Here is a 72,089-nt window from a genome sequence, read left to right on the forward strand (position 1 = left end):
CTGATTGCAAATTGTGAGATATATTGAAATCGTCATGGATTAAATTTGACATTATTTGACCTAGATCTTATATTAGAAGAGAAAAAAATTATTATTCAAAATGAAGGATACACATATATGGTATAATCGATTATTACTAATTTTTTTTTTGATGAATATGAGTACTCTCTAATATTTTCGGTATGAATTCAAATTTCCATGAGTTTCCACTAATATCTAAATGGACTGATAAGATGAATCTTTTTGCCTTTTACAAAACCTCCCTCATTCTATCATCAAGAGCTCTCATCATGATGACCTCTTCTCTTCTCTTCTCTTTTTCCTCCTAATTAATCCTCATCCCCTATCACACATAACAATGGTGCCCTCTTATGTTTCTTTTCTGTTTAGGTAATTTGATTTAACATAACTTATTCAGGGTGTATTAATTGTTAAGTATTAACGCAGGACTTTCATATCCACATTATGATTAGAGTTGATGAATTGGACATTTGACTTGAGCAGACCCACCACCCCTTGAACCCTTCCATTGATTCCAGCGTTCAGTCCATCTTCACCAAAAGCCCATTAAAAAATCCCACCCCAAGTCCATGTAAACGTCCAAGAACAAGGTTGCAAAAAATATATTATTATAATAATATATTATATTATAATATATTATATCATATTATTATATATAATAAGAAAAAAATGAAAACCCTCAGAGATTGAAAGTATAAATTTTATATGATTTTTTTAAAAAAATAATTTTATTTAAAATTTTTTTATAATATTATTAAATAAATAATAAGTTGAATAGTCACTACTTCAAAATTATATTTTTCAAAACATAATTTAAATTACTAAAATAATTTAAATTATTATCTAAAAAATAAATTAAATATAATAATCTAACGAGCACACGTTAAACTGCCTGCAATCTATCCAGGCTACCAAACGCAACCCAAGTCAAACTCCAAACTCGCTAAAAGGGTTGCAAAAGGGCGCCGACTAGGGCGGTGGCCGGCAGCGGTGGCAGGAGTATTAGCTATGGATGGCCAGGATGTTGCGAACCTTGGTGGCGATGAAACCCTAACCAGGTGAGTTCCATCAAGTTCTGAATCTTTCATTCAATTTCTCGATCGTCTAAATGGGATATTTCTGTCTTAAATCCGGTTAAAACCTAGTAATATTCGGACTTCAATTGAACTAATTGATCCAGGAAAGCTCCTCAACTTGTTAATGTTCTGAAAGAGATGAAGGATGGGTTGGATGCTGTGAGGAGCAAAGTAGAAGACCTAACCCAAAAGGTATTCCCTGAACTCATTCTCTCTATCTATATTCTTCGGTTTTTTCAGCGAAAGAAATTCTTCGTAAGTTTTGTACTTCGGTTTTTTTCTTTTAATCTGGTTCATTCAAAGATTTCTTGAAACAATTTTAAGGATTAGTGATGCAGAAAGCTAGAGTGTTATGCTGTCTTTCTTGGGTTTTTGTTAGCAAGAGAAACTGCTGGTGAATTTTATGTTGTCATCCTATTCACTTCCTCAGGTTCTTTCCTGAGTTTTTGAAAGAAAATATAAGTTATTGTAGGATACTTAGAAAAGCATCGGATAGTATTAATATACCAAAACCAATGACGATATAATTTTTTTAATAATATTTTGTATTTTCCTGCACAATATTTTTCTTGGCTTTTAGTTGGGTTTTTTTGAACCTCGCTAAGTTCTGGAAGATTTTCCAATAAACAAATAGTTTGGTCTACAAGGCTTGCTCATCAGGTGAGTGAAAAGCAATTCCCAACAGCAGATGGGATGAGCTACCTAGAGGCAAAGCATCTCTTGCTTCTGAGCTACTGCCAGTCCATTTTCTACTATTTGCTTCGCAAGGCACAAGGGTTGTCAATTGAGGGACATCCTGTTGTCCGAAGCCTTGTGGAGATCAGATAGTTTCTTGAAAAGGTCTGTCTTTTTTCCCATCTTCTTGCTTTATGCCTGCTTTTGAAGTTATTCCTTATCATCCCATATTCTTCAAAATAATTATGTAATAGATTCGTCCAATAGATAAGAAGCTGGAATACCAAGTTCAAAAGCTCACCTGGGCTGCTGGGAATGTTGCATCTGAGAAGACAGTGAGTGTCAATGTGAATGAGAAAGATGAGAGACAAGAGGAGGATGACCCATTGATCTACCGCCCAAATCCTGACACGCTTGTTAGCAAGTCAACACAGGCTGTCCAGGTGAGCACAACTGTATTCTCCTTTTTTTTTGTCTTCCAAATTTTGTGTTTTGATTCATTTTGTGGCAGCCTGGCTTGTTGTTTGAACTCCAATGTTCAGATATGTTCGATCCTTTTTCTTGCTGTGCCTGCTAATTTTTTGGCTGTCATAGCAGTTCATTGCCATGGTTCCACCGTCTTTTCTATCATCTTCTTAAGATGGTTAGACTAAATATCTTGAGACATGTTTGGATGCATTACTGTGCTAGATGGCGCACCAGGGAATCAGGTTTTTAATTGTAAAAATAATCAGCATAGTTGATGTTGTTTGTTAGAAGGACTGGAAAGGGGAGAAATTGGAGAGATTGATAAGATTTGAAATCTTGTAATTGCTAATAGTCCCAGATGCTTTAAATTGCCTGCCTATGATCGGATTCTCTGGTGAAACTCTTTGTTTTAATTGGTTTTACTTTTCCTTATAACTTTTCCTCTATTTTGCCTGAATTCTGCTAGCTTTGCTGTTTTATGTTATTCAAGTCAACTTTATTAGTCTTTTAGATTCTTACAGATGCTTGCAAAAATATGTGTCAGTATTGTGCCTTCAGCTGTTTACCAATCAAGTGTACTCTTCTCCTTTATTTCTTAATTATCGAACAACTTAATTGAAATTTGATGCACCAGACATGATGGCTAAACATTCTGTAAGTCTTAAGAGATCTTGGCCCATTGGGTTTGGAGTTGAACCTATGTTGTATCATTGAGGTAGCTGAACCTATATGTGTCTGCTCTATGGAGAGGATAGATTCCTGACATTGTGTAGTGCTGCACTTTAGGATAATGGAGGTATTTACCATCCCCCAAGGTTTGCACCTACAAGCATGGATGAGGATAAGATAACAAAACAGGAGAAGCAGGCTTTGAGACAGGAAAAAGAATTGTTGCGACAGGCAAAACAAAGTTCCTATGTTAAAGAGCTATGGATGCTTTTGAAGATAGACCTGAAGAGGTAAATTTCTGGTTACCATTCATATTACTAATCTGACTGAATGCTGGTTTTACCTGATCTTTGCTGCAATTTGTCTGCAGGTGAAAGAAATCATAGGAGCTGAAAGCAGAGAACTTACGAGATACATAGCAAAGTAAGAGGAGCGTGCCGGACAGGAAGAAGAGCTTTTCACTCGTGCACCAGTTACAAAACTGGACAAAAGAATAGAGAAGCACATGAGGAAGTCTAGACATGGGTATGTCATATTGTTATCATCTCCTTGAAAGAAAATATGGGAGTTTGTTTATTTTATGAAGAAACGTGGTATATTCTTGTCAGATGATAATATTAGAAATTCTCTCTACTCTTAAAGAGGAGTCCCTGTTGTGGACTTCTGCAATGGAATATATGGAGTACATATCTGGTGAGAAAGCAATGGAGCACCTATAACTAGAATGTGGGCAGTGGAAATAACAGCAGAAAGCACATTATCATGAATGTTGTTCATGAAACAGAAATGTCTTGCAAAACATAAAAAAGAAAAAGTTGAGGAAATGACAACTTACCAGAGGACAATGACTTGATGAACCATTTCAGCAAGTAACAAAATATATGCACTACAAAATTTTAAAAGGTCAATTCCCTTTCAACCTAGTACAAGAAATACTTAAAACTATATTAAAGTGGCTTAATCTCCCAATTTTTCAATTCCAAAAGTAACTGTAATTAAATTACTCATTTAAAGATTTAAATATTGTTATAATAACCCTAGTTAGGTTTTTGTCTTAAAAGGCATAAAATATGCGAGACTTCCATAGAAGAGATTCTGACCTTTTGGAGCTTGAGAATGAGGACAGCATGTAGAAATAGGTGAGAGAAAATTTGATTGAGTAAGAAAGAAAGAATTCAAAAACTTTTATAAAGATATCTTGGTATATCTGGACTGTAAGAACTTTGAAGGGAAGAAAGAATTATTTTCAGATCTTTTTAGAATCTAGACTTAGATAATCTCAAATCTAACATCTTTAGCATGCATGCACAACTGCATGTGCATCATAACTAGTAGCAATACATATGATAACAGCATGAAGAAAAGGAATAATATAATAATTATCAATATATGCATGACCCAGAAATGGGAGATGAAGGAATAGTCACAATAACAGGAAAATAAATTTACATTACTCTTTTCAGTTTTAAGATTGGAAGATGATGTGGTTTTTCTTTTATTATCCTTTTCTATTTGTCTATTTCTTGTTGGGTAGGTGACTCCTCTATATAAAATGCAAAAGCCCCAACTCTAGGTCAGTTGCTGGACTTTTGTGCCAATGCTAAGAATTTTGATTGCAAGGAGAAACTTTTTAGACTTTATGGACCTATAGGTCCCACAATTATAATACTTCTCCTGAGCAATGCTCGTGCATTGCATGTGGACAATAGTAGTGGATTAATCAAGATATGCTGAACCGATACCGCCAGCCGTGTCGGCCGGCCGGCAATACGGTACGGTACGAAACCATACTGAACCGACGAAGGCGATCCGAACCGAAAGAAGAAAAAGAGAGAAAGAGAGAGAAATAGAGAGAGAGAAGGAGGAAGAAAGAAAAAGAGGGAGGGAAAGGAGCTGGCGGGGCCGTCGGATGGCCTCCGGCTGGCCACCGTGGCCGCCGGAGGGTGCAGTCCGTGCGCGCGGCGCCGCGGGCGTGAAACAGGGGCGTCGTCCCTATTTCGCGATTTTTTTAAAAAAAGATTGTTTTAAGTGAAGCTGTTTTTTTTTTAAAAATCCATCTGCGTTGCTGACTTCATGAGTTTAAAATCAAAAAAAAAAAATTGAAACAGACCGTCTGTTTCGAAAAAGAAGGTGGGGCTCCGTCCGCACCGCCGCCCTCTGACCGTCGATGTCGGCTCGCCGGCCACCGGGGGCCTCGCGACGGATGCGCCGTCCGTCCGGTAGGTCCCTCCCCCCGAGCGCTCTCTCTTTCTTTTTCTCATTCTCTTGAAAGTTCTATCGGGCGATATGGCTTGTTCTTTTTATGTTCTTAATTGTTGTTTCACAAATAATAGAAAACCGGAAGAGAAGCTAGACCAATATTGCACATTCCGCTACTTACACAAATTGGAAATGGTTTCAAAAATAAAGCTCTTACTGCTCCTTTGTAGGAATATACTCTCAGCTTGCTGGTCCCTGTTTTCTCATGTTCTCTTAAACTTCCTTTGCGAGCTAAGGAACTTAAATACTAGGAGCATGAAAGTAATTGATAACCACACATTGAACTGTCAAATCAATTACAAAAGGCTGCATTGAATTTCACATGAACCAGGTCAATCCATATTTCTTGTAAACTTGTGGTTATGTTCCTCATAGTAAAGTTTTGTTTAACTACTCAGAGAGCACAACCATAACATGGGCTACACATCTGCTCAATGTAGCATCTAATGTTTTCTCCCTTGGTCATCATTATGAATAGATTATGGTTTCACAATTTGACCATCTTGATTTTTGAAATGCATAACTTGATATTTACATAGTGTTGCATTTATGTTTCTGTAACAGATTGCTGGGCTTGACTGATGGATTCTACAATGAAATTAGATCATTACCTCTAGAAGAGAAGGAAGATGACAAGAGTACTAGCTACATGGATGCTAGTAGGGGAAGGAGAAAAATGAATGAGCGCAAGCTATATTGAGTTCAAGAGAAAAAAATTATATTTTAAATCCCTGTTCTTTTTCCAAGATTGCATGTTTTTACATTTTATTCTTTTTTTCGATGTGCTGCTCTAGGTTACTGCAACATATTGCATTATAATTCACCTCAACAATTCTAAACAAGCTGATCATTGATTCTATTTTACCTGTTATTGTGTATGTGCTCTTTTGTTTTACTCAATTCCGTGTTAGTACATTTATGCAAGAAACAGTTACCATCATTTTTATGGATTGTGCATTGATGAATGCCTGCTAATTAATAATGATTTCTTCAACAAGTGATTCTTGAACATGTCACGTTAATTTTATATAAGTGAAGGAGGATTGAAACAAACAGTATAGTAATCTTTCAATGATATACTACTTTTTCCCAAAATAAGAGAAGATCTAATAAGTTAAAATGTTAAATAGCCGAACTGACTGCTAGCCGTTGCCTAGGCAATGGACTTGGTACAAGTGAATCAGTCTTTACTTTCTTTATATTGTCATATCTTCATAATATTTCAAAAGTTACATTTTAATATTCCTTGAGGCATTTAAGGTGAACATGAATGACTAAGAGTGCTATTAGGATTTTTGCTTTAACTTGCAAAATCTATATTATCCTGCAAAATATCAAAATGTAGCAGCAAATCATTGGGTGCTAAAGCTTGGCTTTGGATTTTAATAGGAGAGTTTGTATTGCCTGTTTAGTGCTTAAATGTGATCTATTTGTTAATACAAATCTAATTTTCCTTGGGTCGTGTGGATGACTTGTGAGGAACAAGGAATGAAGGATCTCGGCTAAAAGAAGATGAACTACCTTCTCTTTTTTATAATTATTTTAATATAGAACTCAAGACCCAGACTTGAAATAACAACCATTAGAATGGTTTAGGCCCCCTCCTTTATATTATTATATATAATTACAGGGAAAAAGACAATGGCTGCTACAACATGTTATTTTTCATTATAACGGTCCACTATAATACATATAATAATTATTATTTTCATCTGTACCGTTTCTCCTAATAAAATACCCTTTTTCAAAATTCAGACCCCTTGTGTGTTAATTTTCCCTCTAAAAGAGATTGTAGTGTCTGAAAAATAGAGTATTTTTTTATCAAGTGAGAAATGGTTGGAAAACTAGCATTGTCATTTTTTTTTTATTGCCCTTTTTCCATCAGAATGTCGTTAAAAAAAAGGATGTTCTAAAGATGATTATTTTAATACTAAAACATTGAAATAGCACTTTTTGAAGCAAAAAAAATAAAATAAAAAGACCGTTATAACCATTATATTGGATGATAACAATCTTGGTCAGATTCTGTTAATAATGAAGTAGCTCCATTATGGAAGCCTTGCTCAATACTTCACAATCAAAAGTAGGAAGTGAAAACATTGATGTCACATTTGCTTCTGTGATGTTGAATTGCTAATACAACTTGATGCTGAAACAAAAAGTTTTATTCTGAAAAAAGAACAAGCCAACTGAAACTAGTAGTTCTTATGAGTAAAGCTGCCCTTCTACTCTTGTGCCATGTTGAACTACTGTTATTATTTAACTGTGAAACAAATTTTTTTTTTTATTTTTTAAGAAGAAAAAACCAGCTGCAGTAAGAGTAGTTCTTACAGGAAAATGAAGCTGTCTCATTACTTTCTCTTCATCCTTCCTTTTTAACTTAAAGCTTTCCTCCACCCTGGTTTCAACACTTCTTTCTTGATCTAGATGTTAGGCTCACATAGCCAGCCAAGGTCTCCACCTGATGTGCAGCACAGTGGTATCCATCCCTTTATTTTCAGCCTTACACTTTGCAGGTTGAATCAGGCATTTTGTCAGAGGTGTGCTAACTCTGCACGTACATTCTTGCCAGGGGATTGAGATTATTTCTCCATACAGATATCCTTATTTATAGCTCGCCCCGATCGATACAAAAAATGAATGGTATTGATTGCAGGAGTGTTGTAAATAGATGATTAGGCACATAAAAATCGAAAATCCACTTTATAAGTCATGATCTCATGATCATCTTTAATTATAGGTAGATTTAAATTCACTAGGTTATGATGATTAGATCATAGTAAAACATAGTATCATAGGATGAAAATTATTTATTTTAATACCTATTTAATGATTAGGTTACCCCCAAAATGGATGAACTTTTGGTTTGTAGGCTTTTTTCTTATGTAGATCATGTTCAACAGTTTGGACCTTGAATTTGAATATTATATCATTGATTTTGAAGGCAAGATGACAATATTTGGTCATCCTCTTAAGAGGATATTAACATCACTCAAGTAGAGCTAAGGTGTTCTCAAGAGGATAGCTGTGATGGTCCTCTCATTTTCAAAATCAATGATAGGCCATCCAAATGGAAGATTCAAACCACTGAACATGATCTATACTACAAAAAAACACTCAAAAATCAAAATTCATATATTTGAAGATATATATTATACCTATTTACGCACGTATGTATGTAGGTCTTTATGTATGCACAGTGAATTTATGCAATTTATATATAATACTTGTATATATACATGTGTTTGCACATAAATATATGCAATTTATTAATCTTGCATGTATACCTATGTAAATATTTGGTACATGTTGATATTCATGTAGGTATATATACATAATTATCAATCCATGGGTCTTGATAGTGAAGAAAAATTGGTGTGGCGGGACATCTATCTCTGTGAAGGGCCAGAGGGAGGGAGGGGGGAGAGAGAGAGAGATGTACTATTGTTTTTTCTCTATTTTTTTCTTTTTCTTCCTTTGTCTCTTTGGCCTCTTTTTTTGGTTAGGTTTTTCCTTTATTTCTTTGGTAAGCAAAAGCAATTTTCTTTCTTTTGTATGTGGCTACCCAATAAATGCTCTACCGTTTTGATTTTTGACGAAGTCATGGGCACAGTGCATGACAAACACTAATACATAAAGGCAAGGGTCAGTTGGGCAGCTTGAGGCTTGTCTATTTTTATTTGAAATTCTGTACCAATTGCATAAGTAATACTCATGCAAGGAATGCTTGTATGCTTGTCTAATTGGTTCATTAATCCCTTTGTTGAGCAAAAAGATGAACTGCACATTACCAGCTTCTATGTGCTAGTGTTTCTTGTGAATGGTGTGCACAGAGTTTCTATTCCTAAGACTGTTCACTCGTATTAATTGTTGACATCTGCCTTCCATATCGCAGAGGAAGCACTGAGTAGCAAATCCCAGAGGTCAAATTTTGAACAATTCTCTTGCTGCCTGGTGTTTGGCATGCAAGGCCTTCCATGGAGCTCAAGATTTTGTTGATGAGAGTTGATTAGAACTAAAGGCCCATAGGTATTAGCATCCATGAGTTTGATCATCCTGTAGGAGAAATAAGAGAGATTCAAGATGATGGAGCTCTATGCTAGATAACCCCAATTGTTTCCTCAAGACTAATTTGTTTAGTTTAATTTGGAAAACCTGGGTATGTATAATTGATAGTTGCTTTTGTTTGTTTGCCTTGCTATGTGGGGATTTTAATGTATTAGTCCCCTATGAAACTATGGAGTAAGAACCTTGAGGTTCGTTGGAACAATTCAATTGACCCCGACTCCAACTCTGCATCGGCTTTATGAACACAATACTCTGATTTACAATCAGTTGACCGACCGACAGTCGGCTATTATCAACCAACAATGGACAACCACGATGACTCAGTTAATATCTGATTGATGACCATCGGCATATCAGAGTCACTGTCTGATGCTCATTTGGATCTCCATAACTATCGACCTACTACTATTATCGACATATAGTTGGCTTATCTTTCCACGATCACATAAGGTTGGAATGTACGAAATCTATACATCTAATTGTTATAAACGGTTATCGACTACGTGTCACGATCATTAGTGGGCATAAACAGTCCATTAACTTCACGATCATAGTTCGATAATTTGGTGTCATAAAAAGCAGGATCATGTGTTCGACGGTTACACCTGAATTATCTATAAAAGGGAGGTAATTGAACAGTATTGGTAAGACAATTCTAGATTGAGATTTTGCCATTTCAAATATTCTTATCTGCTGTTCATCACTCTCTACTGATTTAAGCATCGGAGGGTCTCCGCCGGACACAACTTCGAACAGTGAAGACTTTTGCAGGTGCTCTTCTCCGGCGACGGACGTAACAGAAGATTAGCCGCAGCAGATTGGCGTATCAGGAAAGGGAGAGAATACAATCAATCATATCAAAAATCAGAGTCCAGCATTCAACAGATTCAGCGAGGCAGTCTTTCCATCGGAAAGATATTCCTTCCTCACCTCCAGTGGCAGAGCGCAGTTCTTCACGTCCTGTAGTTACTACGGATGCATAAATTACTGCACTTATGCAGCAAATGAAAATATTAATGGAGGCGGTCCAAAGCCTCCAGCAGCAGCAAACTTAGCAGCAGCAGTCATCGATGGAGAAGTCGATGGCTCATTCAGTGCCATCTAGGCATAGCCACCGTCCACCACGGTGTTCATCCTCTTTTTCTCCAGAACGTCACAATCTCGACACTCTCATCGAGATGGACAGCCATATTCTCGGTACTCTCACCATGCCACCCATCATTCATGGCGTTCTTCTTCTTCTCGTGCACATAGTATCAGGAAGGAGAAAAGGCTGCGAACACCTTCTGTCTCTCCATCTTCAAACTCTTCAGGGGGTTCTAGTTTTCCAGCAACGATGGCTTGATGACTATGAATGCAAGTTCAAAAAAATTGACCATCAACTTGTCCGACTTCAGGTGGAAGATCGGAAGTCCTCCAACGACTATGACTTCCACACTGTCCAGCCTCTCTCTCAGCGCATCCTAGACGAACCGATTTCATCTCGATTTAAGATGCCGCAAAATAGAGTCATATGATGGCTCCACTGATTTGATCGATCATTTGGAGAACTATAAGGCTCTCATGATGATCCAGGAGGCAACCGACGTCTTCTTATGCATTAGCTTTCCGATAATTTTTCAGAAGGCTGCTCGAGCCTGGTATTCTGAACTGCAGCTGGAGAGCATTAACTCCTTTGAGCAGCTCAAACAATCATTCGTGGCCCACTTTAGTACTAGCCGAAGGCCGTCACGGACGTCAGACAGTCTTTTCTCTATCAAGCAAGGTGAGACAGAGATGTTGAGAGATTTTGTGGCTCGATTTAATACGGCCATACTTGAGGTCAGGGATCTCAATGAAGATATGACCATATCGGCCATAAAGAGGGATCTGAGGGGATCCAGATTTACCTATTCTTTAGATAAAACTCTCCCTCGGACTTATGCTAAACTATTAGAGTGCGCGTACAAGTATATTCGCGTAGATAAAGCTGCTTTTGACCGATGCTAGACAGACGAAAAAAGTCAGAAAAAGAAGCAAAAGAAAAATGAAGCTTCGACTGAATCAAGTAGACTGACTATCAATAAGATGCTTCACCTCGATAATAGAGTCTGAAGTCGAATAACTATGGCAGGTATGACTATACTCCTCTTTTTGCTCCCCATGCGCAGATCTTGATGGAGATCGAAAGAGTGGAGTATTTATGACACTCCTCGCCAATGAAGGCGCCATCAAGGAGTCATAACAGGAAGAAGTATTGTCGGTTTCATCGTGATTATGGTCACGATACCGAACAGTGCATCCAATTCAGGGATGAGATAGAAGTCCTGATTCGACGAGGCTACCTCGAAAAATTCTGACGCGATCGTCCGACTCAACCTCCCACCGACCAACAACTTCAGCCACAAACTGAGGAGACAATCAATAATCGACCAATGACGGAAATAATCAATATGATCTCCGGACGATTAGAGAATTGGGAGGCAACTTTCGAAAAAGAGTCGACGAAGAAATGACGACTCGACAGTGTAATTACTTTTTCAGAAGATAATGTTTGAAGAATACAAATTTTTCATGATGATGCTATCCTTGTCTCGACAATGATAGCAAACTATGATGTAAAAAGAATTTTAGTGGATAATGGAAGCTCAACAAATGTTCTATTTTACTCGATTTTTTTTTGAATGCAACTATCGACTGATCAACTCAGGAAAGTCTCGATGTCATTAGTCGATTTCACTGGAGATGCAGTTACTGTGGAAGAAGAAATCACTCTCCCATTAACTGCAGAAACAGAATGAGAATAGAGTACTATTCTGCTGGCATTTACGGTTGTTCAAATTTTCTCGACTTATAATGCCATACTCGGACGATCTGGATTTAATGCCCTAAGTGCAGTAGTCTCAACATATCATCTATTGGTCTGATTTTCAACAAAAAAATAGAGTCAGAGAGATGTGTGGAGATCAACAACTAGCCCGACGCTGCTTTCTGATCTCCATACAAAATAATCAATCTGAAGACTCTTTGTTTGTTGATAAATTGGATCAAAGAGAAATAAAGAAAGAGATGAATCAGCCGAGCAATTGATTTCTATCTCACTAAAAGAAAAAGATCCTGAGAAGATGGTCCAAATTGGATCGCAGTTGCCTGATCCGCAATAGCAACTACTAATAAATCTATTAAAAGCAAATATCGATATTTTTGCTTGGTCGGCTACTGATATGTCAGACATTCCTCCAGAGGTAATAACCCATCGACTAAATATTGATCCAAAGGTTAAGTCAGTGAGACAAAAGAAAAGACCTTTTGCTCCCAAAAGGTAGAAGGTCATCGATGAAGAAGTCGATAAACTCTTTGCGGTTAATTTTATCAGAGAAGCTAATTATCCCGATTGGCTCATCAATATAGTAATGGTGAGAAAAATCAATGAAAAATGAAAAATCTGCATCGACTACATAAATCTAAATGAAGCATGTCCGAAGGATAATTTTTCTTTATCAAAAATTGATCAACTAGTTGATGCGACTTCGGGACACCGACTCTTAAACTTCATGGACGCCTTTGCAGGCTACAATCAGATTTGGATGGCACCCGAAGATGAGGAGGATATAATTTTTGTAACCGACAAAGGTATCTACTGTTACAAAATAATGTTATTTGGTTTAAAAAATATCGGAGCTACTTATCAACGGCTAGTCAACAAAATATTCAAGACACAAATTGGGTAAAATATGAAAGTCTATGTGGATGATATGCTGGTGAAAAGCTCTCAAATTTCTGATCATGTTCGAAATTTGAAAGAAGCTTTCAACATACTTCGACGATATCAGATGAAATTAAATCCAGCTAAGTGTGTATTCGGAGTGACTTTTGAAATTTTTTTTAGATTTTCTATGTCACAACGAGGAATCAAAGTCAATCATGAGAAAATAAAGACTATCATCAACATGAAGCATCCAAGCTCGAAAAAAGAGATACAACAGCTCAATGAAAGAATCGCTGTACTCAGCCGATTTATCTCAAGGTCGGCAGAAAGATACTTGCCTTTCTTCAAAATTTTGAGATAAGCAAAAGACCTCACATGGTCAGATGAGTGCCGACGGTCTTTCGAAGATCTAAAACAATATCTGTCGTCTCCATCGCTACTTACAAAATCAAAGGTTGGAAAAATTTTGTATCTCTATTTGGCAACTTTAACAGAAGCAGTTAGTTCGGTACTTATCCAAGAGGATGAAAATTAAATTCAACGACCTATCTACTATGCCAGCAAAGTACTTCATAATACTGAAATAAAATATTCAAAGGCGGAGAAGATTGTCTATGCTCTAATCATATTATCGTAGTGACTTCGTCTATATTTTCAAGCACATCCCATTGTCATCTTGACAGACCAGCTATTGAAGGTGATTTTATACCGACCTGATCCTTCAGATTGAATGACAAAATGGGCAATAAAACTCAGTGAGTTTGACATCCAATATCGCCCACGTCCATCGATGAAGGCACAAGTGTTAGCCAACTTCGTCGCCGAGTGTACTATATCAGACAATAATCCTGAGGATGAATCGAATGATAAAATAAAACCAGTTGAAACTCCCAAGCTTGAATCAGTATCGACGTGGGTGTTACATATTGACAGAGCATCCAACGCACAGGATAGTGGAGTAATCTCATCCTCATCAATTTCGAAGGAATGATAATCGAATGTGCCCTTTGATTCAATTTTAAAACTTCAAATAACTAAGCCGAGTATGAAGCTCTCCTAACCGGCTTGAAGATTGCTAAAGAGCTTAACATCGATAATCTGAAGGTCTTCACCGACTCACAATTGATTATCAGACAAGTTAAGGACGAGTTTGAAGCCCGATATCCCATCATGATGAAGTATCTTCAGAAGGTGAAAGATTTAATATCAACCCTAAAATATTTCAAAATCTTTCACACCCCAAAAATAAAAAATACTCGAGCTGACGCACATTCTCGACTCGTAACCACTTCTTTCAACTTGCTGGATCGGACATTCGTCAAATGTCTTGAACAGTCAAGCATCGATAAAGTCGAAGAAATGCTATAAATCAATGATGAGCCAAATTGGATGGATCCAATCATCCAATACTTGACTGATAAAACTCTACCAACAAATCCTTCAGAAGCTAAATGACTCAGATGGATGGTCTCACAATATATTTTGATGGATGGCCAACTATATAAAAGGTCGTTCTCTCTTTTCTTACTGAAGTATTTGAGATCAACAGATGCTGACTATGCACTCAGAGAAGTGTACGAAAGAATTTGTGAAAATCACTTGAGGGGCAAATCTTTAGCTTATAAAATCTTACGATAAGGATATTATTGGCTCACCATAAAGAAAGATACAGTCGAACTTGTCTAAAGGTATGAACCATATCAGAAATATACAAATATACAACACCAACTGGCTAGTCAATTGACATCAATTATTGCACCATGGCCTTTCGCACAATGGAGAATAGATATACTAGGTCTTTTTTCTCCAACATTAGGTCAAAGAAAATTCATAATGGTTGCTATTTATTACTTCATTAAATGAGTAGAAGCTGAACCTCTAGCACAAATCACTGAAAGTAAGATGGAAGACTTCATTTAAAAATCAATCATATATAGATTTAATCTACTACATACCATCATCATCGACAATGATCGATAATTTGACAATCAAAATTTTAAAGAGTTCTATGTAAAATTTCACATTATGCACAAACTCACATCAGTCGGCGATCCACAATCTAATAGTGAAGTGGAAGTGACAAACCAAATAATCTTGCACAGACTTAAAATCAGATTGAATGAAGCTAAAGGCATCTGGATAGAAGAACTATATCCGATCTTATAAGCATATCGAATAACTCTTCATATACCAACGGGTGAATCATCGTTCAATCTGACTTATAGAACAAAAGCGATGATCCCACTTGAGATCGAATTACTATCAACAAGAATGGAACAATACAGTGAGCCGAGCAATTCAAAATATCAGAGAGCCGACCTAGACTTACTTTCAAAAGTCCGACAGCAAGCTCAAGTTCGGATGGCAGCATATTGGCAAAGAGTAGTCCGGTATTATAACGCTAAAGTTAAGCTGAAGGTCTTTCATCCATGAGACCTGGTCTCAAGAAAAATAGAAGTTTCAAAACCTCTAGATAAAAAAAAATTATCTCTAAATTAGAAAAGATCCTACAGAATAACCGAGACGCTTAGATTGGACGCATATCGACTGAAAACTCTTGAGGGAACAGCTATTCCTCGAACGTGGAATGCTAATAATTTAAAGATGTATTATCAATAAAGTTGTTCATATGTACAGGGCTCAAAATGAAACATTGAATTTCAGAATCACAAAAATTTTGACCGACTATAAAGTGATATTAGACCGATAAATAGACGGTCAATTTCTATCGACTATATTTTGATTTTTCATTGTAAAAATCGATACATCAATTATATCTCGATTTTTATTATAAAAATTGATATACCGATTATATCTCAATACCGACTATATCTTGATTTTTTACTGTAAAAGCCGACTCTAATTGAATGACTATTTATGCTGACTTAGTTTTAACTAAATGAAATACTATACCAATACGATCCAGATCAAATTGAAACTATACCGACTTGACTACGGTCAGTCAAAGGATATTCAGCTTGCCATCATTTATCAAATAACTAGACATACTGATCTGACTATGGTTAGTCGAAAGATATTCGGCTTATCGCCGTTTATCTTAATATCTAAAAGGTAAAATATGTTAATTGATATTCGACTAACGAATAATTCTATAATTACTACTGAACGTTCGATTCGTCGATCGATATTCAGTAGTCAAACTATGATTCTACGACATTGCAAGTACATAGAAAGGAAGAAAGAGTTTGCACTTGAAAAAAAAAATTATTCATTGAAAAGGAAGTTACAAAAATTGGACTAAAGTCCAATTACAAAATTCTTCCAAATACAAAAAAAAATAAAAATACTACACCGATCACCAGTCATTGTCTTTATCTCTTTTCTCCAGTGCAGCATCGATGACTGGAACATCTTCTGGTACAATCGGTGCGTCGTCTTCGATCGATGCAGTGTCCTCTTCAGCAGCTTCATCTCCCGAACTAGAAGGAATGATGCTGCTTAAGTCCAAATCTGGATATAATTTTTTGACTGCATCTCGACCGTCCTCGTACCCGACATAATATGAAGCAAACCCGCCTTCAAAGATTTTTTTTTTTGAAATTTTCAAAATTTTTGAAGTTCTCAACGGCTAGACTCAGGGCTTTCTTCGTTGACTCTACTTCAGCTCGCACGGAGACCGACTCAGCATCGACCAGTACCAGCCTTTTCAAGGTGGCCCGATACTTTCTGCGTTTAGCTTCAAGTTCATCAATGCATCCATCCGTTTCTCATCGAAGCCGATGGACGGAGTGCTTCTTGCTTTTGATCCGTGACTCAAGGGATGAGATGTTTTGGGGAGCTGACTCAAGTTCGGCTCTGAAAGACTATAGGTCGACCACCATTTGGGAGATCTGCTCCAGAAGTTTCTTCTCCCATTCAATTGCCCCCTGAAGTTGTTCGACGGTAGTATTCTTTTCGACGGTGATGGCTGCCACCTTATCCATCCATGATCGATGAAAGTCGGCAATCTTTCGATAGTCACTTTCTAGATCGTGCATGTCATGCGCCCACTGAAAGCAGAAGATAAATCAAATCAGATCAAAAAAAAAAAATATCCCGAGTATCATCAGGTAAAAGGAAGAAAACATCTCAGCTACAGTCCAGTTCTTCCTATTCTCCCGATCAGTCGGGAGAAGAGCAGCTTCGATGAGCCGCCTGACCAATGTCGAATTGGCCAAGGCTGACTCACCCTCAGAGATCTGAATGTCGAAGAGAGTTCGAAGATCTGCAGATGACCCATCATCGGTTGAAGTCACTGGCGTCTTCCCCCAATCTCCGATCGGCAGTCCAGTGCTTGAGAACACTGGAAAGTCGGAGCTTGACTGTACCCGAGAACATTCCATTGGAGGAACAGTTGGTGCAGTCGTAGATTGCTCGGGTTCGGTTGCGACTCTCACCCCGATCCGAACCTCTGCTGATGGAGTCGTCAATGATACTTCTGCAGCCCCGTCCTCTCTTGCCATCCCATCTTCAGCATACGGTACCTCAGGAAGCGTTGTCGGGGCCGACAACGCCAAGACTAATTTGAAAACCATCTCTGATGGAATGTCAGATTCCCTCGCTAGTGTCGATGGAGTAGTGATCCGACCCTTCTTCGGTGGTCGGGAGGGTCCAGCTTCAGTTGCTGTCTTTTTTTTGGTAGCGCGTGAGTGGATATCGACAGCCAACACTCATGCCCTTGGCTGCATAGCTGCAATCAAAACAAAGATATCAGTATAAAGTTTAGAAACAGACAAGAAAGACAAAGTAACCGACTATATTATATCTAAAGAAGTGACCGAATTAAGTCGGACATCGTAGAGAGTTTGTTCGGTCATCAGCTCTCAGTGCAGTGGAACTGCTATGTCCTTCAGTCGGAGAAAATTTTTTCGATCATCGGCCTCCATCCAACTGTTCTCGTTGGAGCCAGTCCATGGATCACCCCAGCACGAAGGAAAGCCCTAAGGAGAAGAAGAAGAAATAAAGAAAAATTGATTCTTCCATTCATAAATGGACGATGGAAGATTCATGATAAAAGAAAGATCTTTTCTCAGGTTGAAGAACCATTAACCTTTGACCTTTAGATGAGGACGAAGGACAAAGAAAGATCGAAAAGAAAAGGATGAGGAACAGTTGGTATAAGCTGACACACCAGAGCAAAATTGATGATCAGCTGGATGAAATTTTGGGGCCAACTGAGCAAGACAAAGGTCATAATAATCAAGAAGATTTCGGACGAACTTCGAAATTGAAAATCAAAGACCAGCCTGAAGGTCCTCGACATAAATTGCGATCTGGCCCAAAGGAGAGGAATTCATCCGACCATTTGAACCAGGAGCGAAAAGATGATACTGCTCCGGGATACAGTATTGTTTTCGAAGCCGTTCAACATTGGATCCGGATAAGGAAGAAGCTTCCATTTCTGGATCCAATGAAGATTTGTCGGTTGGATTCTCCGACCGACTATCCCAAGAAGAAGAAGCTTTTTTAGCCATAAAAAACAAAGAACTAAAAAGAGAGAAGGAAAACCCTATGGGGAAGAAGACCTAAGGAGGAAGACAAGGGAACTCAACCTGAAATCAGAGATGGTGCAAGAAACAAAGCCCAGAAGCTCCTAGTACTGGGACAATCAGCAGAATCTTTCGTTGCAGAGGATGGTGACAAATGCAAAGTAAAAGTCTGGCTGAAAGAAACTTCATATATATAGGACCCCTTAACGGTCCAGATGAGATCGATCAAATCTGAATTTCCTCAGATGTCGAGATGTGGCAACATCAAGATCGATCATTAGTCAGACGGTTCAACACACCTGTTTCCAGATCGTTCCACCTCACTGTTATCTGCATGAACAGCTTAGAGCCAATGATGTTTGGGCACGTGGTCAAGATCTACTAGTCAGAATCAAATTGTCCGGATGTCCTAGGCGTCAAATTATCTTACCAAAATGACAGTCCAATGATAATTTTGCAGCTATCGAAACAACAAAATAACTAGAGATCTCTCGTATTCCAAAAATCATAAAAGCCAGCAGCCGAATCGAGGCTCGAAACAGCACGTGATATGACAACTTCCTTCGTCCAATGTGACAGACTACGTGATAATATACATGTCAAGCCACCTTGGACTTGAAAGTGGGGAGCAACTGTTGGGACAATTCAACCAACCCTCGACTCTGACTCTATATCAGCCTTATAAACACAATACTCCGACTTATAATCAGTTGACCGATCGCCAGTCGGCTATTATCAACCAACAACGGATAATCATGATGACTCAGTTGATATTCGACTGATGACCATCGACATATCAAAGTTACCATCCGATGCTCATTCGGATATCCACGACCACCGACCTACTACTATTACTGACATATAGTTGGCTTATCTTTCCATGATTACATAAGGTCAAAATATGCGGAACCTACACATCTAACTGTTATAAATAGTTATCGACTAAGTGTCACGATCATTAGTGGGCATAAACAGCCCATTAACTCTACGATTATGGTCCGATAATTTAGTAACATAAAAAGCGAGACTACGTGCTCGACGGTTACATCTGAATCATCTATAAAAGGGAAGTAATTGAATAGTATTAGTAAGACAATTCTGGATTGAGACTTTGCCATTTCAAATATTCTTATCTACTGTTCATTACTTTTCGCTGACTTAAGAATCAGAAGATTCCTGTCGGACATAACTCTGATCAAAGAGGACTTCTGTTGCAGGTGCTCTTCTCCAATGATGAGTGCAACAGGGGATTGACCGCAATAAGATCTTATTAATACATCTCTTGAAGAAGCTTCTTTTGAGGATTAGACTGATTCTATGGAAGTATCTTGCCTTGTCATTTAGGTTACAACAGACTTCCAAGATTGTGGCTTTACATATGTTGCTGTGGAACTCTATTTTATTTTTAAGTTAATTAATTGGATGTGTGAGCTCTGTGATAACGTGTCCTTGAGTGCGAAATTTTTCCAAGTAGATGAAGAGTTGGCCTGAAAAAAAAAAAAAAAGGTAAATTAAAAGCTTGTGTTTTCATGACGCGCATGAAGGGTTTGCTTGAATTGTCTTCCTTCCATGGCTCACCACCATTGCTCTTCATTGTCCAATCTTGTCATCATTTTCTGATAGGTGTCATGTTAACCTCTCTGTTTTTTTTTTTCCTTTGATTTATGGGCGATTTTAGGCTATACAACACAGAGCATCTGTTTAGAGAACATGTCTCCCATGGACTTAATTATCAATCCAAAAGATGTGTCTTTTGAGTTTAAAGCAAGAGATCGGTCTCTTGGAGATGTCTAAAGGGAATCCCAGAAGATGTATTCAGTGAAAAACATAAAATAATTAATTTTTGGATCACTATATTGAAAACAAAAAAAATCTTTTATTTATAAAATACAACAAAATTTGGCAAAAAATTAAAAGCAATTCTTCGGCTAAAGCAAAATGCAATTAACAATTAGTTTATTATGTGATTATCATTAGATTAGTCATGATGCTTTTGTTTTATCACAAATCTCTATCCGTCTAGTTTTTTATTCTTCTATATTGGATTTGTCATTAGAGACATGGACAATACTCGATCGCTAATGTGATCATTTGGCTTAACAAAAATATGGATGCAATTTGATCCAATCTCTATAGACAAGATGTTCCTCCATTTAAAGTATATATTTTTTTTTCAAAAAATTAAATACAATTTCTATGATCTCTTTAGGATAAAATCCGACCTACATTCTGCAACAAATTTGTTGAGAAGTATTAAACCTCACTAGAAAGTCAAATTAGTACATACAAGCATAAGTGTGCTGATTATTTTAATCATTTCTACACCTTTCACCTCCACCAATGTGATAGGAATGAATAGATCTTTTGATTTATTTATCATTCTTACGTTATGTAGCATATTTCTTTCAAAAAGAATAGCATAGCAATTGAAACGTGAAATAACACTAGCTTTTCTCTATCTACTATAATATAGAAAAAGAAGCTCCAAAAATGCTCGATATTTGTCTAGCCTTAGACCAAATTAAATACAAGTCATCCCTCTCATGTTGCTTTCCTGTGCCATGAGCATATTTTGGAGAGCTATTTTTTAGGCAATGCAAATTATGAACCAGGACCGGTCCTGGGGCAGGTCGAATTGGGCGACCGCCCCAGGCCCAGGCCCAGGCCCAAGCCCTGTATTGATATTCCAATAGAGTGCAAGAATAATTTTTTATAATATTATAATAAAAAAAATAATTATATAGATTAATGATGGATTTTATATGCTACTTAACGAATATATCTATAAAAAATTATTGTACATAAATTAATTTTTTTAATAATAATTAATATTTAAAATATGTTAATTTTTAATAGAAAAAATTTTATTTTTTTATTTAGTCTCAGGTCTAAAAAATATCAGGACCGACCCTGTTAGGAACGTAACTAGATCTTGGGTCTAAAGGCTCAACAACAAGATGATTTTGGAAGTTTGTTGCTGTTCCTCTGGTGGGTGAGGAAACCGGCCAAAGCTCAATTTAAACGTCCCATGTTGTCGGTATCTTCTTAAAACACGCGTTAAACTATATACTTTTTCGTAAAACCCCCTATCAATTATTCATATTAGTATGTACACCGGCGGCCGAGTTCGTTCGTTCCTCGCGACTGGTCTCCGTGCTATAAATACTCGATAGGAGAAGAAAGAGAGGAGAGAAAAGCCGAGGAAGGAGGTTTGCGGCGTTTTTTGGGCGAAAACAGCACCTAGCCATGTCTCGCCAGGCCGCGAAGCTGGTCGGATCCCTCGCCTCCAAGCTCGTATCCCAGCCCAAGCTCTCCGCCTCCTCTCCTCTAGCCTCCCAATCCCGCCGCCACTTCGGGGCGGCGCCGCCCCCGGCGCCCGCCGTCTTCGTGGACAAGAACACCCGCATCATATGCCAGGGGATCACCGGCAAGAACGGCACCTTCCATACCGAGCAAGCCATCGAGTATGGCACCAAGATGGTTCGTTCCTTCCCCTCTCTCTATTTCCTTGACGATTTCGTGGATCGCTGGTTTGTTCTGGTGATTTGTGTCCATGAGTCTGCTTTCTTTTATGGGTTTTGCCTTTTGATGGATCTGATCGTGGGTTATTTTCTAATATTCAGTGATTTGCTTCATATGATTTGTTCTCCAAATTTATCTCCAAGATGGATTGTTTTTGATTTATTCGTCGAGGTGGAATGTCATAATATTTTGGTAATCTTCGCTGTAGATCAGTGCAGGGATCGTTCCAACACTGCAGCTGCTCGCGGTTGAATATGTTCTGCAGAGTTTTTCCTTCAGTGTTTTGTCTATAGGGATTTAGGCTGTCAGCGAAAGCAAGGATATGCTGTAATGCAATTCATTGCCTAGTTTATCTTTTGAGTCGGTCACCGATGGAATGGATCGTTACCATTGTCATAGCGATCAAGCATTCTCTCAATGGTTCGGAGTTGGCTCCATGAATCCTTCCCCGTCCTATTCAACTGGATTGGTTTCGTGCTGTAATAAAATAAGTCAACTTGGCATCAACCTTCCTTCGTGCAATCATATTTGTCAGTTCCTCTTTTTTCATGTGATGGAATTCCCAATTCAATCAAACTGTTCTTGTTCATGTTTTATATTCAGATATCATAATCAAGAAAATAAAAATTGTTGATTATAGGAAGAAAGGTAATATCAATTAGGAGAGAGGTCCGTTGTCCTAGTCTCCATCCTTGGCCTTATTTGCCCTCATAATGAATTGAATTTTCTTTTAATGTTTACATTCCACTGGAGGTTGAGCTCTTCCACTCTAAGATCCTGGTTTATAATCTCATGAGATAAGGACGACTCCTTCAAGAATTCCTCAGTAAAAATCCAGTCACTGCACCACCTCTTTTACTAGTTTGCATTTGTGCATGGTAGCACAAATTTTCAAGTCATCTTGTCAATGGTTGCTAAGACTGTATGCACTTACCAAAGGATGCTGATGGCCGAAAAGAGGGGTGTACTTGAAGATGATTGCAGAATTTGATCTATGTGCACTCTGTCCTAATATCCTCGTCATTGGCAGATGCATATAAGAAAATGTGGGGTCAATTGACCTCACAAAAAAAATTGACCCCATATACATATACTACTAGAAAAAAATCATATTGACTAGTGGAAAAAAATCAAAATTGACCCTACAACATTAGGCATATATGTGCGCGCACGCACATACTAATAGGCATACAAAATTTTGAAGAAGTAAAGGATAAAAAAAAACCACATCAAAAGAGTAATTATGATCTATTCTCTCTTTTTAATGACTTACATGTCCTATCTCTTTCTTCCTCTTTTCCTCTCTCACACCACTTTGACCTCTCCCCTCTCTTTCTTTATTAATTACTTCTTTATTTGTACTTTAATACCTTGCTCTAACCCCATCCGTCCACCTCTTATATTTAACTCCACATCAATTTAGCTTTTATACCCTAAAAGGACCACATCAAAAGGCGAAAAGAGTAATTATTGGCCTACATTCTCTCTCTTTAATGACTCACATATCACATCTCTCTCTCCCTCTCTCATGCCACTTTGACCTCTCTTCCCCTCTCTTCCATTCTTTCTCTTTCTTTATTCATTACTTCTCTATTTGTCTTTTAATGCCCCATCCCAATCCCATGGTCTCTATCCGTCTACCCCTTACATTTAAACCCCACATCAATTTAGTTTTTATGCCCTAATCAATCTAAATGCCATAGAAAATCATATGTTTTCTTGTCTCTTTTCTCAACCTGAATTATGGATGTCTCTTTTAGTTTTTTTTTTTTTTTGTAACATTCTTTTAGTTTTTCTGTCTTTTCCTTTTTTTCACTCATATCAAGTATATATGATTAGAATAATTTTTGATTAGTCATTATAATTTTAACATTTAATAATATCTAGAATTTTACTACGGTACTCCTTTATAATATTTTATTATAAAGGATATTTAAGATATTACACATTTATCATTTTTTATATATTTTATTTTTTCAAAAATAATATTTTATTTTATTTTTCTTTCTTCTTTCTTCCTCTGCAGCTTTTCAACTTCTTTTATTATATTGACCCCACAAAGCAAAATTCTTGGATCCACCACTAATCCTCGTTCCTCATTTTTACCACAGTTCTAGTAGCTAAATACCAATAATGCTTTGCTCTGCATACTTATTATGAAATTCCAAAACATTTGCATTTTAGAAAATAGTTTATCAAGTTGTGTTTGATTTTTGATATGGTGGTGTAGTTCAGTTTAGCTTTCTGTCTTCTTATGACAGGTTGGTGGAGTCACACCAAAGAAAGGTGGAACTGAACACTTGGGTCTTCCAGTGTTTAACACAGTAGCAGAAGCAAAGGCCGAGGCAAAAGCTAATGCATCAGTTATATATGTTCCTCCGCCTTTTGCTGCTGCTGCAATACTGGAGGCACTTGAAGCTGAATTAGATCTTGTTGTGTGCATTACCGAAGGAATTCCCCAGCATGACATGGTATTGAAGCATTCTTCTTACTTTTTTATTCCATGTGCTGTAATTTTTTTAAATTTATTTGTATGGATTCTATAGCTAGATTTTTTTTTCCTGCTAAAAAAATAGGAGAAATCTCTTGCTCCTTTTGGTAATTTACCATGGTTCATCCTCTTCTCTTTTTGTATCCTCCAAAAGGACGATAAGAAATATTTCTTTAAGGGAGAAGAAGAAAAAAAGGCATGGTGCATTGAGTACATAAATTAACAAGACATCCACATGTACGTTGAGTATACATGGAGATATTCGTTTGCAATGTCATGAAACTTTTTCATGCAACCTGTTTGAGTTATAAAATGAGAATCTGCTAACATTCATTTAAGTGGACTGGAAATGGTTCATCCAGAATCAATGATTCTGTTTTTTTTTTTCTTGCTTCATTCATCACACCACAATCAGCCGGGGTTACAGCATGTTCTTTATTTTGAAATTCTTTGGTGCTTTGAGCTATATCTTATCCTCATTCAATGGCATAGTGCTTAATGTCCTATTGCATTTTCATAAATCATAGATGTGCTGTATGAGTGTTCTGGATAAAAATGAATCACTCATGGTGATTGTTTGTTGGATTATTTATACCAAGCGCTCGTCATTTTCTTTACTTCTGTCGTTTTGGTTCAATTCTTTAGTTCACGAGTATCATAAACAATGTTAAAAATTTTTAGTTGCCTTCTTTTAGAAACTTAAAATTCATAATATTTGTGCTAATTTTCAATGGTCTTCTCCAACATTTATAGTTTTAGCATTTTCACTTATTTCCATTATTGGAATTGGATGACAGTATTGTCAAACTATGGCTATAGTTTGCGTAGAAATTTTAACTATCTTTTGTGCAGTTATTTTTATTTATTTATTTATTTTTTGAGCCATGTGGTCCAGAAATATATGATTTGACAAATAAACACTTCATTGTGTTTGTCTAATACAAGTGCATGAAAATATATATCATATGTTGCAGATGATTTAGTTTTACTTCATTAGTGTATGCACATATTTTATATTAGTGCACTTCTGCACATGAATTTTATAAATATCATTAAAAATATAAAACTTTTGCACTTGTTTCTTTTCTTTTAGTTACAATCTCTGATCTTATATCTGTAGCTGATTTAAGGTATGGATCACAAATCAGATCTCTTAATCATTTAATAAATGCTTACATGAATCCAATGATAGTCACATTAGGATGCAAAACATATCATTAAAAATATAAAACTTTTGCACTTTTTTCTTTTCTTTTAGTTAGGATCTCTGATCTCATATCTGTAGCTGATTTAAGGTATGGGTCGCAAATCAGATCTCTTAATCATTTAATAAATGCTTAAATAAATCCAATTGTAATCACATTAGAATGCAAAACATATTATGAATACGGCAGTCTGCACATTAAGATGGGTGAAACTTATATCACGAGTTTCTGTTTCTTATAAATAGCCTCTATACTGACTGTTTTGGATATCAGGTTCGGGTGAAGGCTGCTCTTAACCAGCAATCAAAAACTCGACTTATTGGACCAAACTGTCCTGGCATTATCAAGCCTGGAGAATGTAAAATCGGAATAATGCCCGGTTATATCCACAAGCCAGGGCGTATAGGGATTGTATCTCGATCTGGTACCTTAACTTATGAAGCGGTATGAACGTAGCTTATGTCAATATGTTAAACATCTAGGAAAGATTCATAAGAGCTAATTACTCTTTGTATCTTAATGGCAGGTTTTTCAGACAACCGCTGTTGGTCTAGGACAGTCAACTTGTGTAGGTATTGGGGGTGACCCCTTCAATGGGACAAATTTTGTTGATTGTGTAACCAGGTTCCTTGATGATCCTCAAACTGAAGGTAAGCTTTTAACAAGTCTGAAGTCATGTCCCATCTATATTTATCTATTTTTTAAAAACCATCCAAGCACCTGATAGTTGTTTGGTAAGCTATCCATCATATTCACATTACTTCCTATTCTATTCTATCATATTTGTGCTGCAACAGTGGGAGCCTCATGCACTGGGCTGCACTTTTTGTGATACAGAGGTGGATATGATGTTTTTCATGGTCTTTTCGCTTCATGATGTTTTGAAGCTCGAATGTGACCAGAGGCTGCAGCTATTTTAATTGATTAAGCTATTACCACTAGAACATACTAACTCATAAATAATGATCATGGATGAATGTTATTGTCTTCTCTTCATTTATGTTTAAAGCCCACCTATGATCAATATTTAATGCTATGGATTTCCTTATTCTTGCACCCATAATGACCCTTTACTTAACTAAAGACATGTACATGCAGAATAAAATGTTCTTTTACATTTCTTTGGTTCTAGTGGGTTCAATATTGCTTGATGGTTGTGCTGCCATTATTTTCTAAAAGATTGCGATATTATTATGTTCTCAATGAATTTTCTCCTTTATCTGCTAAGCCTTTTTTACAGTATGTGCTTGACTATGTATTTCCAGCATCTAAATGAAAGTAGAATAATTGCCTTGTTAACATATGATTGCTTATCCTGCTTTCAAATGCTGCCTGCATCATCCGTATTTCAGGTATCGTTCTTATCGGAGAGATTGGTGGTACTGCAGAAGAGGATGCTGCAGCTTTAATACGGGTATGTAAAGCTGGAAATGCTTTATGTTAAACTTTATAAGAACGAGGTACAATGGAGATATTCATATTTTTTTGCGATTCATTATGTTCCTCCACAATTATTACCTTATCTTTTAGTATTTCGTGTTGTACAAACATATTATAACCAGAGGTCATTGATAAAGAGAGGTAGATGAAGTTATCAGCTATGCTTGTTATGGAAAAGTTTTCTCCCTTGCTTTATAAAAGCATGAGATAGAAGATAATTATGTTGCTGTTCTATTTGCAACTTTGCACATTTTTGTTTGCATTTGTGTTCTTTTGTTATGACTAGTTGTTGGAAATTTGTTTTTTGGTTAACATTATTTTTTTTTATTACTGAGTCCGGTCTCATAAAGAATTAGTTTGTTTATGGCATATTTAAAGCATAAGGATCTAGGGCTGAAAATGGATCAGATTCAGATATATTCATATTTGTATAATTGTATCCATATTTTTTAGTGAATATGAATACAAATACAAATATTAAATGGATACCAAAATTAGTATCCACACTTGTTCTAAACAAATACAGATATGAATTGGATATTAAGCATATCCATGGATATTTTTTTAAGCTGATATAGATACAAGTTGGGATTAGTTTTATATATATATATATATATATATATATATATATATATGTTTTCTCCAATGAATATAAATTGGGTACAATTCGAATATAAATCGGATTTTGAGTGGAATTCACCAATGATAACTAACATAAAATGACATAATCATAAAGGATGGGAACAAAATCCATGATTAAGATTGCCACAATGCACAATAACCAGGTAATGGTCTAACGCATAGTTGTTAAACCTGCAAAGAAACTGATTTGGTCAATGATTTGGGTTACTGATCCAACCAGATTTCATATTAAAAACATATTATAAAAATTAAAATTTATTTAAATAAAATATATAATATCAAAGCATTAAATTTTTTATATTAAACACCATCATTACTCTTTAATTGCGACATAAATAAAAAGAATCATGAATTACCTATTTTAAAGAACTTGTAAGAAAAATTATATACCAAGATAGGAATATGTTGAACTTGTTGATGTTTTTAAATATTTTAAATAAAAGGTTTTGAAGATATCATAAAGAATAAAATGAAGCTATTCATGTTTCATTTTATATCAAAGGGAAAAAAGATCGATTTTTTTATGAAAAGAGTTAATTATTGAGATATAAAATATCGCAGTCAAATGACTGTATTTTGTAACTTTATCAAGTTTTGAATAAGTATAATAAACCATGATCATAACAAAATTGAATGTTGTCATGGCTAAGTGGCTGCTAATCAACTGAGAGGTTTCCCCTCGATTCCTTGTACAGGTGGTTTATAAATGGTTTTTTCCTTGATATAAGTGGTTTTTATTTTTTATTTTTTAACCAGATATTAGGATCCGGATCCTATATCCAACAAAATTCATGAGTATGTATTTGGGTTCGTATCCGAATCAGGTCAGACAAAAAGGATCTCTGTCTAAATCTGATCTGAACCAGATATGGAAACAGATGCAGTAGGATAATATCCAGCCCATTGTCAGCCCTATGAATTTTTCTTCTTGGGTTCATGAGATTTTATTTTAATGTCTCATTCTTAGCTTTCTCAGTGATGTTTCTTGGGCACCGCTTGTATATCCATTTGTTGTGCCTCAGTTTGCTCGATGATATTATGTCAAACTCTATTGATGCTTGAGGTCTTATGACCTTCCATTGTACCACAAAAATGGGCATACCTTGGAAGTGAAAAATTTTTGTGCTTTTTCACATAACCATTATCATAGCCATAATTATGAAGCTTTGCAAGCAGCTTCATATAAACAGTATTTTCATCGATCTTGAGAGTTCCAGAAGTGAATTGTATGTCTAAAAATATTACTCTATTTGCTTCCATTTCTGTTGTAATTCTTTGTTGTAGAATTCAATTCTGAAACTAGAACCTTATTATTGCAAGTATATCTATGTTGCACAGATTTATTTATTCCCCATCTCCATCACATGTGTCCCTACTCGTTTAATGTTTTGGGACTCAAGTTCTCTTTGGTCAAGAAATGAAAGCTTTCAAATGGCTGGTTGGATAGGCATTACTTATTCACATGCCATTGTTGAAAATTATGGTAGTAGACTATCAAATTGGATTTTGAGAATGAGTGAAATGCCAAACATTGAATGTTTTTTTTGGTTTTGGTCATAAGAATAAAAGTAATATAACAGATTGCGTGAAAAAGATAATGTTAGAACTAATAAATTGTTCCAGAGGTCAGGTTGAAAGTTAAGAGAGAGTGTGAACAAGCATGTAGAACTGATTGTGCTTTATGTCTTCTTAACCTGGAGATATCATCTTATGATATGTGGGCAATTTTGTGGCTAATGGGGAGGAAGAGCTGCACAAAATGGGAATACTGATGTCAATGGAGATTTATGAGGCTACTATTGAATTTCCTTGTAATTGTAGTAACTACTAAGCCTGTATGAAGATCAGCCATGTTAAGCCTTTATTCTTTAGAAATTGTAACTGCTTGTCTAACTAACTGTATTCAGAAAGCAAATGATAGTATATTAGTTGATGACCTGATGATATGTGAACAAGGTGAATGCATAAGTGGAATTGCTGAGAAAGCTTTGCACAATTGCATAAAAATCAACTTTAGCTGGATTGGAGAATTTGAAATGCAGTTATAATTGGAGGACGAGCAAACTACATCCTTGCTGTCACTATGGCCTGAGATGCCCAAAGTTTTTATTTCAGAGCTCTTGTACAAACAGATGGGAAAAAATAGCTGCTCTTCTTTTTGGTCCAGGAGAGGGGTGAAGGTGGGCTTGGGGGTCATATATTAACATTTTGGGGGTCAGGGGAGAAAAGCTTTCAGATTGTTGTGGAACGAAAGATGCCCTTTCAGCTTTTAGTGTTTTATATTCAAAAGACATCAACATAACAACATTGCATGGATTAATATGTTAGTTGAGGTGATCGAGACGTGTGGTTACAAAGTTATAGATATTAGGAGATAGATAAATGTCGATAAAACCAAGCACCATTATCTTAAAAATTATTAGGTTCATGATGTGCCAGATTAAAAGAAATAAGAGCAACTGGTGATCTACTGATTGTTAAACATTCTATATTATTGTTTTAAATGCTTATAAATGATTTAAAATCGAGAAATTGGTCAGATTACATCAGCAAACTATGTTAGCCAATAGGTTATTTTCTTTTACATCATCAATGGAGATGGAATTTAAAGTTTGCTGTTACTATAATTTAACTTAATAGCCAATAAGTTATTTTCTTTTACATCATCAATGGAGATGGAATTTAAGGTTTGCAGTTACCATGATTTAACTTAACTGAACATAACAATTGCACCAGGAATTATCAGTAGTTTTATTGTATTTCAACTTATTTCTTCATTTATGTTGCTAATGCTTCATATTTTCTCTGCTTGGAAATGTTTCGTGCTGCACATTCATTTCTTTCTAAATTGAACAGGAAAGTGGAACTGAGAAGCCTATTGTTGCATTTATTGCTGGACTTACAGCACCGCCAGGTCGTCGCATGGGTCATGCAGGAGGTCTGTACAATATCATCTTGATAAACTCTTCTTGTCTGCCCTTTGCAGTTCGTATTTGAAGTTATAAAGAGGGGCCTTATTTTGAACCATTTGCAAAGATTTTTTATTCTTTTGTGGACTTTCTTTAAAAAAAAAAAATCGGGTTGGGGGGCACTAGTAAAACTTGGTCGGCATAGATATGTTCAGAGTCCTCAAATCATGGATATAGAGCAGAGGAGGGATCAGGTTTGGAATAATTTTTTTAGTATCACTGCAATTTGTTCAGCTAAATTTTAGAACTTATAAAGATACTGAACAGTAAAAATGAAGAACTTATGTATGACATGGATTAGAGGGGTTGAACAGGAAGGTTTTCAAAGTGACGTCCCTAGTTTTTAGGATTTCTTGAGTTTTGAAGGTTATGTTTTAGCATTATCAAAGCCGATGATTTATCCTCTGTTTGGTATGAAGTATGGATTGGAGGAAAGATGGATGACGGAGAGAATGGATGAAAGATTCATCCATCCTCCAATGTGTTTGATAAAATATGGAAGGATAGATAGGAATAATTTCCTCCTCTATTTGATATAGGAGAAATGAGGAGGATTCATGATATTTGTATGATATTTTTATTAAACTATCTTTTGATAAAAAATATTATTATTATTAATTTATAACACTTATTTATACTAAAGAAGTATGGGAATATGTAAACATATAATTTTTATGATTTACAATTATACAAAAATTATATAAATATTTAATTTAATTTAATTAATAATTTAATAAATTTATTATATATGAATAAATTTATTTATATATTTTAATTATATACTTAACTAATTAATTTATAATTTAATTTAAATATTTGATTGTTTTTATACAAATAGTTAACTAAAAGTGGTGAATATTAATAAAAATTAGAAGACAATTCTAGTTAGTTACTTATAATTATAGAAATTATGTACTAAAATTAAAATAATTAGTAATAAAATTTAATAGTATAAGATAAATAATATAGATAAAATAAAAAATATATATAAATAAAATGAATAAAAAAGTAAAGAAATATTAGAATTTTGTCCAAAAATTAATGAGGGATAATTATATTAATGTAGAAATCCATATTTTACATGCTCTATCCATTCTTCCTTACATTCTCCCAATTTGAGAAGATATAAATTAGCGAGCTAGGATGCATGGGCAATCCTTTCTTTTCATCCAACCTTCTTAAGATTTTTTTTTTTTTTTTAAAACCAAAAAGTGGATGGAAGCTATCCATCATTCCAATCCTATCCATTCTCCCTCTCATGACCCCAACCAAACATAGGATTAAAATAGCAAAGGGCATAAGCTACCATTGGAAAGCATCGGTCAGGAAAAACAGCAGCTCAGATGTATTAACACTATCAGCTCTGCCAAATAACTAGTTCTCTTTCCAAATACCACAAACTTTTATCTAAGCCCTCTGTACATAAAAGATACATCTGATAGGAGCAACTCTCAAGCATGCAAAAAGCCTATTCTTACTTTTTCATGCCAACTGCCTAGGTGACTATGATATGACATTTTCTTCAGCCAAATGTTGATGTGTACTTAGCATGTTGAAATTTTAGAGTTGTCGAATGTGGTCTTTAAAAACAATTCTATGTAAACTACACTTTAAAGATGGAAAAATTGCCACTTGCTCATTGGAGGTGCTTATAGATTGTAGGGATGGCTCAAGCATTGTAAGTCATGTTGGTTTAAGTGTCCCTGGATGCAGGTGGGAAGGCAGATGCTCTTTTTTTTTCTTTTGCCCCTTCCAGCAGCACCATGCCAATGGATGCCTTAGCTGGTTGAGGGCTTAGCAGGAATTGCTTTCCTGTAGTCAGGCTTCAGCCGGGTTTGCTTATGCTAGTAGCATCATTGATTCTTTCTTATGATAGACCTCCCTTTAGCTGTGAAACAATCATTATGATCTTCGATTCTTTGTTATTATAGTATTTTGTCGGGCACATGACATTGTTGCTCTTTTCAGATGATTGACAACAAAATTTGGCACAGTGACATTCCAAGCTATGCACTGCTTAATTCTATTTTGCAACATTACTTGTTTGAATCCCTGAATTCAACTCTCTTGAAGCTTGATATAATTGGACCATGTCTCATTACTATTTCTGCTCCAGAAGAGGGATTGTCCCATCTGGATCATGGATCGTATAGTTTGATCACTCATGGATATTCAGCTCATGCTAGCTTTGATCGGTTTATAAGCTGAATGTGTAATTTTGGTTTCTTGCAGCAATTGTGTCAGGTGGTAAGGGTACTGCACAGGACAAAATCAAGACCCTCAGAGAAGCAGGCGTAACAGTGGTTGAGTCCCCAGCCAAGATTGGTGTTGCTATGCTTGATGTTTTCAAACAACATGGACTAGTGGATTAGGAGGCATTGCCATTATAATACTCCTGGAAATACCAGGAAATGATCTTTTCCCCATTATTATACTCCTGGAAATGTCAGGAAGTGATCTCTTCAATTTACTACTGCTTTGAGCGTGCGGTAGCAGCTCACATTTGGTTCTTCTCGTTTTATTTTCCTGCGGGAATTAGCTCTCTTTTCCATCCAAGCAGAGTCTCTTTTTTTTCTCTGACGATTTTCCAATAATTAAACAGAAACCTCTCAGTGTACACATTCCATGCTTATTGCTTCACAATACATGTTTATTGATTTGGAATCCAATCAGCTAATTTTCAATTGGACGTCCATTTGTTTAAGGATCTTCCTGTTTATATAATTTATGCTATCTAACTGCAAGTCTACCGTACACAGCTATTCATATTTCTAGGATAAGATTATAGTGTTTCTCTGCGATTCAACAAGGTGAAAGAACTTGCCTTCACGGAGAGATTTCCTGCATTGGAGGTGCAGAAGCATCGTGGTTCAAAGATTAATTTCTAGTAGAAAAAAGACCAGGTAAAAAGCACGTATTGAAACACAATCTATGTCCAGCAAGAAGTCCATGACAGAACATTCATAAAATTATAGAAATCATTGTGGCGTTGTCTTCCAGGAAACAGCTTCCTGCTCACCAAAGAAGAAACGCTCATGTTATACACAATTTGATTAGTCCTGAAGGCTGAAGCAACTTTGATGCCAAGTAAACTACGTTAGGTAGGTGCTGTTGTGACTGACCCCTCTTACGTGAAGAATTGGTGCAAGTTTCTTCTTTGAAAAATGCAATTATAATCGTGCGCTTATTGCGGCTGCGAATAAATAAATAAATCGTGTAACTGTTTATCTTTCAGTTCTGCCACAGTGAAAATCTAGATGATGGCCATAGCCACTGTTTTGTAACAGATACCATGACGAATATTTGACATTTTTGTCATTCATCCGAATAAAAAAGATGGCATTTATTGGATTACATGTCCATTCAAGGGTTTACATCTCATTACATGAAAGTGGGAAAAAAAAATATATCAAATAACAGTTGCTTGACCATTTTCGTATTTATTTTTCATTATATGGTGGTTGACATCACAACTATTCTGCTCCGAAGACATCTCATTACATCATCAAGCGTTATTACGGTTTTAAATTTGATGCGTGTAAAGCGGGACTGGACCGGCCTGTTGAACCGATTAGACCAGCAATTGGTCGAGCATCCAATCTATATGGTCCTCCATAGCTGGACCGATATAAAAACTGCTGTATTTTCGGAGAACCAATGACACTCATGGTGGAACCATTGCCCCTCTATGGGTTGGCAAGATCCCATCCCCCTCGCCCTCTTGCCTCCCCATTAGAAGGTCAGAACTTGGTGTCAAGTGGAACAAACGGTAAGGGAGTAGAATCAAAGGGGCAAAAGCTCCCCAGCCCATCTTGCTTTCTCCATCTCTCTCTGTACCTCGCCATCCTATTGACTAGAGCTTGGGTGGCAGACCAAGCAGCACTAAGCTAGCAATTGAACCGTCCTAGTTCACTTATCCTCCCTCTCTCCATTTTGCTGGTCCGATGCTTATAAATATCTACATGAATATATATTTAATTTCACATTGATTATTCACTCGTAAGATTTTACATACTTATAGTATGTGATGATCCGTGTTAGTCAAAAAATATTATTTAAATTTTTTGATTCTATATAAATATTCAAAATTTTTTTATTCCTTCTTTCTTATTAAAAATAATTTATTTAATAATTAATAATTATAAATTTTAAAAAATAATTATCATAATATAAATATAAATAATTAATATTTTATTATATCATCATGATATCACGGATCAATTTGGGTTGACACGGTGGTTGAAACAGAGACATGTGACACAATCCTTTTTTTCTAATTTGATAAACAGTGCGGTTCCTAAAACTATTAAATTTTGGTTTCAGCTCGATCAATTATCATGATTTTTAGGTATTATTCAAATCTCGATTTAAAAAATCATAGGTTAATAATATGCACCTACAACTACAAGTAATATTTTTAGAATCGGATTGGAATGAAAAAATGGTCAGGGTCAACTGGGCCAACTGGTCGGCCCGGTTAACTGATCCGAGATTTTGCCATTCTGGGAGAGATAGAGTAGCGTGGGCCTTGAGGTTGGGGAGGAGGGTGCTGTTGAGGCGGAGATCCACTTAGTGCCGCATGATGAGGTGTCGATGGCCAATGCCATGTTTGTGTGGAGATGCTGTTGCTTCTGGATCCCCTGGACTAGTGGGCGCTCTTCTTCGACAAACTACTAAATTTTGGTTTCGGCTCGATCAATTATCATGATTTTTAGGCATTATTCAAATCTCGATTTAAAAAATTACAGGTTAATAATATGCACCTACAACTATAAGTAATATTTTTAGAATCGGATTGGAATGAAAAAATGGTCAGGGTCAACCGGGCCAACTGGTCGGCCCAGTTAACTGACCTGAGATTTTACCATTCTGGGAGAAATAGAGTAGCGTGGGCCTTGAGGTTGGGGAGGAGGGAGAGGAGGGTGCTGTTGAGGCGGAGATCCACTTAGTGCCGCATGACGAGGTGTCGATGGCCAATGCCATATTTGTGCGGAGATACTGTTGCTTTTGGATCCCCTGGACTAGCGGGCGCTCTTCTTCGACATCGTCCTCCATCGAGTGGTGGTAGCATATATGGGCATCAGAGAGGGGCGACAAGCGGAGGTCGTCGGTGGATGGGGGGTGGTGGTGGAGAGCCATGATGAAAGTGTGAAAATTGTCGGAGCTCACGATCGGGCCCCGATGGAAGACCTTCATTCGACTGCTGAATCGAAACCCCAGACACGGTGGGGTAGCATTATGCGGATGGGATCGTTGAGGTTCCAGTATGACTCCTTAAGCTACACCCTCAACTTTGACGAGGGCCACGATAGCAGTCTCGACGGAGACTACACTGGCTACTGTGACTTCTCCATCCGCTTCGTCGTCCTGTCGGCACCCGCCAAGTTGTTCAGGGACCTTGCCGGCTTGCATGCCTCTTTGATCTTCTCCGCCGCTCTAGTCGGCAGTGGGGGTCGTTGAGGTTGGAGAGCATACGTTGGAGGAGTTTATGGAGACGACAGGATGGGAGGATTTGATGGATGCAAGTGGCTGGAAGAATATCCTAGTGGTGGTTTTTATCCGTAGATAATTAACCCGTAACCCGATCGATTCATCATGGGCTGATCGATTCACCGATTCTTTTCAGTTTTTTTGCGGACTGAAGATCAATTGGGTCTATCCTAAGTTTTGGACTGGAATTAAAATTGATCTCCGAACTGGTCGGTCGACCCAGCCAGTCCGATTCGATTCTAAAAACACTACCTACAAGTAGTTTTTCTCGTTAGGTTAATCTTCTACCAAACCTATGGAGGCATTTGGTGCATTGCATAGATAATGTTACTATGGTAATGTGATTGTAGAGGAAATGTAATTACCTGATAAAATTACAGGAAATTTTATATTGTAGTATTTGGTATGTGTAGTAATGTTGTTGTAAAATTATAAGAAATTCTATATTGCAATGTTTAGTATACAATTTAGATTACATGAAATATAAGCTAATTTTTTCAAAATACCCCATCTTTGCTATATTATTGTCTATTTTCTAGATGAACAACTTAATTTCGAGACCAACCATTTTTCGTGACATCACCCATTATATTTTTTTTGGTATTTTCACCTTGGGACTATCATAATTTATTTTGATTTATTTTGATAGAGGTATTTTGGTCCTGAAGTTATTTTGTTTCAAGATTACAAGATTGCAAGATTACATGTAATCACATAGCCACCTCCCTTAGACAATCAGATTATCTTTTTTTTGAGATAATGGTGCATTACATGTAATGCAGCATTATCTGTGAAAATGATGAAATAAATAATATAATTTAATTATTTATTATAAAATTATATATAATTCTATCAGGATTACGTGCTACCGAATGTCCCCTATATTTTATAGTTGGAATCACGTTTTTTAATGCCTAGACTACAGGAGATTTCATGTTACAGTTTGATGTATTGGTTTAACGATCACTTTCTATCTGATGGTGAGACAATAAAATTCATGACCAGGATCCAAATCTAAAATTTTTAGTTGCTAGGCAGACTGGCAAAAAGGTACAGCCATCGGGATAAGGCCCAATTTATTTTTATAAGTATAGCATTACTTTTCTATGGCACCGGAGCGAGTAATACACTGGACGACGCGTGCCCCTTGTATTTTTCCAATTAGATATGTATTTAGTTTCTCAGACAACAATCAATGTGCAACTCCCCCAATTTAAATCGATACTCGGACTACTCAATCAATGCTCCCCTGGATCAGTCTTAAACTGTCACCTTTCAGTATTTGTGTATCCTTTGAGCTGTTCTCTTCTGTCAACAACTAATGCCAACCAACGAGACTTGTTTTTCTACCAAAAATTGTTATTTAACCATAAAGAATATATTTTTTTTTATGCAACCATAAAGAATAGCTTGGTAACCCAGCAATCCCAAAGGCCAAGCAGACTGCGTCCAAACTTTTTCTCCCACGCGTAGAGGGCCTCATCCAAATTTCCAAGACGTCTCTGACTTTGCCTCTCCAACGGCTCCCACTTTCAAAATTCGAATGCCCCCACCATCAGAAGCTTGGAACCACAAGTTTGCTTCCAAGGCTTTAATTATGCCCGTATCTGCTAATGATGATCTCCTCCAAACCGTATCTGCTAATAATCAATATCTATTATTCACCCAATCAATCCTCCAATGGATTTTGTCTGAAAACTTTAAAAATAAATGTTACAGTTTTCTGGAAACAATAAGTAGTCGAGTAATTTGAATATCTCTTATACTTTTTTTTTCGAAAAAAATATGATTTAAATTTGCATGAAATTTTTTTTGAATACAATAACCTTAAACATGTATAACCAAAAATGATTTTGGTTTCTATTGCTATAATAATAGAATGATGGCTAATAGATGGTTATTATTGAAATATCTTATCGCATTACAAAGCAGGTTCAATGGAATGATGCTCAAATAAGGATACTTTTGCCGATATAAAAATGGTTTGATAAGCACAGCTGTTTCAGTCAAATTTTTTTAATAGAAAAGAATTGTATTGCATCCCAGAGTCAATTTAAATATTAAATTATTTAAATAATAAAAAAATTAAGAAATATCATGGGATGCTCTCACCTCAGACTGCTATATGATAAAAATACTATCAAAATTAGAGTGCATTTAGATATCAAATTATTTTAAATGATAAAAAAGTTAAGAAATATCATGGGATGCCATCACCTTAGACCTTCCTTCTTCAAATGGCTGTATGATAAAAATATTCAAATAGGATGATTTAAGCCTTCCTGCTGCTTTTGACGAGCATCGCGTATTCCAATATTTAATATTTAACATAAAGTGGCCTGAGAAAACCTATCATAGCGGCCTTTAATTTAAATTATCCAAACGCAAAGCAGGATATCTAAATTGCTAGGGGGCTGTATGCAAAAGTAGAATTTAGTGAAGGGCACGTGCATTATCATGGTGTCACGTGCCCTTGCGAACCTAATTGGGGTTACACCGATCGGACAGCTGGGATGTACCTGGCCACACAGATCCAACGGCTGTACTAGCCGGATCGCTGTCCGGTCCTTTGGTCGATGACGTCAGCCCAGCTCTCCCAATTTCCCCTCTTTTCCTTCTCTTTTTCTCCCCATCTCTTCCTTATTCTACAATAATTAGGGTTCCGATAATAATAAAGGCGGAAAACAAAAGAGTAATTAGTGTTGGAGTAGAAAAAGGCCTCGCCCAACACGAGATATTTATCCCCTTGACCTCGCTGGATTCGGTCTCGCAAAAGCTTCTAGGGTTTCTTCGCGTGGTTCCCAATCTTTCGCTTGACTTCGAAGGAATCGATCTGAGCGTTTCTCGCGCCCCTCTTCAGGTCTCTCTTTAACCTTTGTTTTTTTTTTTTTTTAATTCTTAAAGGTTTTCCGTCTCTTTCTCTTTCAAAAACCGTGGTTTCGATCAGGGTTTTCGTCTTTGACTTTGTTGGATTTGTTGCGTTTTTTCTTGTGTTTTCTGGGATTTTGGATTTGTTGCGTTTTTTCTAGTGTTTTCGGGGGTTTTGGATTTGTTGCGTTTTTTTCTCGTGTTTTCTGGGATTTTGAAACCCTCACCGGAGGAAAATTTTTGATTTTTATTTTGGTGTTTGGTTTAGGGTTGATGATCCGTTGCTCAGATTTCTTAGATCTGTTGTAATTCTGTTGGATTGAGGCTGTCGTTAGGGTGTCGATTGATTTTCTGAATTATGCGAACCTCATGGGCTGATTCCGCGGAAGCCGAGAGCTCGGCGTCCGCTACTGGCGCTTCTGCTGTCAACACCACCGCTGCTGCTCCTCCTCGTCCCACTCGCAGTACCTACGTTCCTCCGCATCTCCGCAACCGCCCGTCGTCTTCTGAACCTCCGGCCTCCACCCCTGCCGATGCCCCTGCTGCTGCCTTGCGCCCGTCCGGGTTTGGTGGTCCTTCTGGTGGGAACCGCTGGGGTGGAGGAGGGCCCGTCCGTGACTTAGGCCGCCCTGGGTCTGGTGGAAGCCGTGGAGGCGGTGGGTGGAACTCCAGAACTGGTGGATGGGATCGAAGGGAGCGTGAGGTGAATCCTTTTGCAAATGATGACGAAACAACTGAGGTTGCATTTGATGGCCAGGAGAACACTGGCATCAATTTCGATGCATACGAGGACATCCCTGTTGAAACGAGTGGTGACAATGTACCGCCACCTGTGAGCACATTTGCTGAGATTGATTTAGGGCAAGCGCTGAATGAGAACATAAGGAGGTGCAAGTATGTGAAGCCAACACCCGTCCAGCGCCATGCGATCCCGATCTCCCTTGCAGGGCGAGACCTGATGGCCTGTGCTCAGACAGGGTCAGGAAAGACGGCAGCTTTCTGTTTCCCGATAATTAATGGGATCATGATGGGGCAACCTGCACAGAGGCCACGTGGTACGAGGACAGTTTATCCGCTCGCACTGATTTTGTCACCCACCAGGGAGCTTTCGGTCCAAGTATGTTTTTTGTATTTTAGGTGTTCCAACATGGATTCCCTGTTCCATCTGCTGGTCTTGATGATTTCATTTTTTCTTTTTCCATTTGTTTTGTTGTTTATATTGTGTCTTTGTGATCTAGATACATGAGGAGGCTAAAAAGTTTGCCTATCAGACTGGAGTTAGGGTTGTTGTTGCTTATGGAGGAGCGCCAATCAATCAGCAGGTTCTTATTTTCACATTGTTTGATTTTAGTTTTTACTTTGTTGTTTGTTGGGAACTGGTAGTACATTTCGTTTACAGCTTACTGCCCTGACGTTGTGCTGGTTCTATGTGGAGTCTGACTGATGTCAGATGGTTGGTACTACTTCTTGCCTATCGACACTGTAATAAATCCCTCTCCATGAAGCAGGCTGTGTTCAATGGATGCATACCCATATACATGCACCAACATATGCATGTATGGGGATAGAGATAGTTTGATTTCTTGTTTAGCTTCAAGTATTGTCTGTGTCTTGCACAGCTGCACTGAAGATTTTCTTTCCTCTTCATGAATGTGTGTGTGGTTGAGCGTGAACTGTTATGGGATCAAAAAAGCTTGCTGATCTACTAAACTTCTACCTTACTATTTTCTTTTGGTTTGGAGGGATATACTCCCAAGGTTGCTGAGACACTTAATCTTGTGATTATCCATGATATTGAAATATATAGTTGCTAGATATTATGAAGTTGTGTTAGTATGACCTGGATCATGATCACCAAGGTACCTTTATTGGTGTCTCATTTATGCTTCTTAGGGGGGTCGCTTCCAGATTTGGCTTAAAATTTCCATAGTGATTTGAACCAGTGCATTTCTATGTCATAGTTTTAGTAGTTAGAATCAGTAAAACATTGTCAATCCAAGGAAGTGGATTTTACTTTTTGCTCCTCATCTTTATGGAATTCCTTATCATATATAAACATGCATACGTTAATCCATGCAGAAGATTGTCAATAGGGCCATGGAAGCCAGCACGGCTTCCTAGGCTTCTACAATAGACTGCACAGTAACCTAGGTGGTCTTTTCTTCCCTTTTTGGGCAAAGTGGGGAAGAAAATGAGAAGAAAAGATGGAGGAGAAGAAAGGATGGAAGAAAAGGAGACAATGAAAAATTGAAAATGCAAAGTGAAGAGAAACAAAAGAAAGAAAGATAAAAGATAATACATCAAAAACTTGAAAAGATAATTATATCTTAGTCAGGTAAATATGATTGAAGGGGTGAGGAAGGGGAGAATATAATAGAAATTGATTAAATTTGGAATAAAGAATTTACTTATGAAAAACAGAAAGAGGGGAAATGGGAAGAGGGGGAAGAATATGATAAACTGAGGAAGAAAAGAATTGCTGGGTAAAATTTTGAAGGAAAAAGTGGAAGACAAAGAAGAATCGGAAGAAGATAAAGGAAGAAGACATGAAAAACAAATAGGAGAAATTGGGCAGGGGGGAACAGAAGAGAAGAGATAGTGGAAGAGTGAAAAGAAGTGGTAAAAGTGGAGGAAGAATGAGAAGGTTAACTATTGTAGGTAGGTGGCCACTGTAGACTTCCAAGGGTCTATGATAGGCGGGACACTTTACCCTCCTCTGTTACGTAAGTTAGTGAGTGAGGGCATATCCATGTTATTCTATAATGTGCATGTTGTGCATCAAGTGGTTGATATATAAGTTATAACTTGCGTTTGTTGTTAAATTAGTTAATATATATATATATATAGACACACACAATACACAGTGCAAGTTATGTGAATAGCTAATAAGCATCTTAAATTGTAGGTTAGTATAACATATGCTTGTCATTTGTATAGCTCAATATCATTTAGTGGTACGAGCAGCCATTTGGTCTTTAGTTTGGCAACTAATGCAACTGCGTGCTAGCTAGATTCTAAAAGACTTGAGGTTGTTGCTTTTCCTTTGTAAAGCGGATCAGTCATTGCCCAGGTGATGCCCTAGTAAACAGCCTAAATGATTGCTTTTTAACAACAATATGCATGTATGAATGTAGATGTTACTTTTATGCTTCACCTTGCATGCATGCAGTCACCGCTCAGGTAGCTAACCTTGCTTAACTGCTCTAGTAAATAGCCTAAATGGTTGCAATATGCATGCATGAATGTGGAAATTACCTTTACATTTCATCTTACATTGATGAGAAGTTTTACAAATACTTGTGCTTAGTGTGGTCGACAATCTAACACCCAGCTAGCATCTTGTACTATGGCAAAAATGGGCTAGATCTTATGAAGAAAATGTGTTACACTTATTTATAACCTGCCATTTTTTTAGTAAAAATTCTCACCTTAATTGCTGATGCTAAGTTGCATTGAGGCTTTTGATCCCCTTTGGTTAGTCTACCTTCACCTAGCCCACTGCTATTACCTGATCTGGCCTTGCCTTGGCATGGAACGCATAGATATGGTGGGGCTTTTTGTAGAGAGAGGAGTGATAAAAGAGGTTTATAAGGAGAAATATATAAATAAAGATAGCTCAGGAGGCAAACAATCTTTAGGATGTGAGAATTTTGTTGTGAGAACCACATTGGAGTCTGAGGCATTGTCAGTTGACATAGATATATGGTAGACATGATGTCGACAAAAGGAATGCTAAATGAGATGCGAAAGATGCAACGAAAGTGGAATATCGAGATGATTTAAGGATTTGGATCATGACCCAAATGATTTGAAGCGGGATCATATTAAATCCCTCTGAAGCTTAGTTGAGAGATGCTTGGATTCAACATTTGCAATTAATGATGGATTATATGGGAGTATTGAGTAGCAATTGGGGTCAGCCGCATGAGATTTAGATTGTGATTCCTATTTCTTAAAGGAACATGTGGAGAACAAACTAATTTGATGGAGAACAGGAGGGAGTGATGATATTTAGGTTTTTTTGTGTAGGCAGTTCTTGTTATTGCTAGAGTTCTGGAAGACATGGTGGACATGGCTTTACATTCTTTTTTCAATAAGTTTTATGTACATCTTCATATTTTTCATACCCTTACCACTACTAGATGTATTGTATATATTACTATGATGCTGACATCAGTGCTAATGCTTGTCACATTCTCCTTAAACTCTGGGTCTCTTGGATGTTGGTTCAAGTATTGTTCGTATGCTTTGATTTCTTCCGGTTCAATTAGGGTTGGGTTGCACACTGGTATGATTTTGGGTATGAGTAATTATGTGCATATCTTGAGTTTGAGTTTTATGTTAGCAATTTAAAAGTGAATACAAATTGGTTTTGCCAAAATATCTCTATTATATATGTGAATCTTGTAAAGTTGATGGCAGCAGGTCAGCCTCAATGAATATAGTCCCATCTTATGCATAGGATTATACGTATATTTCCTTGGCTTTATCTATGTTAGAGAGCGAGAAAAACAAGGTAATGAACTCTATGAAAAATGAAAATCTGTTTATCAGTTCACATATCCAAATAAGTTCAATGGTGAAAACATAATTTCAAACACTTCATCAACTAATGGAATCACCAACCATCCATTGCATGCTTATTTTCTTTTAGTTAGTCACATGCATAAGATATGCCATATAGATGATCTGCATTGTAACTAATGAAACATTAATCTTTGATTATATCCCAAGTCAGAGTTGAAAAATATCTAGTTGTTGCAACAGGTCGATGAAAATTTGACTATTATGAGCTGGGTCATGTAATCTATGAATGATGACCATTTTACAAGTGTTTTTGCTGTATGTTTTATTTTCAGTATATATATGTTAGCAAGGTTTTAAATCCTGTGAGACGGGGGCGTCCCGATTTTTGCCCGGAATAGGATGCCCCACGTCTTGCCCTATCTCGATAACCATCTCGATCAGGCATCCTGGTACACGCTGGGGACATCCTTATATATATATATATTATTTGTTTTTGAATTTATCTTGAAGTTTTACTGATCTATTTATTGTTTAAATATATTTGAACTTCTAAGATAAGGCAATATGATTTTTTCGATTTAAAGGAATACGTAGGATAGAAATCTCGGCTTGAACAACATCTGATCATGTATGAATAGACGAGTGTTGAGCGGAGTCATGGGCGTCGATTGGAGCGGCTGCGTGGGGTCCGTGGGCACGATGCTCGAGCTGAGAGAAATCATGGATTCAGAATGTTTTGAGAGCTATGCCCCATGGATGCGATTGAACAGACGAGATCGAATGGATTGCACCATGCAATCCACAGGGAGAAAAATCTATATCATGATTGTGTGCACCAGGTTGCAATTGGACCGTGTCAAATCCCATGGTGGATAACACGCCGCGCTACCCCTTGTATCTCACCAATTCCTGATTGCGCGCCATCCACTGTGGTTTAGTTGGACTTGGTGCATGCGCCGGGTGTAGTTGGACTGTGTAAAATCCCACGGTGGATAACATGCCAGGCTACCCTTGTATCTCACCAATTCCCATTTACGCGCTTTCCACCATGCATATGCTCCGAGATTTGCCCTGGTTCAGTGGGACATGGTGCATGTAATAATTTCTTGCTCGAAGGCCCGAACTCTCTTTCCTCTCCTGCGGTCTTCTCTCCTCCCTCCTCCCTCCTCCCTCCCTCCCAAGTCCCGATTGGCTCCGGCACTCCGCATAGTCATGCAAGTTAAAGGAGAGGGGCCGTCGGATTTTTCTCGCATACATAATTACATGTTCATTATGCAAGTTAAATAAAACAACATGGTATTTTTTAGTATTTTAGAGATCCCCAACAAACTTATTTATTATTATAATGCTAAGTTCCAGTGCTGGGAAATATATGCATAGGTATAAGGACTTTTGTAAGCTACTGGCTGTGTAAAAATATTATATCTTACTATATATCTTAGTACACCTTTTTATAAATTGCAACTATGTCTATGATTATCAATATGTGCTGCGAGTAGCCATGTGATAATATTACCCATAGGCGCATTATGATATGCATTATGATATTTGTTTCGTTAAGCCCTGCATCTTCAATACTTGTTCCTTTTTTTTAAATATATTTGGTTGACTAGCTTGTTTGGAAAAAAGGCCTGTTGAAATCTTGGTTTATTGTTTGAAGTGTGTTGATTCCTCTTATCTTTGGTGTCTGCTCTGACATGGGTCAAGGGGCTATGATGGTATTAGATGCATAACCTTTCTGCTTGAGAATTTGCATAGCCAATCCTCTGTTGGTTTTCCTTACTTATACATTAGGCCTGATTAAATAAACAAAACCGGTCCTTTGGAATCTTGATATATTGTTATGAGCGTACTGCTTTTTGTGTGCATACTGTTATGCCTTTTACTGATTACGGTGCATGCATCTTGGCAGTTGCGGGAGCTGGAGAGGGGTGTTGATATTCTTGTGGCAACTCCTGGTCGTTTGGTAGATTTGTTGGAGAGGGCTAGAGTTTCATTACAGATGATTAGATATTTGGCCTTAGATGAAGCCGATAGAATGCTTGACATGGGTTTTGAGCCACAGATTCGAAGAATTGTTGAACAAATGGACATGCCACCACGAGGTGTAAGGCAGACTATGCTGTTCAGCGCCACATTTCCTAAAGAGATACAGGTTGGTTCCATCATGTATTGGAACATTCTCATTTTTTTGTATGTTTTGGAATCTGCTGGTTGTCTATTATTTGTGGTGTCAATGTTTTTATGCTGGGTGGTGCATTTTTATTTTGGATATAACTTGACATCAAGTGCCTTAGGTATATATTTGTCTTGATCATGTTTTCTTGATTTCAGATGGTAAGCATGATGGAGTTAAGGAATCTTTGTAGGAGTCATCATAAATCTTTTATCACGGAGCAGTGCATCTATTAATTGTGCATATGAACTTGTGCTTGCTATTGTGAACCATCTGGAAATTGATGTATGTCAATTTATGCATGATTGCTAATTTCTTATGTTGCTGGCACTGTAGATACTTGATCTGGAAAGGGCATTAGAAATTGCCACCGTCAATCCTAATGATTGATGCAATCTTTTTTTTTCAAAAAAATGTTTTTTTTTTTTTTATGCTAACACCTTATGGTCACTGGTATGTGTTAGAGTAATATACTCAATCTTTCATGAGATGAATAATCTAGAAATCTAAACAAGAAGTTGGAGGGAAATGCCAAAAAGGTGAATAAGAAACAAGATAACTGGGAAATGTTGATATTATATCGACTGACAATTATTTAAGCTAATATTTCTGATGGTCATTTTATCAGAAATGTTTAGGATTTGGTTTAATGATATCATATGATCGGGGTGGGCTTATGATATTATGATGCCTGATGGAGAGTAGGGATGAGAAGTTATAGATAAAATACCGGAACTGTGCCTCTTATCCCAATGTGTCTGTGGTGCTGACACAACAAGATATGGGTTGGGGTGTGGGATTGTTTCTGGCAGAAGCATTATGATTGGACACGGCTTTGATGAATCCCACCCATGGAAAGTGGCATGCAATCCACTGATGGGGAGGGAGGGGGTCACATAAAGAGTACCGAAGGAAAGTGGGATGTGGGGCACCTACATGGGTTGAGGCTGCCTCTTGGACTCAGGTGGAGGATACCAAGAGTGGACAAGGGATGCTTGGGGGAGGGTGGAGGCAATGGAGGCCGTAGTAGGTGCAACATCAGGTAAGGAGAAGGGGATTGAGGTTATGGTGGGTTCAGATTAGGCTGTTGGCATCATGGCATGTCAGATGCATATGGTCTGTCAGGGGGAAGAGATTTGATGGACGGTTGTGATCTCATCAAGAATTATTTGATTTTTTGATAAGCGAACTGACTTCTGGTTCTTAACTTGTGCTCTTATCAAGAATTATTTAATGGACGGTTGGTATTTTTCAGGAAAAGTAACTTATCCAGGTTACTTGTTTTGATGTTCATTTAATATATGGTTCATGGCCTGTGTTAGAAACGAGGTTGTGTAAATGTGTATAAGATAAGGCACAAGTGTGTATTAAATTGGCTATAATGATTAAAAGTTGAATGAAATAATGCAAGGCCTGGTGGACTTAGGTCATGTACGGCATTTCTCGCCGCTACACCCAATTTGTGGAGCCTTATCTGGTCCTCATATTCTAAGATTTGATGATAACAAGGATGCAGGCCCAACACCTATACTTTGAACCTGTGCCAACATGAGGTGTGGTGGCAGAATGAAGAGGTGATGGTAAATTCCAGAGCAGCTACAGGAAAGCTTGCACTATTTGATTGGTTTCTATGTTATCTGCAATCTGGATACCTTATGTTGTCTTGGCAATCTGTCTTCTCATTTTCTTCACATTTTGTTCAAAGTATTCAATGGGAAGCTTTCTGACATGTATGTTGACACTAACAAATTTATAACTTTTGTATGCAGAGATTGGCTTCTGATTTCCTTTCCAGCTACATCTTTCTTGCTGTTGGAAGGGTTGGTTCTAGTACTGATTTGATTGTTCAGAGAGTTGAATATGTTCTTGAATCAGACAAAAGAAGCCACCTTATGGACCTCCTTCATGCCCAAAGAGCTAATGGTGTTCATGGAAAGGTCATACCCACTTAAAAACTCATCTTTCTAGTGCTTTTCTTCTTCACCCCTAGGGGTGGCTCCATTTACTTTAAGTTACTGGATTTTTGTAACATTTTCTTGCTTGCTTAATTATATGGTAATATGATTTTGATCTGGTAATTATCATGGACTGATACCATTACTTTGATCCCTGCAGCAAGCTTTGACTTTGGTCTTTGTAGAGACAAAGAAGGGAGCTGACTCACTGGAACACTGGTTGTGTATGAATGGATTTCCTGCAACCACTATTCATGGGGATAGAACACAGCAGGTAGGCAAATGGGCCATTTATCACGTAATTCTTTGATGATATTTGAAACATTGTCTTACTTCCACATTTTTTTTTTCACCTAATTTGTTCTACATCTGTCATTATGGAAGTTGTCTTTGGTGCTCACGATGCCTGTTCTTTCTTCACTTTGGATGGTTTGTAAAGTGTTGTGCTCAACTTTGCAACGAACGCTACTTTTTTCCTTTTTATTTTCATAATTACTATCTTTGTTAAGTAGATGAGAAACCCACTAAAGCGAAACTGGTTGTAAGATGACTTACTGGGTTTGACCGTTGTTAAACAATCCATTTGTCTTTTGTTTTCTGGAGATTGCAAATATGATGCCTTAGGATTTGGGGTTAGTACCGCTCAATGAGAGTTCTGGAATTCCATGAAGAGGATCGAATAGATCTTGTACTAAATCTGGGTGCTGTTCTGATGTTTGCAAGTGATGGTTCGAATCTTAAGTATGAAAATATATGGTCCTAGGGTTCCGAGTGCTTTCTGAGGTGTGTATGTGGGTTTAAATAAATGCTAGGGTTGGTGTCAAGTAATTTCTGGGTGCAAGGAGCAATTCTTTTTGTGCAGAAATCAATAAAGCATGGTCAGTAAGGGTGTAAACTGACATTGAACAGCACAGGACACAATACAAATCTAAATTGGATGAGCATTATGAATCAAACATAGCAAATCAGCTGAAATATGGACTACAAAGTCACTTCCAGATAGAAGAAAAGGAGGAAGATCTATAGAGAAAGCGAGAAGAAAAATGCAGGGAAGACTCTAGAATGGTCTGTAATATTGCCCCTTATATTTTTGTTTCCAACTTTCAAAATCAAATTACCTTTCTATCAAAAAAATCAAATTCCCTGCATGAGTAAACCCTTCAAATAAAAAATAACAAAGCTCTTACTTATTTTACTAGAATGCCTTCATGAGATGGCTTATTATGTACAATAGGAAAGAAGAGACTTGTTCAGCATGTCTTTATGAAATGATCAGTATAAGAGGTGTGATTTTCTTTGTAATTGAAATTGAAGATGAAAGCATCGAGGAATTATTATCATATTTCTGAGGAAAATATATGGCTTTGTTATGGCTTAAATATGGAATAATTTGATGAATATCATTGGAGTTTCTCATTCTTTATCATAGCAAGGAGTTATTATTTTCACTTATTTTTTATCTTAAAGATCTTGTGTATGCAAGAAGTAACTTCCTAAGCAGGAAGGTGTCGCTATTCGTTTTTTTTTTTTAATCTAGTAAGTTGGTAATGCTGTTCATTGGAAATGGTTGTGGACTTCGCTTATGATGAAGCTGGCAACAAAGTGTGCAAGACTTCTTAATTTCCCTTGATATTAAATCTGCATTTTGTTGATAGATAGGTAGATGTAGCTTGTTTTAGGCTGAAGAGGTGCAGACTCAATTTTCTCACTTATGAGAGATGTTGTAAGAATAAACTATGGCGGGGTTAAAAAGTTTTCATGACAAGCTGTCTGCTAACAAGGTTGGATTTGTGCCTTCTGGTTTCCTTTTTATAGGTGAGTGCCTTCTGGTTTCTGACATATTGAAGCAGCCAATTCCAGGATTTCGAATCAAGTGACTAGAAAGATTTAATGTCTTTTCATATATCAGTCTACTTCTTTGGTATGGCTGATGCATCTATAACTGAGCTTTAAACTGAAGTTTGTTAGGACTTCTGGTGCCTTTGCAAGACTCTAGCTTAAGTCATTGGAACAAGTGTTCATTGGTTTGCTATGCCAAGGGATTAATTGCAAATCAGAGTGGATGTTTTTAGCTGCTTATAAATTTTATTTCTTTTTATTTTGTCAAATATTTTTAAAATTGATTTTGTTGGCATTGCTTAGCAGTTGAAACTGGACGAGTGTCTTGGTAAATTATATTGTAAGCTGTTGATGATGTTAGAATCATCAAGGAGTTTATGATATTTTCTTCATGATCAGCCAACACTTTAAAGGTTTGATGTTGGAAGACACTCTTCATTGGAGGATCAAAACTAAGTGGGCTGTTGAACTAAAGGCTAACATCTGTTTTGCATAAGCCTGATTAAATATCTTCTTTTCAAGTGGTACATGCATGCCCCAGCCATTCTTTTCTTCTTCTTCTTCTTCTTTTTTTTTTTTTTACATTTTGTACTAATATATGATGATTGTGTCCATTCTGTATCTTCTTGCATTATCTATCATTTGTAAAGAAATACATTGTGTTTTGTCTTGCACTTTGTAGTTTAGTTATGGCTATTTGCTCTTCTCCAGGAAATCCTTGATATTTGCAAGGATTCAGGTCCCAATGGGACACCGGGACAAGGTACCATCCCATGTGTCCGGACAGAGCTGTTTTGGCAGCATTTTAGCGTCCTGATCGGGATGTCTGGGGCATCTTCTGTCCCAAGTGTTGGGATAGAGTGGGACGGCGGCACATTCCGTTCTATGGAAAAACTAGGAGAGCCCCATCCCACGGGATTTAAAATCTTGGATATTTGTTTGTTTTTCTGTGTTTGCTTTTGCGACTAAACTAGTCTTTAGGTTCATTCAAGCCTACCAGTCTAAAGCTTACTTATTCATAAAGAGTTCTTTAAGGAAATATTGCTTTTGCTGTGCCGTTCTCGATTGACAGATTAAGGCACCTATTTAGGCACCTACTACGAAATAAAGAGCTCTATACTGCCTCAATTGCATGTTTTTTTCTCTTCTGAGGAAGTTGAAATTGAAAAAAGAAAAATATCTGCTTCGTTTAATTTCTTATACAATACTTAATTTGCTATTGATTGACCACCAACACTCCCCCTTGAAGCATCAGCCAGCTGCCCAGTGATTATCGGTGAACTTGCACTATTTGCCAGCCAGATGATTGTTACTATCTTATCTGAGTTATAGGAGTTTCATGGGATTTGTTCCTTCCCTGAGCATGTCTAATTATTCCTCCCATCTCTTCTCTTCAAAAATGATTTAAAAGTTCTACTGCCATTTTAAAGTAATTAGTTTGTACCTTGATTATTGGTTTCAAACTAAATGTTGCTGCTGATGCTCTATTGTCACATATTGATGTTGTCTCACAGGAAAGAGAATATGCACTGAGATCCTTTAAGAGTGGTGCGACTCCAATCTTAGTGGCAACAGATGTGGCAGCACGTGGGCTCGACATCCCTCATGTGGCACATGTTGTCAATTTTGACCTTCCAAATGACATTGATGACTATGTACATCGTATTGGAAGGACAGGGAGAGCTGGAAAGAGTGGTCTAGCCACTGCCTTCTTCAATGACAACAACCTAAACCTGGCAAGACCATTGGCTGAGCTTATGCAGGAAGCAAACCAGGAGGTGCCTGCATGGCTCTCCCGCTATGCAGCTCGTTCTTCCTATGGTGGTGGTAGTAGGAACCGTCGATCTGGTGGTGGTGCTCGCTTTGGTGGTCGGGACTTCCGAAGGGATTCCTCCTTTAGCAGGGGTGGAGGTGGTGATTATTATGGTGGGGGCAGTGGATATGGTGGCAGTGGGGGATATGGGGGTGCATCTTCAGGGTATGGGGGTGGCTATGGTGGTCCAGGGGTAACTAGTGCTTGGGACTAACTTTATTCCCATTGTCTCAAACAACTTTAAGGTCTATTCACCCTTGTTTTCTAGAATATAATTTTGATAGAGTTGCACACTTGCAGGGTTAAACAGTGGGTAATTGCCCCTTTTTGGTTCTTCTGTTCATTCAGTAGTCTCTCTTCTTATTGGTTCCCCACAGCGTTGCCTGGCATTCTGGATGGTTAATATGTGATGGTGGATCGATGGTGGTGACTGACTTCTAGGTCATGGTTGGGCTCTGTTAGTTTTATTTTCTTTTCTTCCTATTTATCCTTTTCTTCCTGGGTTGGGTGTAGTTTTGGTTGGGGGGTTGTAGAATATGTGGTGAGACTGGAGGGGGCTTTTTTGGGGGCTGTTTGTTTCATCTCATAGCATGTTCTTTGCGACCTGAATTAATGGTGGGGGAGTAGACAAGAGCTAGGCTTTTGCTTTTTATATTTTCATTTCGAGTTCTTGTTGTAAATTTGAGAGATTAACTGAAATAAATATGACTTGAAGGGAGAAAAGGGGATAGGATGTCAATTTGTAATGGAAAAAGAGTAGTGTGCTTTGTGATACTGTGATATTGTTATTTGGAACAGATACTAAGTATATATATTTTGTTTTCCATCTCTCTCTCTCTCTCTCTCTCTCTCTCTCTCTCTCTCTCGCGTGCACTCGCACAAAAATTATTGGTGAATCTGTTAGAAAGGAAGGTGTCTTTATGTATTAATGGATATGCTGTCTGGATGGTTAAGCTGAGTACCGAGCATCTTTGTTGTACTCACGCTCATGTCATACCTTTATCATAGCTGCAACAAGATTATATTTGTTGTTAATTTCTGGGCTGCTGGGATGAAATGCAAGTAGTCCAAACCTTGCTGCATGCTCTGTCGTATAGTTGCATCGAGTTTTTGCTTGATTTATCATAAGCTGAATGAAGGATCATGCTGCTGGTTTTGAAAGGTCGTGTGGATTATTGATACTAGTTTGATATCCCAGTTGATGCAAGAGGATCGTTAGTCATTTTGAACGAGTTTTTTGGTGATCAAAAAGTTGCAGTCCTTCTGGATGGCAACTCATGCGGGCAGTGTAGTCGTTGCTTGGTTCAAGGTCTTCGCGCATGTAGACTGATTCATTGCTTGCATCTGCATGAACTCCTCGTAACGTAAAAGGAATGGAATTTTTTCTTAAGTAGGTTAGATAGTCCGTTGTGACTAGTGGATTTATCTAATTCCCAGTTCATTGTATCGTGCAAATTTTTCCTTGAGTGGTATTTATTGCATTATTTTGTCATTTTGTTTTTGCCATCAAGTTAAACAAGATAAAAGGGCTCATCCGATTCTCGACTGACTTACCATGAACTGATGCTTTGCCCTCTCAACACAACTCTCTTCTCCAATGGCAGTTAAGCCGTGGAGCTTCTAACGAAATTACAAGCCAAAGAACCTGCACGGGAGCATCCGATCAGTAGACTTGAGCACGTGTCAGGCCGGGGTGGGCAGGCCTAGGTCATGTCTCAGTAGGGTTACGCCAGGCACAAGCTTGAAGCCCGGCCTGGTTCTCCCTCGCTTTTTTCTCTTTTTCTCCAAAATATAATATAGGATAGCATAGTATAGCATAATATAATATAGTATAAGATAGTAAACCATATTATAGTGTGGCATAGCGTAGCATGATATAGCACAGCATCGCATCACTTGGCATAACATAGCAAGTATAGCAGGGTAGTATCTTGTAAGGATAAGATAGTATATAGCATAAGATAGCATGGTATCGGATAGTATAGAACTATAGATAACATAGCATAACATTGCATTCCATAAAATAGCCTAGAATAGAACAGTATGGTGAGGTATAATATGGCTTTGTATGGTATACTATAGTATGGTATGGTGTAGTATGGTGCACGACATACCGATGGTATAGTGTGGTATGGGATGGTATAATATGGTGTGACATGGTACACAGTAGTATGACATGATATAGTATGACATCCTATAGTATGACACAGTATGGTATCATATAGTATTGTATGGTACATAATTGTATGATATATTATGTATCATTATAGTATGGTATAGTATCGTAGCAAAGTATTATATTGTATGGTGTAGTACCATTTAGTATGATATAGCACGGCATCGCATAACATAGTATGCATCATATAATCTACATAGTATAGAATAATATAGGATAGTATCAAATAGCATAATATAATATATTTCGGATCGAATCAGGTCATGCCAGGTTCAAAAATAGCTAATCAGAATTTTGCCGGGGTTGGAAAATTGAAGCTCGGCTCGACCTAACGGGCTAAAAATCACAGCCCGAGCCCAGCAAACAAGGGGCCGGATCGTAGGTAGGCACAGTTCGCTTAGGTCGACCGATGAGGCACAGCTGCAATGAATCATTTTGCGTTTTAAGAATCCCCCGCCACACTTTTCAGCATGACGTTGGGATAGTTTGATAAATTATTTATAGGCGGAGAATAAGCAATCTACATGCTCCTGAGTCAACAGCTTCATCTTAGAGGGAACATTATTTTTGGGCACCTGGATGGACAATGAACTACTAACAAGTCCCCCTCCCCCATTTAAATTAAGGGACGCTCCTCTGGCAATGTGATGAAACTCCTATCACTGGTTAGACAAAGTACTGCTTGGTAGATATGCCAAGATTGCATATGACTTGGATAAGTGAATTGCAGAGGAAAAACCTTCTCCCTCTATTTACCAATTAATAACTACATTAATTTATGCATAATCCAGAAACAAAGGAACTGGGTTTGGAAAGGATTCAAGTCTCCATATGCAATAATACTTTTATAGCGACATGCACACCCACGAAAAGTTCATACCCGTATCATTTCTGCAACGTAATGCTCTTTATTCCCTGCACACAAGTTTTAGTTTGAGATTTAATCCTTCAAAAGACCGGGTTCTCTGAAGCTGAATGGAACTCCTGAAAAAGGAAGCATAGACGTTTCATCATTACCAACAAGAAATATATTCAACAAAGTCAGTTTTCGCTGATAATGTTTCAAACAAGAAATACGATCAATAATTCAGTACTGTTTATAGCATCATTGGCCGAAGGGTTAGTGGACAAGACTTGCTTAGCTGCAAGTATTACATTTAAATGAAAGCAGCACTATAAATTTGCCAGGTGGCCACTGGTTAAAGAAACATGAACAGAACAAACCAGTATTCCTTGCTAACAATTATTGAGTTAAACAAAACTTCAAGTGTCTTCCCAACCTTGGGTGGAGACAGAGGTAGAAGTATCATAAATGAACCTTTTAGACTAGTCCACGTACAATAACAACATTAGCAGATAAATATGCACACATTCTCCGATAAATAATGATTAATAATATTAATCAATATAAGTTGTACTTGCAACTTGTATATAGCAGTGCAGCATTACTTGTCTGGCTGTGGCAAAGTTTCCAGGTACATGGTCATGAATTTTAAACTATATCAATTCATAAATGCCATGAAATGCAAGGAAATAAGATGTTGGCAGCCTCAATATAGGAAGTCAGTTAGCATTTGACCCCGTACATTTTGATTTTGGCAGCCTTATTATTATCAACTAAGCTATAAGATTGATTCAGCTATTGATGATTTACCTGAGCCAACCTGTCAAACAGCATTTTTTCAGAGCCAGAGCTCTCCTCATTGTTTTTTGTGAGTAAATCATTAGTAAACGATTTCCAAATTGAACTGATAAATTTAATTCTAAAATAAGCACTATCCATAAGCGTCAAACTTTATTTAACCTAACTTTTAGATTTGATATTATATATGAAAAAGTGTAATATGACTCCCTTGGACTTCAAAGAAGAATTTCCATGTTATTCAAACCAAGGTTCGCCGTACTGGTATCGGACCCCATACCGGTGAAATTCTATTTAATGTTGGTACGCGGTTCAGTATGGTACGGTAATGTCGGTATGTTTCGGTATAGCATACTGGTACAAGACCGGTACGGGGCGGTATGAGGTGGTACGGCATTCCATGATTCAAACTATGATAAAGTGATGGATGGTTCACTTGGCTCTACCAATAACTGCAATTTTCAACCAAATAAACAAGTTCCATGAGATAGATAATTTGCTCACACCAAACACAAATCACTTACTATAACATGATATGGCATCACAAAAGAGTTCCACATTAGGTAGGAGAGAATATAATATTTATGAACTTGCTTCCCTTAAGTTATTTTATGAACTTGCTTCCCTTAAGTTAGAAATCATATTCTATTGAAGTGTAGTCAGTTTGTTAACAATTTACTCTTAAATCTCCAGAGCCTTATGACCACTAGAAAATGGGATTTCATAAGTTGGCTCATGTGTAAAGATTAATCATTTAGCTAATCTTAGCCATAAAGCCAAAAGAAAAGTTACAACAGTGGAGGAAACTGGGTCAAATGTGATAGCAGCATTATGCTTGTGTGCTACTTCTAAGAAAATTAAGAAAGGCCAATAAACTCCCTTGCTAATTTTTCAGTGAGAATAAGCAAAAAAACATTCTATAACTAGATCTTAAGTTTTATTTTAAAAAGCGGGGGAATAAAGTAATTAGACAGTCGTATTTATCTTGCTTCCTTTCCCATGTATGTGACTTTTATTTTTTATTTTTTTTCTATCTAAATTCTGATAGGGGTTGGTTCAATATCATTATTGAATCAACAGCAAGCAAATTTCAGAAAGAACACAATGCAATTATCGCAACTTGAAACAAATTTCCAATTAACCAACTTGTGCCTGGTAGGTTTCAATCCTAAGGGGGTGTTTAGTATATAGGATGATCATCCAAGATCAAAGGTGATGTAGGTGGAGGTGATGAGATCACTACGTTTGCTTATACCACGGTGATCCTACGTGGCCATGATCCCAAATCACCTCCACTCCACCATAATTCACTTCCCAACTTAGTAATGGAATACTCGTCTTTGAAGTCGGGAATCCAAGATCATCCAGGATAGTGATCTTGAACTGAAATCTGAAGATAAAATTACCCTCCGTCCAACGAAAAATTGGTATATCAACATATTGTTAGTATATTATATGAATATTATACATGATATTATATTATATTGATATTATACATACTGTATTTATGATATATATTATATTATAATATATTATTAATCATATCATTGTCCGATTATTATTCAATGATAATTTTAAATTATAGTAGAAATATATTATTGTACTTTATCTTTATATAATAAAATCATTTAATATATTACTTCTATTTGCCTTATTGTCCTAATCAAAATAAAGATTAATAATAAAAAATATATTATTAGTATAAATGAAAATATTAATTCTATAATAACAGTTAATATATTTTTATAGGATTAATAATTTATAGGACTAATAAATATATTTTTTATAAAATATAAAAATAATTAATATATTAATAAATATATTAATATTCGATTTTAATATAGTTTATATGATCAATAAATATGTTTTTATAAAAAATATATCAGAAGTAGTAGTTTTGGCATTATATGGTCAATGATCTTAGATTCTTATGGAATACCAAATATTACTCATGGATATCCGAAAATCTTTAATCGTTAGAACATAGCATACCAAATGTAGTGATCTTAGATCATCCGTAATTAGATCACCTTAGGGTAAGGATCACCAATGATCTAAGATCACCTTGGTGATCCCATTTGTGTTACCAAATGCCATCAAAATGGACAACATTTGAGCATGCACAAAACCAAGTAAAGCTTTTATCATATCCTGAAATTTCTCAGTGTCATTATTGTGCTCAAATCCAGATCATTCAGTAGCAATTCAACGAAAAAAGAATAGAAAATAACAAGAGAGAGTATTCAAACATATAGTCATGACTAATGTATTAAATTTTTTAGCACAATCCTCTCGGTGACCCATAACTACAGGATAAGACCAGGAACAGAAATATGCTAAGTCTTGGAACCTTTCTAACAGATGCTAAGGAGGGCACAAGGACACTGAGATGAACACAAACAAAATCCTTACATCTAATCATCATGTGCAAACTTTATTGGACAAGTGAGTAGCTTTAAACACTCCAAACATTCAAATCTTCGCACATTCTCTCAGCTTAACAATGGATTCTCGAGTGCAGTACACAAATAACTGTTGTAATTCATATTTAGTGATGTAGTAGGTGATCAAAGCGAAATATATCTATCCATGCTAACAGCTAGGCCAAACAAAGACATCTCTGGAACAAGTTGTAAGATAATGATGATCCAAAGCAAACAAGCAATCTAACTGAAACAAAGCGACTGCAATATGTGCTTACACTATCTACGAACATAGACCAAGTTATGAATCATCAGTCAAAACCTGCCTTTTAGGTAACTGTAAGCTCAAGTAAGTCCTAGAGCTATTTCCTCGAACACCCAAGCAAAATTCTTTTCAAAAAAAAAAAAAAAACACCAAGCAAAATACCAATATTTCAAACTGGTCTCCGCTTATCTAGTAATCACTACCCCACAAAAAATAAAAAAATAAAAAAAAATCATAAAAAATAACAAAAAACAAAACAAAACAAACGAACGAACAAACACATATAATTACAGATAACCATCTCCACCGTCCCGTGTGTGAGCCGCAGGACCACCAAAACACCAATCATTTGATGTATTCCACACTGAATGCAAACCGTCCAAAATATAGATGATCTAAAAAAAATATCCTTTAAATTTTGCTTAGATAGAATTGAAGCATCACCTTTTTATAAGCAAATGACTCAAATAACCTATCTTCTTCCCCCGAAGATCTAGACCATCCATCAGATCCAGCAGATCTAGACCATCCATGTCATGCTCCCAATCCACCAAAAGAAACCATTTGACCAGACGAAGGGACCGATCAAAATAAAAAAAATAAAAAAAATAAAAAAAAACACAATTGAAGAAACCCACCACCCAACCAATCGACTCAAAAATCTAGGGTTCGTTTAGAGAGAGAGAGAGAGAGGGGGGGGGGGGGGGGGTGAGGAAGGGAGGGAGGGTACAACCTGGGAGATGCGGAGCCCTTCGGAAACCAATCCGGCGGCACCGCGGCAGGAGGCCTTGGCCTTGCAGGTGGGGACGAGCTCGAAATCGCTCGCCGGGAGCGTCTCGGAGAGGAACCCGACCTTGAACTCGACGGTGCCGTCGTCCGGGTGGGCCTCGATGCCGCTAACGGATACCCAAATGAAGAGCTTCTTGGCCTGGATCCCGGAGAGGTCGGAGATCTTCCCGTAGGCAAGCTTCCCCTTGATCTTCTTCTCGTAGTACACGAGGTCGGAAAACTGGACGTAGCACGGCGCCTTGAGCTCCACCTCGAACTCCCCGCTCGGCGAGAGCGAGTAGCTCTTCACCGAGTCCGGGAGAAGCCCCCGCGGGAGCCCGTACTCCGGGAGCACGTCGTGCACCGCGCTGCCCACCACGCCGGCGGCAGCCATGACAGCGGAGAGGAGGAGGGGGAGCAGGACGAGGCGGAGGGAGGTCGCCATTGCTCTTCCTTGTACCTGCGTGAAGAGCATGGGGCGATGGGCAAGACTTTTTATAAAGAGGAGCAGGTGAATGGGGCCCACAGCACAGTATTTCTTTGATCCGCTGTTTGGTTGCGAACACGAGATTCATGTGAAGCGGATGATAATTTGACTCGTGTATAGTTGTCTGCGGCTTTCGCCGCTCTCTGGAGGTTAAAAGGGATTTGCTGTTAGGGATGTGATAGGTGATATAGTCATTAGTCCGCTACAGAGATGTCACGTGAGGAACGTGTTGTCTCGTCTACCAGGGGGGACAAGGGTGGAAAGGGACAGAGGTAGACTCCGCGGACTCCGCTCCGTAGATTGGTTGGTCCACCCCGTCCGCGACGGCGTTAGATGACAGCATTTGGAGCTATGAGATTAGTGTTGGGGTTTGATTAATAATTTAGGTGTCCTTTGAGAAATTAAAAATTGTCTCTCTCTCCTCTTCCGTTCGAAAAGTCTTGTTCAACTACACCGAAAAAAATAAAATAAAATCCTGATCGTTAACAGTAATTTGGATGGTATCGGGGATCCAATGTCTCTTGCGTACTTGTGAAGCAAAAGAAGTCCAGGGGGGCCATTGGATACTACTTTATCTAGAAATGATATATTTGCAGTGTAAATAGGTTGATTTTGTTAGTTTTTATTTTTCACTAAGAAAAAAAATTAATTATTCTCTTACTGTTTTCAGAAAAGCTAGTAGTTATGATCACTGAGTATGCATGATTTAATCACGTGCATTGCGCATGCAACATATAAATAAAATTACGTACAGTGGTAGCGTTAGATTATTGATCTCTGGAATCTAGCTATAGTTTTATTTATTTATTTTTTTTATTATTTTGCTTTCAGCTAATCTTTTTTCTTCATGTATCTTTCAATTCATATTAAAATGGTATTTAGAAAAGGTCATTGAAATAATAAAAAAAAAATAAACATATGAGAAACAAGAATTGTAAACTAAAAGAGATATATACTTGTAAGAAATATTTTTTATAGCAAAAACAGTAGTACAAAAAATTTCAAAGCAACAGGCAACAAGAACAGTCCTTATAATATTATCATTATGCATCCTATGAGACAGCGCCTCATAATGCCAGGGATAATATGTTTCTTGATTAAGTTATTTCAATTAGTTAACATAGGATTATGATATCTTTTTCTTTTTTTCTTTTTTGATAAGGGATATCTTTTTCTTTGAGAAATAAAAGAAATTAAAGTGATATCTAGAGTAGGCAAAAGTTTCAATCTGAAATAACTGAGAAAAAACAAAGAAGATGTAAAACATGTGATGGATACATTCAACTCAAAATTTAATAGTATAATGGAAATTTTTAACAATGTCATAAGTAAAGCATTCATGAGCATGTGAGGAAGGTGACAAAGTAGTTGGATCATTGATTCTGAGCTTGAATTGGATACTGATATAATCTGGCTGACTAACAAATATTGGTTAATTTTACGCAATAATCTATGCGTATCCAAAGTGGTCCACTCTAAGTTGATCAACTACTGTCTTAAAACCTAATCCAGCTCAATGTGGAGCCAAATAAGATGGGAGAAAGGAACAAGTGGATCTCAGACGGCCATGCATGCTATACACAAGCAACAATCATGCTGATAGCAATGATACATATAATAGAATGTGTGCAAGGTTTCAATAATACTGCCGTCTCGTTATCATGGTCCCACAGATTCATTATTTATGGCCATCATAGTGGACATATGATTGCTATTTGTGCAGTTCAGCTTTTGATGTATTATTTCCGAAGATAATGAATGCTAAAAGAATAAACAGATCAGTGATCACTATTTATAAGAATCATATTTTTTCAAACTAAAACCTCTCTATATATCTGTTTCGATATTACTACAAAACTAATAGCTGTTTAGCAAGGAGAAACAGAGAAGATAAAATAAGTATGTTACTCATATAATTGCTAACGTAACATGAAATTTCATGAGGACTTATCTCAGAAAACATAGTAACGAGGATCTTTCAAACTGATACCATTGCTACTATAACGTCAGAACAATCATCAATTCAAATGAGGGATTGAAGAAGTATGAGTTATATGGCTCGCAGCCCAGCCACTCCAAATAACAAAACCTCTCTTTTCTATCATTACAAGATGTGATGAAATAACACCGGACACGATTTGGTGGACATGACCCACCTTCTACCACTATCTATATGTCTATTTGGACTCTCCTCCTTCCACCACGGTCTTGGTGCTTGAGCTTTATCACGCCTCCGATCCGAAATTATGAGTTGGAAGTCACGGCAACCGCCGCATACTCATGAAGAACTTTCTCCAAAAACATACAAGGCATCTTATCATGATATTAATGCATCACAGTGGAATAGAATTCAAATAATTTATGACTCAACTTTAATTCAATTAATTAAATTAAATATCTTACAAAATAAAATTTCATAGTCTTGCAATCAAATCTTAATAAATCTTAATCTAAAATAAAATGTCAAAGTCTTCTTCTAATTCACTCTCCTATATTGAATCTTCGGATCAAGCTAGATCTCTGAATCTGAAAAAAAAATAATAGAACTCGTCGTGAGCTAAATAGCCCAGTAAGCAATGTACACTTTAGCTAGATAAAGTCAGCAATAATAATATACTGAAAAATAAATATACAATGTGCATCAGTTTAAACATAAAAAACTAATCAAAATAAGATCATTCAAATTTAGTTTTTTAAAATTTATTTTCAAATTCTTCAGTTCATAAATCAATTTCTTTCAAAATAACATATATATCTCGATAGCCATGAACTAAATCAAAGTACCACCGTATAATCTCCAATGGTAGAGTATCAAAGTATCAGTGCACAACCCCCACAGGTAGGGTATCAAAATACCAGTATATAACCTCTACTGGTAGGATATCGAAATACCAGATATAACCTCCACTGGCAGAATATCGAAATACCAGTATATAACCCCCACTGGTAGGGTATCAAAATACTAGTATATAACCCACACTGACAGGATTCGAAACTTAGTCAGGCTGTGAATCAAAATCCATCTCAATTCAAAACACTTATTCATATTCTAATTTGAAAATCATAAATTAGACGATATCGAAATCAATCAATATAATCCATATCAAATTTAATATGCATATTTATAAATCAACAAGGAGCATATTCAACAATTCAAAACACCATGCATCATATTCATAAATCATGTATAGTTTAATATAGAAAATATTTTATAATGTACTGAATAATCTAAAAAAAAGTGAAGTATTACTTACTTTGTGAGCGAATCCAATTAATTATGAGAACCTTTCTCGAAGTTTGTTTTCTTTGTATCAGAAGTTTTGTATCTCATTGCATAAGAGTATAGACCCTTCATTGAGTTTGGAGTTCTGGATTTCTATTTTGATTTTGTTCAATCATTGGGATAAACTAATTTTCTATTCTTTGCGGGCAATCGGCTATTTTGTGACCCTTTTGACCACAACTAAAAGATGCACCAATGTTCCAACGATAGTCCTTTTCACTATGAGCTTTGCCACACTTAGAATACTTGATGCTATTAGTCAGCCCAGAGCTACTACCTGTTGATCTTTTATTATTCTGTCCTTGAAATTCATTCGACCTATTTCTCTTCTTTTGATTGCTTTCTTTTTCTGTATGTTCCTCATTGACTTCTCTTTCGATTATCAGTGCCTTATTTACCACATTCACGTAAGTAGTTAACTCTAATGAAACCATTTATTTTCTAATTTCTATCTTCAGATCCATCTCAAATTTATGCATTTGATCTTGCTCGTCCTCAACCATCCTCGGAATAAATTTAGAAAGCTCAGTGAATTTAGCTTCATATTCTGCTACCGACATACTTCTTTGTTTTAGATAAATAAACTCTTAATTTTTTTGAATCCTTATACTTCTAGAAAAATATTGATCATGAAATGCTTTTCGAAATCTTTCTCAGGTGAGTTGTTTCTCTTTTTGCTCATATTTATGTTCCAATTTTTGGTACCAATTAAATGCCTCATCTTGTAATAAATAAGCAGCATATCTAATTTTTTCTTCATCACGACACTCTTAAACAGCAAAGGCCTTTTCCATCTCTCTTATCAAGTTGACGGCTTCTAAAGATTTGATTGTTTCTTTGAAAGTAGGAGGAGCTATCTTTTTAAATTCTGCGATGTTGTTTCGCTGCACTGCTGCTCTCTATGATCATAGTGTTGTGGTGTATCTCGGTGTATCTATTGCTGTTCAAACAATTGTTGCTGCCTTTATATCACTTCTACTATGGTTTGCATCAATTGAGCCATATCCAGTTCTTGACGTGCTATCAGAGTAGTTCTAGCAGGATCAACAACTCCGTCCTCCTAAGGGGTGTGCCATCAATTGGGTGAGTATCACCCTCCTGTTGGTTCGATATATCTCTAACAGCAACCCGAGCAGCTCTATTTATTTGATGTGGGGCCATCTTAGTCTCGTTAAAGTTTTTTTCAAACCTAATATCCAAAATTATTATTTTATTGAACTAAATCTTAATTATTTCAAAATAAAATATTAAATCTTCTTAGGCTGGCTATCTATTGGTCGATGGTCAAGATCCCTTTTTTTAGGATCTCAAGGGCTATTAGGAGGTTTTCAAATTGAAGGGAGAGAAGAAAGAGAGAGAAAATCCAACATTTTAAAGAAAGAAATCCATCAAAAAGAGAGAAAAAGTCTAGAGAAAGAAAATAAATTTTTTTAGAAAGAGAAAGAAGAGGGGAGATGGAAGAGAGAGAGAGAGAGCAGAGAGAGAAAGTCTCTCTCTCTTTTTTTTTTCTTTTTTTTTCCTCCTCTCTTCTTCTTCCTTCGTTTAAATAGAACAGGAGATCGTAGTCCCCTGTCTTCTCCATCCCGATCTCGTGGAGGTCTCATGGCGAGTGGAGGTTCAACCTAGGGCGACGTAGCCATGGCTCCATGTTTTGGGTGCTCGTCGGCGATGGGCGGCGCCGGAAAACACACACACACGGATGGCCAAAATAGAGGTTTCAAAATCTCATTTTTTTTTATAAAAAAAACAGTGATAAATCGATAGAAATCCTAATTTATAATCAAAAGAAATTGAAGAGAGGATTCTTTGATTTATTATCTTGCTCTTTGTGGTATTTTGGGCCATGAAATCGTCGGCAAAAGTCTTCAATTCGAGAGCAAGGAAACAAGAAAAATCGGAAGAAAGAGGAAGTGGAAGAGGAATTTTTCGGTGATTGACGGACGGAGAAAGGAGGGGACTTCCATTTTACAGAGGAGAGTTGGAGATTGGCTCGGATTCAAGCTCCTTATTGGGGTAGAAAAAAGATTCTCAATGAAAGTCTTCTTCCTCCCGTTAAATCCTCTATTTTTTTTTTTTTCGATTGGGCTTGGGCTTTGGGCTTGGATCATAACAAGTTCAATCCTGAGCCAAGGATTTAGATTCTAGTAGGATATTGGGATAGAATACCATCCCATCCCATCCCATAATTTGGGACAGAAAATGTCCTACGATGTCCTGATTAAGACACTGAAACATTAGTGGGATATAAAATTTTGTCTGAGCCATCGTTCTTCGGCAACCTTGATCCTGGAGCACAGACTCTTGCTGTTGTCCCTCCAATTGCCCAAATCCCCAACAGCACAAAGCAACAATGGAGGTGTAGTTTCTTATGTGCATGCATAAGACCTACTTCATCCATCATCCTAACAAAATAAGACCTTGCGTTTCTTTTTTCCATTCCACATCGTTTGAGCCTATTTTTTCATTCCTTTTTTTTTTTTTTTGGTGAATACAGTTGAATTAATGTTGCAAATATATAGAAATACCGTACATAGAAGGCGAACAGTGAGAAGAGATTAACCAATCACGGATGATGGTCTCCATTTCTTTTAATCCTCTCTCCTTTATATTTTGAAGTCTTAGATAATATAAAGATGAACTGGCAGCAAATAAAGTTGACAAGGTCACCAGAATAAATCCATCGAGGCCAACCCAAAAATCTCCCAAACAGGGAGAGTTGCCATGGCTTTTGACTTCCTTCGAGCACCAGTAAGCTTAGTTAATCGAGGGGTTGGCTCAACTTTACCTTTACGTGGTAGAGAGACTATAGAAGATAGAAGCATTGATGTGGTGGAGATGGGGTTTGAGGAAGGTGTGTGGTTTAGCTATTGGAGTTGTTGGCTGGTACGTATGTTTTCATCTGAGACTTCCTTTCCTTCTATTAATGTGATCTACTTTATTTTTGGGTAATTAATACACTTGCCAGAAATATGCTTCCTCCTGTTCGATATGCCTAATCTCTAATAAATAAGAAAAAAAAAGTGATAACCTAAATTATTATGATTAATAAAATCGTTGCTATATGCACAATTGTGTCTAATGTACATGAACAACATTGCTCGCATCATATGATTTTTGATACTAATACTATCATTATGTAGAAGAACTTGCTTAAAAGCAATACCGGGCAAATACAAGCAAGTGTGATCATACGTTGTTTTTGTCAACCATGTCACTGAAAGTTGTTAGATTTTCCACATTGTGACATTGGCGATTGGGACACGTAGAGTTAGATAATAAAGTTAGTAGTTATTGTGGTCAATTTTCTCGTCGTCTGATCACCGAAAATGAGCACCTGCAAGAGAAGTCCACATTGACCGAAAATACCTCCGGTGGAGACCCTCTGACGGTCAAGTCAGAGAGGAGACTAGACAACAGTAGAAAAGAATCAGAAAAACTCAGCGAGAGAGTGAGAACTAGAGAGAGTGAATCCAGAGGCTTCGAAAGAACCTCCCCGCAGCACTGTTGCCTTCTCTGTTTTATAGTAGAGCGCGGCGTGGTGCCGTCATTAATGGTGCAGACAACTGGAGAAGTTGTCAAATCGTCAGAGGCTGTCAGAATCGCCGCGGATTGTCAAGTTACCGTGAGCTGTCAAATCACTGGGATTAATCTATGTTCTTGACAGGACAATGCCCCAGGGCGACTATGCCGCACGCCTTTGTCAAGACAGCGGCCCTCAGCAGTCGTACGACGTTTGGGGAGCCGACCGACCATACATCGGTATTTGGTTGCGGGACGTCGGGCGAAGACCCAGGGACACCGTCGGCGGGTCTGACACATTACGAAAATCGGACATCGGCCACCACCCCCGCCTGACAGTGAGTCGGTAGAGTCGGGCTCCGCCGTTCGGTTAGTCAGGAACAGAATAGGTCTGTCCGACCGACATACCTTCGGTTGGACAGTGTCGACAGTCGTCGGTTGGTGCGGTCGATAGAGTCGGGCACCGGTCGGACAGGCCCGAGGGTGAGTCGGCATGAAAAAGATCGGTCGGTGTATCCCAACAGTAGTTGTACACTTTATAAACAAGAAATGAGGTAGATAGCATGCAAGAGAGGAGCATTATTTTGGAAAAAAATAAATATTATGTCAAATTTTGTCATTGGTTTTAATAACCTTGACAAATATGGGTTTTTTTAAAGGAAAAAAAATTATAGAAGCGCCTATAGTCCCTTCCATCTCGGTGGAGGCAAGATTTGAATACTAATACATGATACCACTACTAAGAGGATTTATATGGTAAGCTAGCATCTTCAAAGAGTAAGAGGTCTTCATAAAAATATATATAACATTATTTAAAATAATGACAAAAGTTTTTGATGATGCAAATAGCTATAGCCATGACAATGCATATACTTTAGGTTCCAAGAAAAATAGAGATGCAAGTAGCTAAGCAAATATCCTCCGTAGCTTAAGTTATAAAATGTTTATGTAATTAAAATACATGATGAATTTAAGTTTGTCCTCACAACCAAAATACAGTATTCTCTCTATCTCGACGGCATATAGTTGGATCTTGTCAATATATGATGGAAGAAGCGTACAATTAAATACTGAGGAGATCGAGAGCATGAACAAATAGAACCTTATAAGCTTTAATTCATAGTCTTCAAGGGGAATATCATAGTCACGCAATGTAATTTTGAATCAAAAATATTTTTTTGAAAAATATACATTTTATATGTTAATGTGCAAAATTTGATTATATTTAGAAGTTCATTAGGTGGTTACATATCATAAACCATGTGTCAACCTATTGATTGGCATGCAACGCACATTCACACTTCACAACATATATATATCTTGTATTAGAGCAAGCTATAGACTTAAGAAAAAAATTAAGGGTGCATTTGATTATACTTTTTGATTTTTAAAAAATATTTTTTATTTTTTTGATTTTTATTATTAAGTAAAAGTAAAAAAGTAAAAGTATATATGTTTGATAACTACATTGCTATAAAGCAAAAAATAACGTTTGGAAATGACAGGTGAAGAACTCGACGAGGAAGAAGGGTTCGGAAATGGAAGGAGAAGGGGGTGGGGAGGTGAAGAGCTCGACAAGAGAGAAGAGTTCGGGCTCTTTACTTTTTGATTTGGCATTTTAGATGTGGAAAAGCAAAAAATGCAGAAAAATAAGTTTTGAAAATAAAAAAAATTTATTTTAGATATAAATTAATTATTTTGATTATTTTGATTTTTGCTTCTTGCTTTTCATGATATTATCAAACACTGCCTTTTGATTTTTATTTTAAAAAAAAAAAAAAAAACTTTCTTAATGGCTAACCAAATGCACCCTAAAATAATACTAAAAAAATAAATTAAAAGATCCTAGTTGCTAAATATAGGCAGGTGATAATGTAGGATTTTGTTGATGAGTTATTCCATCCCAAATTAGAAATAAATAAAAAGAAGACATGACCCATTTATGATTTATATTGCAAATTTATAGCAACATTCTATGAAGATAGGTGCTAAAGACACTATCAGAACTTGATCTAACACCCATACTAAATTTTCTCAATAATGCAACCACATAAATGCCATACTTAAGTTTGTATTAACATTATTCTTTGAATCTAAAACATAGGATCATGCTTGACTCATTCACACTCAAATCAAGCTTCAAGGAGCTGAACACAAGCTAAAATTGCCAATGCTATGTGATTAGCATCATTTTATGCATCAATTTTTAATTTTTATTTTTTTAGTACAAAACAAATGGTCACACCATTCTAATACGAGAGCAATTCAAAAAGTCAAAATATAAAATATCTTTCAAGTTTTGGTGGCATATGTGGTCTTGACGTCAGATCTAGATTCCAATATGCTAGACAATAAAGGAGACAATCCAATTCATAGCATTATTAGCTTTTCGATAAACATATCGAATGGTCATCTCGATGAAATGACGAAGGATTTCTTTATGTCGCATAAAAATAGATAAATATCTAGATACTTCATCTTATTTCTGATCGAGTCAATAATTATGGTGAAATCATCCTCAACGAATATTCTCTCAACTTGTAACTCCAGTCTTATGCAGGGAACGGGGGCGTAGTCAATTTTTATGTTAGCCTGAAGGCAAAGAAGATAGGATGGCTAAGCAGGGAATGGAGGCGTGGTCAATTCAACATTCTCCAACGCGTAGAAGTCCCATTTCTGGATGCGATGTTCGATATCCGCAGGATAGCTCCCCTCCCCAGACCCCTTGATCGAGATATCCTGAATTCTTCGAATATCGTGATCGAATCGATCGATCTACGGTGTCCCTAAGATTAAACAAGGACTTCAATTTCGGCAGCGCTAGGTCCGCACAAACGCAAAGTCGGCGTCGGGAATAAGATAACCGCTTTCCTTGCTCTCTCACCGGTGCTATAAAACCGGAAACCGTGATAAGATAAAGGAAAAGGAATAGATGCCGTAATTATGGTGGTGCTCTCTCTCTACCGCGGGAACCTCCACCGTGTTCCCGACGTCCCCCGGCGATGGCCTATGCCGCCGCCGGCCATCTCTCTCCACCACTTCAAGCTCCTCATAGGCAAGCGATCACTCGCACTCTCTCGCCTCGCGGCTGCCGAGGTCACGACGCTGGCCGGAACCCTAGACGCGAAGGTGGAAGGGAAGGGAAAGCAAGAACCCACGAGCGACAATGTAAGCGCCAAACCCGACTCCCTGAAGGCTGAGACTGGTTCCAATCTCAATTCCCAGACGCCGGATTCCGGGCAAAGGAAAGGGGGAGACATGGAGGAGGGCAAGCGGTTGCAAGAATCCGAGGGGACCAGCGCTCCAGCCTCAAATCTTCCGGTCAGTACCGCTGCCACGTTTCGTGGTTCGGCGGTCGGTGGAAGGGGGACTGCTGGTGCGAAGTTGGAGGTGAGGAACTTAGGGTGCTTATTCTTTCTTGATTTTTCGTCAAAATTTTTGTCCCTAGGTTCCAATTTTTCAGTCGGTTAACGATCTTGATCAATCCCTTATGCATTCATTGGCTATTGATTACTTTCTTTTATATAAATAACATATCTTTTTTGGTGGAAAGAGATCATAGACAAGTTTATTAGGGCCACTTGTTGCACGTAAAGATCCAGAATGCAAACCTTTTTCCCCAATACTGAAACGGTGGTCCAATACTCCAATCGGAGCAAGCTTATATTCCATAAGCGCGAAAAAGAGATGAGTGGAACAATTTATGCTAAGAAGCCATGGTACATGTTTTTATTTGGTTAGTTTAGGTTGCTACATGTCTTGGTAGAATGACTGCACTAACTTATTCTCTATGCGAAATGGGATCCATGCAGAACAAATTTATCCAGGGCACCATGTTTGACGTTGAGGGATCCATGCTGAATATATTTTATTTAGGGTACCATGTGTTTTTTTGGTAAATAAGGCATCATGCATGATGTTGATTGAAAGCAGGTAATTTTTATGTTGGATATGTTGGATACTTACCGGAAAGAAGGGTGATTAAAATTGATGGTGGAGTAGACATGGCTGGAATCATAGATGGGATTCTGGGATGGAAATACACTGCACTTGTTGACAAATTGAGGTTGTTTCCATATATTTATTGTGAGGTTTTGAAGTTAAACCATGAGAAATTGGTCATTGCTGGATGGTTATATTGCCATATTACTCTGCTCTACCATTTTGAGAACTTGCTTGCATGGCTAGATGACTGCCATTTTTGGTCACAAGCTATCATCAAATTTTTTTTAGTGACTTTTAAGTAGATCGAATCAATGCAATCTGATCTGAGTCAACAATAATAATAGAATAATGGTGCATTACCATAAGCCAAGGCGATTTTTAATAAGTATGGCATGGGGTGTCTTCCTCAGCATGAATAGCTTTTGTGCTTTACCATTATGCTAACTTGATGCTTTCAAAGATGAAATTCTTACATGTCCTCTGATTTTCCTTGGAAACAGTTTCTTTAATGTAACATAAGAAATGATTTTTTTTTTTGTCATTATATCTGAGGAATATTTACAGTCTTGAAGTTATGACTTAGATTACTTTGTTGCTGTGTTAGTTTCATTTATTTCAGGCAACTGCAATTTCCATCGGATGCCTACTAGTAACTGGTAAATGTAAATGATTTATGTGAATGATTAACATCACAGCAATCTAATTTCTAAGAGATAACTACATAAATATCTATGGGTATAAAAAACATAAGCATAAAACTGTATGAATCTGAACTTATGAGATGATTACTATCATAGCTAGTATCAGATGAAACAGGACTGCAGCTAGATATAACTCATCTAACTATTTGTATGGTTTGACATTAAATCTTGCAAATCTGGACTCAAATCTTGTGAACTTCCAATTGATTACTATTTTTCTGAAAATTACAGAAAATATTAATTTAATCATAGGAAATTGCTTCTTGAATCTTGAATCCCAGATCTAGCGTTCATGAATAGATATGGTAACACTCTTGAGTTATTTATTTTTCAAACCTCAAGTAGAATTTTACTTGCCTCTATCAAATGTTTAAAATTCTGAGACACAACTTAGACTTATGGATGTCATGTGCCAGTGGGGTGCTGCACTGCTTGCACAGTATGTAGTGTGTTATGAAGATGCTTTGGACACTTTGTGCAGCTGCATGTCAAGCAGTTTCAGGCAGTTGTTATTTGTGTTATTACGGCTTTCTATTATGGCACTGGCACAGTGCACAACTCTATGCAACCCGGTATTTAATTCCACTTAAATCCATGTGTAAATATGGTATTCTTGTACTTACTGTTGGAATGGTATATGAGTTACAATTTTGTGAAAAGAATAGTCATCCCAGATGAACTCTTAATTCATGTCAATTTCTTTAATTAGGTCTATAAACCTTGAGGTGGTTGTTGAAAAACACAGCTTAGAAATTTTAGTTGTCATTCCTTATTCTAAATCAGTTTTTTCCTCTTCTTTTCAAATGGTTCTTTTTTGTTGTCTAAAGGTGCATAAATTTATATTATAACCATACAGCTCTTTAATCTTGGTGCTTTTGTAGTTGGAAGAACCGTTTAAGCAGCTTATTCAGGCTTACTTTTTAGCTTGTAGTGTTAGTTATGTGAATTTGTAAATGGGCAAGCTAACAGATGTGCAGCTACCTTATCCACGTCTATATTTAATTTCATGTTCCAAACCAAAGCTCTCTTCTTCCAAAGTTCTATCTTGCTGAGGCTACTTGGATCTAGTAATTCTATTTTATAGTAGCCTTAGGTTTCAACATTGTTGGAAAATACCATATGTTTATATGGCCTACCTGTCTGTATAGAGCATTGTTTCTAGAATCTTGAGTATATATGTCTGATAAGGATTAAAATCCTTTAGTTTTTATCCTCCTACTAAATTAGTTTGGCTATCTTGATCGTTTCTATTTGCTAGGTAAGCAACAAACTGAACAATGCTGGTGACAAAGGGGAAAGGAAAAGAGAGTTGGAGAAGAAGTTGCAAGTCTTGAATGAGAAGAAACACCATCTTGTGCAAATGCTGAAGCAGGTCGCTTTATTTTCCAATTTATCTCATTTCATGTAGATATCAGTTCAGAAAGAGAGGAGCTGTTTTTTTATTTTTTTTTAAAAAAAATTCAGATATTTCATGATTTTAGTAAAGGAGATGATATGTATTAAATGACGAGTGTTTTATTAAAATACAAG

At 37.1% G+C, this 72,089-nt stretch overlaps 4 protein-coding genes and 2 pseudogenes across 6 annotated transcripts in view; 5 read left to right on the forward strand and 1 right to left on the reverse strand.

Annotated features, from left to right (window-relative positions):
* Positions 1-904: 904 nt before the first annotated feature.
* LOC105046450 (uncharacterized) lies at positions 905-6,027 on the forward strand (annotated as a pseudogene).
* Positions 6,028-21,590: 15,563 nt separating this feature from the next.
* On the forward strand, positions 21,591-33,351 carry LOC105046449 (succinate--CoA ligase [ADP-forming] subunit alpha-2, mitochondrial). The gene is made up of 7 exons (XM_010925041.4): positions 21,591-21,893; positions 24,197-24,406; positions 25,905-26,075; positions 26,158-26,281; positions 26,984-27,045; positions 30,570-30,651; positions 32,915-33,351. Exons 1-7 carry the CDS (start codon positions 21,660-21,662, stop codon positions 33,052-33,054), a joined length of 1,023 nt encoding a protein of 340 aa, XP_010923343.1. The 5' UTR covers positions 21,591-21,659; the 3' UTR covers positions 33,055-33,351.
* A 785-nt stretch (positions 33,352-34,136) lies between these two features.
* On the forward strand, positions 34,137-36,142 carry LOC105046480 (uncharacterized; annotated as a pseudogene).
* A 2,676-nt stretch (positions 36,143-38,818) lies between these two features.
* On the forward strand, positions 38,819-52,176 carry LOC105046448 (DEAD-box ATP-dependent RNA helicase 37). Of its 3 annotated transcripts, none has more exons than XM_010925038.4 (7): positions 38,819-39,032; positions 39,309-40,157; positions 40,279-40,362; positions 45,480-45,722; positions 47,513-47,680; positions 47,859-47,972; positions 51,052-52,176. In XM_010925038.4, the coding sequence occupies exons 2-7, from the start codon at positions 39,399-39,401 to the stop codon at positions 51,562-51,564; spliced, it is 1,881 nt and encodes a 626-aa protein (XP_010923340.1). In that variant the 5' UTR covers positions 38,819-39,032; positions 39,309-39,398; the 3' UTR covers positions 51,565-52,176. The 3 variants fall into 3 exon arrangements, with proteins under 3 accessions (XP_010923340.1, XP_010923341.1, XP_010923342.1); XM_010925039.4 differs by having other exon boundaries at positions 39,365-40,157; XM_010925040.4 differs by having other exon boundaries at positions 39,376-40,157.
* Positions 52,177-54,250: 2,074 nt separating this feature from the next.
* On the reverse strand, positions 54,251-59,098 carry LOC105046447 (uncharacterized). The gene is made up of 2 exons (XM_010925037.4): positions 58,590-59,098; positions 54,251-54,510 (listed from the first exon to the last, which is right to left on the reverse strand). The coding sequence occupies exons 1-2, from the start codon at positions 59,067-59,069 to the stop codon at positions 54,475-54,477; spliced, it is 516 nt and encodes a 171-aa protein (XP_010923339.3). The 5' UTR covers positions 59,070-59,098; the 3' UTR covers positions 54,251-54,474.
* A 9,726-nt stretch (positions 59,099-68,824) lies between these two features.
* Positions 68,825-72,089, forward strand: part of LOC105046446 (uncharacterized) — a 10,464-nt gene continuing 7,199 nt past the window's right edge. Inside the window, exons 1-2 of the mRNA XM_010925036.3 lie at positions 68,825-69,303; positions 71,818-71,931. Of these exons, the coding sequence (XP_010923338.1) occupies positions 68,857-69,303; positions 71,818-71,931 (561 nt within the window). The 5' untranslated portion in view covers positions 68,825-68,856. The remainder of the gene's footprint in view (positions 69,304-71,817; positions 71,932-72,089) is intronic.

The sequence above is a fragment of the Elaeis guineensis genome, chromosome 6 (assembly GCF_000442705.2).
Source record: "Elaeis guineensis isolate ETL-2024a chromosome 6, EG11, whole genome shotgun sequence".
In the NCBI taxonomy this organism is placed as follows: domain Eukaryota; kingdom Viridiplantae; phylum Streptophyta; class Magnoliopsida; order Arecales; family Arecaceae; genus Elaeis; species Elaeis guineensis.

Bases quoted from the DNA above. Each gene is read 5' to 3' on its own strand.
- LOC105046449 (XM_010925041.4), top strand. From the start codon at position 21,660: ATGTCTCGCCAGGCCGCGAAGCTGGTCGGATCCCTCGCCTCCAAGCTC. The intron at 21,894-24,196 runs GTTCGTTCCTTC...TTCTTATGACAG, and splicing joins TCGAGTATGGCACCAAGATG to GTTGGTGGAGTCACACCAAA. The intron at 26,076-26,157 runs GTATGAACGTAG...TCTTAATGGCAG, and splicing joins GTACCTTAACTTATGAAGCG to GTTTTTCAGACAACCGCTGT.
- LOC105046448 (XM_010925038.4), top strand. From the start codon at position 39,399: ATGCGAACCTCATGGGCTGATTCCGCGGAAGCCGAGAGCTCGGCGTCC. The intron at 40,363-45,479 runs GTTCTTATTTTC...GCATCTTGGCAG, and splicing joins GAGCGCCAATCAATCAGCAG to TTGCGGGAGCTGGAGAGGGG. The intron at 45,723-47,512 runs GTTGGTTCCATC...TTTTGTATGCAG, and splicing joins CATTTCCTAAAGAGATACAG to AGATTGGCTTCTGATTTCCT.
- LOC105046447 (XM_010925037.4), bottom strand. From the start codon at position 59,069: ATGGCGACCTCCCTCCGCCTCGTCCTGCTCCCCCTCCTCCTCTCCGCT. The intron at 54,511-58,589 runs GTTGTACCCTCC...TTCCTTTTTCAG, and splicing joins AAGGGCTCCGCATCTCCCAG to GAGTTCCATTCAGCTTCAGA.